The 72,089-nt window shown below is 37.3% G+C and overlaps 3 protein-coding genes and 1 pseudogene across 3 annotated transcripts; 3 read left to right on the top strand and 1 right to left on the bottom strand.

Annotated features, from left to right (window-relative positions):
• The first annotated feature begins 3,440 nt into the window (after positions 1-3,440).
• On the top strand, positions 3,441-5,191 carry LOC143629587 (endochitinase-like). The gene is made up of 3 exons (XM_077098828.1): positions 3,441-3,864; positions 4,490-4,634; positions 4,819-5,191. The coding sequence occupies exons 1-3, from the start codon at positions 3,441-3,443 to the stop codon at positions 5,189-5,191; spliced, it is 942 nt and encodes a 313-aa protein (XP_076954943.1).
• An 11,954-nt stretch (positions 5,192-17,145) lies between these two features.
• On the top strand, positions 17,146-18,911 carry LOC143629586 (endochitinase B-like; annotated as a pseudogene).
• A 4,510-nt stretch (positions 18,912-23,421) lies between these two features.
• LOC143629585 (endochitinase-like) lies at positions 23,422-25,506 on the top strand. The gene is made up of 3 exons (XM_077098826.1): positions 23,422-23,884; positions 24,427-24,571; positions 25,038-25,506. Exons 1-3 carry the CDS (start codon positions 23,458-23,460, stop codon positions 25,405-25,407), a joined length of 942 nt encoding a protein of 313 aa, XP_076954941.1. The 5' UTR covers positions 23,422-23,457; the 3' UTR covers positions 25,408-25,506.
• Positions 25,507-27,207: 1,701 nt separating this feature from the next.
• LOC143629581 (polyadenylate-binding protein-interacting protein 4-like) lies at positions 27,208-30,062 on the bottom strand. The gene is made up of 11 exons (XM_077098819.1): positions 29,861-30,062; positions 29,640-29,786; positions 29,418-29,554; positions 29,132-29,322; positions 28,791-28,968; positions 28,525-28,685; positions 28,359-28,395; positions 28,226-28,259; positions 27,776-28,002; positions 27,494-27,629; positions 27,208-27,309 (listed from the first exon to the last, which is right to left on the bottom strand). Exons 1-10 carry the CDS (start codon positions 29,973-29,975, stop codon positions 27,552-27,554), a joined length of 1,305 nt encoding a protein of 434 aa, XP_076954934.1. The 5' UTR covers positions 29,976-30,062; the 3' UTR covers positions 27,208-27,309; positions 27,494-27,551.
• Positions 30,063-72,089: the final 42,027 nt, after the last annotated feature.

Below are 72,089 nucleotides of genomic sequence, written 5' to 3'. Positions count from 1 at the left end.
TTACATTATTTACATACAAACATACTTATATCATGATTGCAAGTATTAACTTGTGAATGTTCATAACTGTTTTCCTGAAACTCGTGAAACTTACCAACTCTAGTAGTTAACCCGTTTTAAACTGCTTTTCAGGTGTACCTAAATCGGAATGATTTGGTGATCTGTTACTTGTCCAAGGTGTATGGTTGATGCTATGTGAATAAAAGCAAGGGAGTTAGTAGTAAGATCGTATAGTTTACGTACTAGTTTGGTTTGTATCACCTAGACTGTAAAACGATGACAAAACAAGGAAATATAATATATTGTAAATTAGTTTGTAATGTTTCTTTATAAACAATGTGTTGATACCAGAGGTGTCTGTTACATTCCCGTTTTACGCTTCCACATTGTGCTAGTCGGGGTGTGACATAACTAGAAATGTACGGTAACTAAAAAGATGCAGTAAAATACACATGGATACCAGAGGTGTCTGTTACCAGAGGTGTAATATATTGTAAATTAGTTTGTAATGTTTCTTTATAAACAATGTGTTGATACCAGAGGTGTCTGTTACATTCCCGTTTTACGCTTCCACATTGTGCTAGTCGGGGTGTGACATAACTAGAAATGTACGGTAACTAAAAAGATGCAGTAAAATACACATGGATACATTAACATTGTTAATTTCAAACACATTAAACATACGCAATACAGCTAAACATATGCAATTACATTAACGTTACTACTTTCAACGCTACATATACGCAACATAATCTAAATATGCAGTAAAATAAATACTTTATGTAATGTATTAATCTAATGCATCATTATTGCATATACATAACACATCAACACTGCATATACATGTACTACAGCATCACCACATATATGTAATGCATCAGAACTGCATAAACACATAGTCCATATGTAATACGCATATGTAATACTTGGAAAATAATGTAAAATACAAAAATTAATCAATTTGTGCATCGTTCATAGCTTTCATTTATAATCAATGTACAACTCAATGTTCGAGGACTCTATATTGTTACCCGATAGCCTCTGTTTGTGCTTTATACGCCTAATCAACATCCATAATATGTGAAATTAACAACTATAATCGTTTACCTGTTACTGTTCTTCGGATTCATGCTTGATTTTGCTGTCGATTTGTTCGATCTAGACGGCAGGCTGACATGAATTGAAACCCTAGATTTCTTCTGATGATGGATCCATGTGAGTGAGAGAGAGGAGGGGAAAAGAACGATTATGTTTTGGTCAATTCCAAAAATACCCTCCCTCATTAAAAAAACTTAACACTTTTATTTTTCCCATTCCTTTTTTTAGCCTATTATCTATTAAAATCAACTATATTAATAGGAGTTTTCTCTTGATCTCACCTCCTGTGTGTGTATATATATATATATATATATATATATATATATATATATATATATATATATATATATCACAAAGCTGATCTTTTTTGAACGACTAATTTTGATCACTCACGAACCACTGGAGTATCATCGTGCCACCAGTGGTACCATGCGATCATATCCACCACCAAGCCACCAATTCAGGAGGTAAACTTAATATTTGAGGAAAAAACCCCTCTTGTGATATTCGAACCCAGGACCTAATGGCCACTAAGTCTTATCTCACAACGCTGATCTATGTAAGTGTGGTTTAATAAACCAATAACCTTTAGCATAATTAGCATTTTAACCATTTTTTCATAAACAAAGTTAACATATTGAAATATGATTTAAATAAGCACGTGGAGTTTCATTACTTGTCGATCATTACTTTTTTTTATGATTAATATAAGCACACGGAGTTATCAGTCATAAACAAAGTTAATATACTGAAATATGATTAACAACCCAAAATCATTTCATACCCCTCTTCCTCTTTTATCGTGCTCGATTCGTTTTAAATGTGTACTCGCCATTGGGTTGTTGCTCACATAATCAACTCACCAAAACAAATGCCAGTCTCTTTATTTATCACCTTACTATCATAGTATACGAGTCGAATATGTATTGTACTTTCTTGGGCCAAACTAAGAAACGAAAAAAAAAGACAAATACGACTTTTAACCTGGCTGCTTCTATTGAAGTTAATTGTGACATATACCTGATAGGTTTTCTTCTCATGGGACCAAGATATAAATTTGCATGTTTGAAAGATACAACGTAAGTATGAAACAGTGTCGAAGAAGTAGTCAATTAATGAATACATTTTGGACATCATGTGATTCATTAACTAGTCAGCATTCAACATTCTTATCCTATTTGAACAAGTCAACTGACTAAAGGTACGTATATTCACTTTCAATCCATCCACATGACAAGATTTCATGATATTATTCAGTTCGTTAATATTAACATGGACGATTAGCTAGTTTCAAAGTATTTTCTACCTTCTAGAACACTTGAATGAAATCGTGTTTTTAATTATCATAATAATGATAAGTAATAATGATAATTATTAATATTATTATTATTTATCTACAAATTGAGTGAGAATATTATAAAATTATTATAAAATTATAAATATGCTGTATGCTTCTTTTGGTATATTTATAAGTTATGTTACAAAAAGATTTACATCATTAAACTTGAATAACTAGATATATTTATGATTTTCTCAAGGGAAACATATAAATACAGACTCGAGTTTATGTATATATGTTTGAATGAGATAGATATAAAACAGAGGTAGTTTCTCAAACGAATTTGATTAAATACTCAATAATAAAATAATTACATGAGAGGTCTTATTATAGGTTTTTTTTTTAGGGCTAGTATATATTGCTAAATATTGAAAATTACAAACTGGTAGTGTAACTCATCAGGAACTTTCTTTTCGATGCTTATGGCCTCAGTAATATGCTCTTTTAAGTTCGAGTGCTTTGTCATTATGCGTTTGTCTAGATGGTCTAGCAGTAAAGTGTCTGTTAATTTTTGGATTAGCTTTTCGTTAGCTAACGAGTCCATATTACTAGACATAAAAATTCATAACATTTGCTACGTTTTTAGTTACGGTGCTATACGTTTCCCCCAGCCGGTCCCAAGTTTTATCTCATAGATCCTAATTTCGAACACAAAGGTTTTTGGTTTTCCCTAGTTTTAGCAGTTTTTTGGTTCATTTTCGAAAGTCGATTTGAGTTTTCCTAAATTAACTCATTTTCTAAACTTACATTTAGTGATAATAATTTCGAAATTGAATATCATATCAACTTTTTCTAAAAAATTCTCTTTTATGTTGCTTGGTCTATGAAGAATATTACACGTACAATTCCTTTTTAATATTCTTCAGCATTAAGAAAATAAAAAATATTATTAGCTAAAGTCTTTCATGGACAAATACTCGGTCTAAATAAACAAAATGGAAACAGCATATATGTAACTATAAATACACAAGTTTCACAAATGAAACATCACATTTCACAAACCATGAATGCCTTTCTCCTCTTAACGTTCCTCTTCCTCTTATCATCATCTGCTTCGGCTCAAAATTGCGGCCAACAAGGCGGTAACGCACCATGTTCCAACGGTAACTGTTGTAGCCAGTGGGGTTTCTGTGGAAACACTCCGGATCACTGCTTGCCATCAAATAACTGCCAGTATCAGTGCACCGGTAGTACTACAAATCCGCCAACAAGTAGTGATACCGTTGGCTCGATTATTACTTCATCCGTGTTTGACGAAATGCTCAAGTACCGAAATGATCCAAGATGTCGTGGGAATGGATTTTACACTTACACTGCGTTCATTAACGCTGCGAGAACTTATAATGGTTTCGGCACTACAGGAAGTGCCGAAGACCAAAGAAGAGAGCTCGCGGCTTTCTTCGCTCAAACCTCCCATGAAACAACAGGTTTGCTTGATTCTTGTCTTTGTTTGGTTATTGTGTAAATTGCTATTGGAGGTACTATATCTATCATTGTTATTCATGATGTTTTATAAATTAACCTTTTCATTTTAACATTTATATGCAAAGATACCTAAAATATTATGAGAAAATGATTAAAATGTTCATTTGACCAATTAAAGTAAACAAAATGTCCATGTTACGCTTTTTCTCATATTGTTCATGTTCATCATCAATCTACTCGATCCATACACTTTTTAATCATTAGCTGATGAGATTTTCAACCAACAAGATTACGCTACGTATAAAAAAAATGTCAACCGATAGTTTTTTTTATTTAAATCAACGCCAAAAACCCCCCCACGTGATTTGGTCTTCCGATGTGATTTTTTTGGATTCCAAAAAGATTTTAAAAATCCCATCCCATCTAGTAACGATTAAAATCCGTTGATTAGACGAGATTTATGGGTGGACATTAGTTATAAGTCAAATGGACGTTTTCTTGACTTTAACCATTGAAATGGACATTTTGGTCATTTTGCCAAAACCGCTATTATATGATTCTATCAATACATGAGGAAGAAGAGTGTTGGTCATTGACTACTTCCTTCTTTTACCTAATGATGTGTAGGTGGATGGCCAAGTGCACCAGATGGTCCATACGCATGGGGATATTGCTTTGTTAGAGAAGAAAACCAATCAAATAGGTATTGTGACTCACCTAACTGGTCATGCCCCCAGAGCTACTTTGGTAGAGGGCCTATCCAACTCTCTCGGTAAGTATATACGTTTTAATAAATCAAGCATCGTATTGTATATTGATTGTGTCTAATAGGGTTACATGCGTATTCTTTACATGCTCTATATATACAGAGAGAATAATGTTATATCTATATATTTTCTAGATATCAAAATTATATAACTAATCTAATAGATTGACTCAACTACATATTTTGACAGCAATGACAACTATGGGCAGTTTGGAAATGCCATTGGAAGGGACTTGATCAACAACCCGGATCTTTTAGCCACCGACGCAACGTTATCTTTTCAATCAGCAATATGGTTCTGGATGACTCCACAGGGTAACAAACCATCAAGCCATGATGTTATTACTAGAAGGTGGACACCATCAGCTACTGACAATGCAGCCGGTCGTGTCCTGGGTTATGGGGTGATCACAAACATCATCAATGGTGGTTTGGAATGCGGTCAGGGTCGAATCGATCCAAGGGTGGAGAGTAGAATTGGGTTTTATAGAAGGTATTGTAGCATGTTAGGAGTTAGTCCTGGAGACAATCTTGATTGCTACAATCAAAGGCCTTTTGCTTAAAATAATTGATCTTAGTTAATAAATAAATATGTTTATGCAATAAATCCATTTCTGTAATGGTATTTTAAATGTTGCTTAATAATTGAGAAGAATGTTATGGTTCTTCATTTTAAAGTTCAGTCAATAAATAGAATGTCTTTTCTTAATACTTTAAACATTATAAATATAATATGTCATCAACTTATTGTTAGATTAACAACTTCTAGCTAGTCACTACTAGACAAATGACTTCAATGTCTATGTTTAATGATTAATAGTTGCTACCCATGATTCCACATTACCAGTTGATTACATAACAAGTAGTGAGTTTTTTAACCATGCGGTCCAGTTAATTTTAAGTCTTGTACTTCTACTTGAAACACATAAATCACCAGGCTGGAGGGTGGTGCCGGTTGGACCGTCGGTTGGGGCACGAAATTTTTAGGGGTCAAAATTTTTTTATCTATATTTTTTGTATATACATTTAAAAATATGAATGGCTCTTTATCATCTTATAATTATTGGGCTCGAAATTATTTTTTATCCACAATCCATTTAATTAAGTTTAAATTATTAGGCCCAAACTAAAATTAAAAACTAAAAAAAATTAAATAAAAACCCTATACAAAATAAAAGAAATAGCGATCGATGAAATTTCTCTTTGGTTCTTTCCTTCTTTGCGAATGCTGAACAACGACCAACCTAACCGACCACCACTGTTGGTTCGTTGTTAACCACCAGGCTCCTCCACGGTTGACCAAGCTAGCCACCAATGACCAAGCTATTTTTTTTCCAATTTTAGGACTTAAGAGAGTTTCATGAATCATTGGTTAATCGTTAATTATTACGGTATTTGATTTTAATAATATATTTTTCTATGTTTATTGTTATAACATTAAGCCTCGTTTAAAAAAAATTAGATTATATATTTCGTTACTCGTTAAGTCTATGGGCCTTTTTTTTTCGGCTCGGCTGAGGTATTTAAATCCTTGAAGACGGCCCAGTAAATCACCATTGCCAAAATAGAATCAACAAGTGGCTCCCTTTTGAGATCATTTTGTTGAACACAATAGCATTTTGATGCCTCCAAGTAATCCGCCACGACGAGAAGATAATAACTTTCAATAAATCATTTTCTGCTTATTAAAATAAGAAAAGGCCAACCAACAACACATATCCACTGGAACTTCGAAATCCTACCAAGACACCTCTAGCCACCTCCCAATCACTCTACAGATATAGGCTACCATCGCACAGCCACGAAGTGACTTATTTTAAATGTGTACTCGTCATTTAGTTTTTGCACGCAAAATCAACTTGCCAAAACATATGTGTACGAGTCTCTATCTATCATTCTATCCATTGACGGACATATCTAAGGGGCAGGGGTAGCCCTCAACTTCCATTCCGTAGTGCAAATTTTTTTAAAAAACGTTGTTTTATATATCGAGTTACCTCTAAACAAAAATTAGGTTACCCTTCAAATATTTGAAAAAGCCCAACACCTCATCTCGAAATTTCATTTACAAACCCAAATTTAAAGCCCACCAATTAGTTAAAAGCCACACAATTTAAAATAAAATAAAACTCCGAAAACATAAATTACAATTATATAAAATTAAAACACCGGCAATCCAGCATCAGTACATCTCGCTTCAGCCTCTCACAAAACATCTTAAAAAAAGTCAAGACTTATTAGAAGCGGTTAAGTTGACAAGCGAAACAAAACAATATTAAATGATTTAAGACAAAATGAGTTTGCTGCAATGTTTGAAAAAGTAACTTCTTTTTGTGTAAAAAACAATATTAAGACATTAGATATGAAGAAAACTTATGGTAGGCCTAGAAATCAAAAGAATGTTATCACTATTTTTTAGAACATCAACTTTCATAACAAATGAACTCAAGCCCCTTCTGTCGAGAAGCTAGCAAGGGCCGATATACAACCAAAACACAAGATTACAAAGTTAAACTATTCTAACTAGACCAATCTATTTCCAAACACTTCGCTCTATTTTTTATCCACAAAAACTTAACACCTTTATCTCGCCCGTGATGGTTTAGATCTTCATTGGCTCATTCTCGAATATAAGTTTTTTCCGAGCTCTCCAAATGCTCCATACCACTGCTATGATTATCAACTTCACCATTTGCCTCTTATGTTCATTACTACTAATTAACATCATTTTGAAGTTGAGATTTTTAATATGGTTTGGGATTCAAGAATTTGGAAATCGATTCAATAAGGTAACAACTACGTTGCTAGAAAATATATCGGGTTTAAATCCTTGTGACCGGTTTTCTAAGTTTTACATGTTTAAGATAGTGACATTTTCTTAGATGTATCTGAATGATTTTAGTACAAAATAAGGGGCGTCTTTTGGGTGATCTTAAGGACTTCTACCACTCTATAAAGAAGGATGAAATATTTGCAAAATTTGATGGAATATGTGACCTTGCTCATCAAATGGTGGAAACAGGAAAAAAAATCTTTCTTTTTCATTGGTTTATCGAATATTGAAGCTAGCGTTGATTTTACCGGTTGTAATCGCAACCGTTGAAAGATGTTTTTATTTTCTAAATTGAAGCTTATTAAGACGGATTTATGCGATATGATGAGTGAGATATTTGAGCAATGCTCTAGTTTGTACGATCGAAAGAGAAGCACTTGATAAAATAATGGAAGACGGCGTAATCTTTCGATTTCCAGCTTTCAAATGCTGAAGAGGATAAATCATCTATTAGGTAGTTGTTTAACTTTATTTGTTATCGTCATTTTTTTTTATTATTTATATGAATCTATGACACAATGGTTACCCCTGAAATTTTGATCTACATCCACCACTGATTCTATCGCCTCACTATCATAGTATATGAGTCGAATACTCATTGTACTTTTTTTTGTCTAACTAAGAAAAAGTTAACATAGTATATGAGTCGAATACTCATTGTACTTTTTTTCGTCTAACTAAGAAAAAGTTAACATAGTATATGAGTCGAATACTCATTGTACTTTTTTTTGTCTAACTAAGAAAAAGTTAATATAGTATATGAGTCGAATATTCATTGTACTTTTTTTTTATCTAACTAAGAAAAAGTTAATAATAATAATAGTGAATACGACTTTTAGCATGGCTGCTTTGAAATTGTACAATGTAAGTATAAAAGAAAACAGTGTCGAAGAAATAGTCAATGAATACATTTTGGACATCAGGTGATTAACCAGTCAACATTCAGCATTCTCTTCGTATTTGATCGAACAAAGTCAACCTACTAATTAGAGTTCGTTAGTATTCAATCCACATCATAAGTCTCATGTTATTATTCACTTTGTTAACATTAACATGCTTGGTCGATTAATTTCAAACAACTTTCTAGAAAAACTTGAATATAACAAATTTTTAGTAGCTTTTTTAGGGTAATAATTTGTTAATTATTTATATATATAAATTGAGTGAGAAACTATTAAATTATAAACATGTTGTATATTTTTTTTGGGTATATTTATAAGGTAAGTTCTATATTAAAAATACTTTATCGTTATACAAGAACAATCAGATCTGTCATGTTTAAGTGAGTTGATCTGACTCGATCATATGTTAATTAACCCGAGATATAGAAAGCAGCGTATAATGTCATAACCTATATTACGTTTTCGGTTACACAATTCATAAATGGTTTGTCTAACCTAAAAACACTTATATTTGATTTGAGTAATATATATGTCTAACCTAAAAACCCTATATGTCCGTCCTATTTGAAAAGAGAAATCCAAGAAGTATCTCCACGAGGCATAAAATTCGAGAACTGACCCTTCCAAATACGTCTTGACTACGTGTTTGAAAATGAAATCCATCTTAAAGGCGCGTTGAAAATTAAATCAAGCACGTCTCCAAGATGGATTACATAATCAAACATGTCTCGGAGACATGTTTAAAATATTTTCTATATTCTAACTATTATCTTGATCTGATTACTTTATACAGAATCCAAATAAGACAATTACACACATAATTCTTCAAACATTATCACATTCTTCATTATAAAAAAACATGTATACGTATAATTAATGACCCAGATCGAATTAAACACCGGAGAATATTTTGACAAAACTCATCAATTTTATTAATCAAGAAAATAACTCAAAACTTGATCAATTCTCCAATAACCCTTAAATGAATTCTTTGGGATTATATAGAAGCTCGATTACAATTAGAGTAAAATACAAACTCCTATTTATCTATTAAATAAAATTTCATCTCTATCTAAGAAATAAAATAGATAATTATCTCTAATTATAATAATTAATTAATTAATGGGATCGATCCATTAGCTCGAACCGGCCCCACCTCTCCGACCCATAACTCGGTTCAGGAATTAACTCCAACAATCACCCCCTTAATTTCCGAACTAGAATAAGCGGACCTTTAACTTCGAACACGTCTCTTTTGTTCCTTTTGATTTGACCCACGATCTGAACCTTCTCGGCTTTCACAACCATATTAGTCCTCATCATCTTGGTCTTCACCTCTAGAAACTCCTCTTGATCTTTCGGCTCTCCTGAACTCGACTAACTCTGTGACACTGTTCCCAATCATTCACTCGGTCGTATGAACTCGCATATCCACTCCTTTGGCTACGATTCCTGTCATCTAATCGAGCGAACAACAATTTTTCTTGATCTTTTTTAGTTCCCGAATCAAAACACGAGCGTATCTTTCAAATCCTTGGTCAAAACATAACTCGTTCAACTCGTATAAAAAGACAAACTTTGAATTGAACCTATCCGTTCAACCCTCTTACTCCACTCCGTTGGAACAAATATAAACCAGTCATCCCCAGACAACTTTTCAGAATCACACCCGTTTGTTCACAAAACCCGGTTACGAATATCTCTCGAACCCATTTTTATCTTCAAAACAAAAACCAAACCACCACTTTTGCCTTATTCAACCAAATAAAAGAACCTTTTCCTTTTCCTTTTCCTTTTCCTTGAATTCTCAACTAGTCACAATTGTCAAAGAACCAACAAGAAGGCTGCTTGTATTTATTCTGTCACAACACGACAAAATTTGTTGGTTCCCTGATCACAAGGAAACCAAAATAAACGACGCCGATGTTCTGGTATTCCACCACCTTTGGAACCAAACACAAGTCCAATCTTCAACCCGGAAGATTAATTAACAACCCAAACTTTGCTAAACGTCATGTTAAAACCGATTCTAGAAGAACCCTCTTGTTCTTCCGACCACTAGCACCGAACAGAAAAGAACAATTTTCCGGTCACCAAATCTCAACCCCGTCGCCTACCCTTGTCTCGATCGTTGCCGCCCCCAATTATACTGCCACAACCCGTTTGAACTTGGTTTTGATTCCGATCACGATTGACCGAACCCTTCGTACCGATCACGACTTTGATCGATGTCTTGAGTCTTCGATCACCTCCTTATTGGTCACAACTTTGATCGTTAAACTCGAAGAGCGCAACCGCTCTGATACCAATTAATGGCCCAGATCAAATTAAACACCGGAGAATATTTTGACACAACTTACCAATTTTATTAATTAAGAAAATAACTCAAAACTTGATCAATTCTTCAATGACCCTTACATAAATTCTTTGGGGTTATATAGAGGCTCGATTACAATTAGAGTAAAATACAAACTACTATTTATCTATTAAATAAAATTTTATCTCTATCTAATAAATAAAATAGATAATTAGCTTACTAATACAATGATTTTACTGACTTGAACCGTTGATATTTTCTTACATATAAAATTTTTTATAGGTATGTATTCTAAACCACTGATTCGTCTATGATTAGTAAAGGTTACTTGACTCCGATTGTTGATCATGGTTCATGTAGGCCTGAGTTTAACAAGCCAATAACCTTTAAGATAATAGTTACCATGTTAGCCTTTAAAACAAATACCGGTATGTATCTATCAGCTTAGACTTAACTTATTTAGGTCACATACCATAATGGTATTTCCCTTACATATTTTATTATTATTATTATTAGCTTTTATATTGCGGTTAAACTGTGACCTTTTTATTAATATTATTATAATTAGTAGTAGTTTTTTATATAACTGTTAAACTTTGATTTCCTTTTTTTGCTTCATACACATGTTCTTAGAGCCGAGGGTCTCTTTGGAAGCCACCTCTTTATTCCTTTGGATAGAGGTACGGTGTGCCTACATCCCACCCTCCCCAGACCCTACCTATAGCTCTGCTGTCGGTGGGATTTTACTGGGTATGATTGATTGATTGATTGATATCTATCAGCTTACTATCTTAGTATATGAGTCGAATACTCGAATATGTATTGCACGTTTGTGGGCCTAACTAAGAAATAAAAGAATATATATATATATATAGGATTAGCATCATGTGAGAACTTTTTGGGAATTGAGAACTATGAGAATCATTTTGGATCACAAAAAAACCCAAAAATAAAAAAAAATCATAAAACAAAAAAAACACAAAAATAAAAAAAGTAAAAAAACCAAAGTTCTTATTTATCATCCCGGTTTCTATAAAAAAACGTAAAAAAAATTCTCCGTTTAGCTAAATTATACATATATGTATAATATATACATATATGCACACAGATGTTTTTTTTCTTATACACATATGTATAATTTAATATAAATGATAATGTACATATGTGTACATTACGTAACTAGAGATTAAATGAAAGTATATATATGTGTATAGGTATAATACGCATTAAAAAGAAAAAAAATTGGTTTTTCTTATTATACATATATGTATAATATGTACACACATGTTTTTTCCTACACACATATGTATAATTTAAGATAAATGATAATTAGCATATGTGTACATTACGCAACTAGAGATTAAATGAAAGTATACATATGTGTATAGGTATAATACGAATTAAAAAGAAAAAAAATCGTTTTTTTTAATGAGACCGGAATGAAATATAAGAATTTTGGTTTTTTTACTTTTAAATTTTTTTTTTTGTTTTATAATTTTTTAAATATTTTTTTAGAGGTTTTTTAGTGGTCCAAAATGATTCTCAAAGTTCTTAATTTGCCAAAGGTTCTCTTAGGATCCTTACCCAGGGGAGATTTCAAATGAGAACCCCGTTGAGTTTTAAGAACTCGAAAGAACTCAGTGTAACGATTTTTTTTCAAAATTTTTTACACATGCGTAATATATGTAGGTTACATACACGTAAAAAAATACAAAATTTTTTACGCACCGAGTCGACTTTTTACACATGTATAACGGACGTAAAAGTTAATGTAACCACTTACATCTTTATTCTCTCTCTTACTTTGACTTTTTTGTCAGATTTAATATCAATTATATATTCCAATCCATTTAATTAAATGTATGGCCTAAAATAGAGTTCTTAAGTTCTTACAACTCAACATGGTTCTCAAAAGATTCCTCCCTTTTAGCCTGGCTGCTTCGTTCAAGTTAAATGTGACATATACCTAACTGCTTAATTCTCATGGGGATCAAGATATGAATATGCCCGCTTTAGAAGATACAACGTATATCAGTGTCTAAGTAGTAGTAATGTTCAGCGGGTCATGCATAGTAATGTTATGACTTTAAAATCAGCAAATATAGTTTTTAAAATATTGGGCTTTGCAATTCAAAAGGGATAGCGGAACAACTTTTTATCCGCTTGTCTATTGTCTTGATGTAAAAAAGAAATTTGAATATGAAAACCACTAAATGCAGAAGTAGTCAATGAATACATTTTGGGCATCATGTGATTAATCAAGGAAAATGGCGTCCAAAATGGTCGATTTGACTAGCCACGTTCCTTGACTAGCCATCAATTCTATATAATACCCAAAAGGGTCGTTCCAAAAACGATCGGACCGATCGTTTAAAATATGTCATCCGATGATTTTTAGAACCAACAAGATCTTGACACGTGCCCTCAAAACAATGAGTTCTTTTATCCAATTGATCTATTCAGTCAGCCGACCGTTCATAAATTATGACGTAATTCCTTTTTTTCGAACCAGATAATTATGACGTAATATTATTTATATTTTGGTTTTTGAAGTTACTTGGCTTTATCGCAGTGGGAGTTCACCAACCTCTTCATAAATTCGACCCAATTGATGGTGGGGTTGGTGTAGATAGAATAGTTGGAAAATATCGTCATCAGAAAAATCTTAGGTGCCATGATGAGCAGGTTCGTGTGGTTTGGAGATTTTTCATAAGATTTTCTTCTAAAGAGGTCTCGGGTTTAATTGTTACAACTACATGTATATCACTCACTTTAAAGGGCACCACTATAAGAGGATTCAAACTCTGGTTAGAAGCAACTGATATAGAAGTTTTCCTTTAAAGGCATGCCAGCCGCACTAACGTCATTAGAAAAAACTTAGGTTACACATAATATATAATGAATGAGATTAAGAGATATCTTCTCTTAAAAAGAGAACTACATAACTCTATATTACATATATGCATTACATATACTCCTACACACATACAATATGTATATACTACATATATGCAATATATACTACCACATTATGTATTGCATATATGCATTGCATATTTATATATTACATATGTGCAATAGATACTAATAAAAATATTAAAAATATGCATCATATACTACGGTCATGGTTCCTTTGTCATTCCATGGTCATGGGTTTACCTTATCACAATAGTGGTTCTATGTTTATGAGTTAAAAATAAGGAGTACATGTATGTAGCATATAGTTCCTTCCCTAATAAAGAGATACAATTATACTATATATTAAAAGAAAACCTCAAGTTACGGTGTTTTTGATGTAGGTTCAATTAGTGGTTGTCATGTGGCAGTCACTAAATGTCCTTTTTTTTTAATATTTCGGAATCTGTTTCACTATTTATTCGTTTGAAAGTAGTAAAAGTAACAAAAAAGTAAGCTGGTGTGGTGGTGTTGCTGGATGGTTGTGATATGCACGTCTCGCGTTTGAACCTTACCTAAGTCGGGTTTTTTTTATTTTAAATAGATTTCATACAAAATCAAGCAACGAAAAAGTAAGGTGGTGTGATGTTTTGTTTTTTTAATTTGTTTGAAATACGTTATTCTGAGGAACTATTTTTTGGGTTTAGTTTTGATACCGTAAAGAACGTAGCCGATACCAACCGAATTCGTGCCAACTTACGGAAACGATGCTCAACCAACAGAACAGCCCGACGCAACGCGTCAGGTAACAACCTAGTACTCTTAAAACATAATATAAGAAAGTACGACATATATTTAGAGTTGGATAAATAAAATATCTTTACTTTTAAAGACACCAATTTAATGTTGATTTTTATAATTTACTCTTAAATAAAAAAATACATATATTGATTTTAAATAATCCAACTATCACATTTTAGTCGTTGCCGGTTCCAACTAACGAAATAACTGGTGACATTCTCACCTTTTAACGTGTTTACCTCCAACTATCCACAACTCTATCAATGCTAGCTCATCAAAGAAATTGACAAACAGGCCATAACGTGGCACATTGATGACTCACTTTTTCAAAGAGTTTATCCAACTCATGTTTTAACTTTTAACCAACCAGTCATACAAAAATAAGCATAACCTATGAACATGATCTATAGACGGTTTGTCTCACCTGAAAACATGTTTTTTTTCTCGAAAAACCACTTTCATTAACATAGCAAACTAGCAAGACGTTAGACCAATAAAATAACATCAAACCGGCCAGTCCAACTTAAAGACTTAAATGGAGATATATTTTTTATCCAAAAAGGCCAAACTTCTAAAGTCTTCAGTCACCTTACCACCATACTCTCTTTACTTTGAAAAAGGAGCTCGTTCTCGTCTTCCAAACACACCACAGGTTGTTGCAATAATCCCTTGAAGAGCCTTCTTTATATTGTATAACAAGACCGTTTTATTAACAACGAGTACTTCTTGAACCGTAACATTGAAAATGGGGGCCGGGAATGATCCAAGGGATTCAAATTCATCTTTCCAAAATGTGGCTAATCTCTTTATTATAAGTTTATCCTTTAGAAAAGGATTAAATAATATCAAAATGTGGCTCCATCTCATTATTATAAGAACGCCCACAACGCTAAGGTTGTGGGTGCGGTTTGTGTGATGTGTCCGACGGACAGACCAAGAGAGGAAGGCGGCTAGCATTGTGGGTAAAAGTTTGTGGGTAAGGACTTGAACACGGACCACATGTGGTCAAAGAAGTGGGGTCACCATCTCTCTCTCTCACACATATATATGCATATTATACATTTAATTATAATAATTTTTTAATAAGGTTTGATGTGAAAGTAAGTGAAGGTTTTTAAAATAAATGATGTGACGTTCTATGTTGATTTTTAAAGGTCGAACGTTATGGATGCTATTAGTTTATCCTATGCAAAAGGACTAGATAATAATTGATTAATTCCTTTTAACATTCTCTCACAATATTCTGCATTATAAATATGTGTATATATATACAACATATATATGACTATTGAAGAAGCGTGTATCGACTTACTTGTAAACGATCAACGTTCCTCGGATACGAGTATGCTATATCACCGATGGTTTTCCGGTGTACGGGTTCTTCCACCTACAAAACGAACAGCACCGTGAGCTTACCCCTCAGAAAGGGACAGAGGGGTCCTCTTTGGGGTAACCCTCCGGTGTGAGAATCAGATATTGTAGGAGAGGATAATCAGGATGTGAAAATGAGTAAAGGATTTAGCATATATTTTCTTGCCTCTCACTGTTGAGGTGGTGTGGTATTTATAGTATTAGGGTTTCCAATGATTGGGCTCAGACCCAATTAGGGCCTTTTTGGCCTCCTCCTATTGCTTCGCGCCACGTGTACTTAGGACACCTGGTGCTTTTTCATTGATTATTCTCTGACCAAGGTATTTCACTTGACCCATGTGCCATCACGTGGTGGCACATGGGCTTTGCTGAGTTGTCCACCCTTCATTGGCAGCTGTCAACATCAGCACATTCTTTATTCCTTAAAAGATACATTCTGGAAGGTTGCCTGATGAGTACAATCATGGTTGTCCTTATCCTGATTTGGATTAGACTATTGTCTCATTTGTTGTGTGTCGCTTACGCGCGGCCTTTGTGCGCCTATCCCGGGGATGCGCAAGGTCTTCTCTTTATTCTCACACTAAATGTGTGTGTTGTGTGCATATGTGATATGCGCCACGCGCAGATGTTTCATGCGCTTGCGCATAGGTTTTGGCTTTGTGGGTTGACCCGCCTCGCTTGCGCTTGCGCATATGTGATATGCGCCACGCGCAGATGTTTCCTGATTTCAAGCCTCTTGTCTATATCTTGTGGGTTGACCCGCCCCGCTCGATTTTAAGGCGGGTGCATACCCCTTCAAGCCCCCCCTAGTCTAATGTGTGTCTTGTCTCGCGCGAGCGAGGGAAGATAGATATTAGACTTAATAGTTTGCTTTTTCAATAGGGCTTGTTTTTTCTTTTTCTTTTCTTGTACGCGCGTTGCGCGAAATTCCATCCCTTTGGTTAAAACGAATCGTCAATGCACGTGGTTGGTTGGTGTTGACATGCATCAGAGATGGAGACGTTATGTGTCAGACCTTTCGTGTGCTCGAGGTGCTACAGTGGCTTTTCACGTCTCCTCATACAGTGTCAGGAACACGTGTCGCGCTTATGTTGACCTACGCCTGCGAGTGGGGGCGCGTGAGCGTAGATCTGATTATTACTTGTTTCTCTCTCTCTCTCTCCTAGGCCTATAAAACCAAACCTTTTGAACGGTTTTTTCTTCATCTCCATTGTCATTTTCAGAGCTTTTGCCTATCATTTATATTCCGATTAAGAGCTTTCGTCTTTGTCCCTGAATTCCGTGCTTAAAGTAACCATATTGTTCGATTCGCAATTGTATGTCTGATAACCCAGACACCACAATTTCCCCTAGTAAAGGCCGTGTAAACATACACAAGTTTCACACACGAAACATCACATTTCACAAACCATGAATACATTTCTTCTCTTCACCATTCTCCTCCTCTTATCATCATCTGCTTCGGCTCAAAACTGCGGCCGGCAAGGCGGTAACACACCATGTTCCAACTGTAACTGTTGTAGCCAGTGGGGTTTCTGTGGAAACACTCCGGATCACTGCTTGCCATAAAATAACTGCCAGTATCAGTGCACTGGTAGTACCACAAATCCGCCAACAAGTAGTGACACCGTTGGCTCGGTTATTACTTCATCCGTGTTTGACGAAATGCTCAAGTACCGAAACGATCCAAGATGTCGTGGGAATGGATTTTACACTTACACTGCTTTTAGTAATGCTGCGAGAACGTATAATGGTTTTAGCACTACAGGAAGTGCCGAAGGCCGAAGAGGAGAGCTCGCGGCTTTCTTCGCTCAAACCCCATGAAACAACAGGTTTGTTTGATTAATGTCTTTATTTGGTTATCATGTAAATTGTTAATGGACTTATTATATCTATTATAGACTTATAGTAATTCATGATGTTTTATCAATTAACCTTTTCATTTTAACAATTATATGCAAAGATACCTAAAATACTATGGGAAAATGATTAAAATGTTCATTTGACCAGTCAAAGTAAACAAAACGTCCATGTGACGCTTTTTCTCATATTGTTCATGCTCACCATCAATCTAGTCAACCTGCACGCTTTTTAATCATTAGCCGATGAGATTTTCAAGCAACAAGATTTCGCTACGCATAAAAAAAACTGTCAGCCGATAGTTTTTTGTTTAAATCAGCGTCAAAAACCCCACGTGATTTCATCTTCCGATGTGAATTTTTTGTATTCCAAAAAGATTTTAAAAATCCCATCCCATCTAGTAACGATTAAAATCCGTTGATTAGACGAGATTTATGGGTGGATATTAGTTATAAGTCAAATGGACGTTTTCTTGACTTTTACCATTGAAATGGACATTTTGGTCATTTTGCCAAAACCGCTATTATATGATTCTATCAATACATGAGGAAGAAGAGTGTTGGTCATTGACTACTTCCTTCTTTTACCTAATGATGTGTAGGTGGATGGCCAAGTGCACCAGATGGTCCATACGCATGGGGATATTGCTTTGTTAGAGAAGAAAACCAATCAAATAGGTATTGTGACTCACCTAACTGGTCATGCCCCCAGAGCTACTTTGGTAGAGGGCCTATCCAACTCTCTCGGTAAGTATATACGTTTTAATAAATCAAGCATCGTATTGTATATTGATTGTGTCTAATAGGGTTACATGCGTATTCTTTACATGCTCTATATATACAGAGAGAATAATGTTATATCTATATATTTTCTAGATATCAAAATTATATAACTAATCTAATAGATTGACTCAACTACATATTTTGGCAGCAATGACAACTATGGGCAGTTTGGAAATGCCGTTGGAAGGGACTTGATCAACAACCCGAATCTTTTAGCCACTGACGCAACGTTATCTTTTCAATCTAGCAATATGGTTTTGGATGATTCCACAGGGTAACAAACCGTCAAGCCATGATGTTATTACTAGAAGATGGACCCCATCGGCTGCTGACAATGCAGCTGGTCGTGTCCCGGGTTATGGGGTCATCACAAACATCATCAACGGTGGTTTGGAATGCGGTCATGGTCGAAATGATCCAAGGGTAGAGAGTAGAATTGGGTTTTATAGAAGGTATTGTAGCATGTTGGGAGTTAGTCCCGGAGACAATCTTGATTGTTACAATCAAACGCCTTTTGGTTAAAATAATTTATCTTAGTTACTTAATAAATAAATATGTTTATGCAATAAATCCATTTCTGTAATGATATTTTAAATGTTATTTAATAAATCAGAAGAATGTTATAATTCTTTATTTACAAGTGCAGTTAATCTATTGAGTACTTTCAACATCTAACTACTATATTAAAGCAATATAGTTTCACATGTCATTTAATAAAGCTATTCACATAGAATTCTACCTCAACAATTTTCAAAATTATAATTTACACCTAATTAGCTATTTAATTTTCATACTATTATCATTTATATAATTACCAAGAAAGTTACAGATATAACTTTAAATTTTGTATTAAATGAGATTTTTATAAATTTATGAATTATAAAATTTTATTTATCATTATTTATATTTTATCAATCTATAAGGTATGCTATTATTAAATTTATCTTTTTTGTTGTATTTTTTTAATCACCCGTGAATTACATGGGCTATATCCTAGTTACATATATATATATATATGTGTGTGTCATGAAACTAGAGATTAACAACATTATCAAGGACATCAATGTAACGCTCATTAATTATCAATTGATTAGATAACTTGATTAGTAACATATTTATGACATCATATTATTTATTTACATTTTTAAAGGCATGACGTAATATTATTTATTTAGGGTTTTCAATTTTCAACCCTACGTGGCTTTATTGTCGTGGGACCTCACCCCACACCCCATTACCTCTACATAAATTCGTGCTAATTGATGGTGTAGATTGTAGAATAGCCGGAAAATATGGCCAATTATTAAAAAGAAAGAAAAACTAGGTTAAATAATAGGGTCAAGTTACTTTATATATAAAGGGTGACAAAAATGAGAAGGATTTATAGCCATACAAAAAAATTTCTTCAAAAAAATAAAAAATAAATAAATAAAAAGTCATAACTTAAAATTTAATAAAAAAACAAAAAAAGTAAAAAACACAAAAATGTTTCCACCGTCTTCCTCGTTCTTAAAAAAAAAACCCTCGAAAAAGACACAATGTTGAGTGAAAAGGACCATTGTGTCTTTTTGTTTATCATTATGTTTTGTGTTTATTTTCTTCATTGATTGTGTCTTTTTTCCTTGATATTGTGTCTTTTTTTGTTGATATTGTGTTATATTAGTCAACATTGTGTTATATTTTGTTCAGCATTGTGTTATATTTTGCGATTTATTGTGTCTTTTTTTTAGTTATAATTGTGTCTTTTGTTCATTTTCGTCATTGTGTCTTTTGTCTTTGCATTGTGTCTTTTCTGTTTTTTTTAGAAAGGGAATGATGAGGGAAACATTTTTGTTTTTTTATTTTTTATTTATATTTTGAGTTATGATTTTTTTAATTAATTTTTTAGAATTTTTTTGAGGGGTTTTTTGTGTGGCCGCAAATTCTTCTCGCCCTTCTCAATTTTGTCTCCCTTTATATTTTAACTTTTCCCTAAATAATATAGTCTGGTTAAAGTGAGACGTCGTAGGCTCTTCAAATTTGAAAAGTACGGTAACCTAAATACAATAAAGTTGTCTTTCTAAAATAAAAAAAAATATGTTATATCTGGAAATGAAGATAAGAACTACGCTTTCTTTGAGAGGTTACCAATTCGAATCCAATCCAAAATAAGGGTTTATCATGTCTGCGTTACACCAGAGAGTTTCGACTCTTTGTAGCGGCACAACTTGTGTCAAGTGGCATTAATGTAGAAGGTTCCTCCGAGAACATGGGGAGGACCGGGGAACCAGGGGTTATGCCATTTAGAGGAAACTCTCTAGGGGTTCCAAATGGGGTCAGCTGCAAGCCAAATTGCGACCACCCATTCATACCATAGACTATTGTCGTTCTAAAAAAAGTATCATCTCTGGCTAGCTCGGGTGATCAAGGGTTTTTTCATAAGGTTTCCTCATGGAAGGTATCGGGTTCGATTCTCATAACTGTGTGTCACTTGCTAGAGAGAATGCAACTTATGGGAGGTGAATTCGCTATCGATTAATTGAACACAAAAAACACACGGAGAATGTTAGGCATAACCTGACTAAATTTATTAATCAAGAAACACTCACAATCCCAATTCCCATAACCCTAATATGAATTATTTAAGGTTATACAGAGACTCGATTTCAATTAGAAACAAAAACAAGCTCCAATTTATCTATTAGATAAAAAATTCTCTATCTAGCAAATAATAGATAATTATCTCTAATTGTAATAATAATTAATGAGATCGAACCATTAGCTCGAACTAGGCCCACCCATCCCCGCTCATATGCCATAACTCATGTTCGGGAATTACCTTCGACAACCATTGTAAGAAGATTCGAACTTGGGGTAAGAAGTAGCTGATGTAGTAGCTTATATTCCCTTTAGGGATTTGTTTTTCTTAAGGTATATTGGTTTTATTAATCCCAACTATTTTCTTTTGGTTACTGTCGATTCCAACTAATGAATTGGCTATTGACAGTCCCAACTTTTAACTTATTTGTTCCTAATGGTTTGCGACTAACAGAATCTTAACGCCGTTAGTTTCATGTCGCCGGAAAAACATTTTTGGCTGGAAAAGTCAAACTTGTTGCCGGAAAACACCACCTGAACACCGCCACCACCACTACCAATTGACTCAGCGCCAACCAACTACCACCACTTGAGCACCATCAACCGATTCTGACGATGGTTCTAGGGTTTCCGGCGACCTCAATAATTGGGGCTTTTGCTAGAAAAAGGTTCCTAAAGGTTCGATACAAAGTTACCAAGATGTTCGGGACGAAAATGTTGAGTGTTTGGGAAAAATTTTGAGTTTCCGGGCCAAAAAGGTTTTTCCGATGACCAAAAACTAACGACGTTAGAATTCTGTTAATCGCGAACCATTAGGAACAAATACGTTAAAAATTGGGGCCGTCAGTAGCATATTTGTTAGTTGGGACCGGTAGTGACCAAAAGATGATAGTTGAGATTAATAAAAACCAATATACCTTTTCTTAAAAACAAACTTAAGTATAATATCATGTGGTGTGGATGTGATTTTAACATGTTAGAGCATTCACAGCAGGTCCTCTATATTATTGTTAGTGAATTCTCTATATTATATAGAGTAGTTGTGAGTGAAGAAGATAGAAAAACTTTTCTTGAATAAATTTAAAGAAACGTTGTTTACTCTCTATAATTTTTTAATATTTTTTTAGTAGTTGTTAGTGGATGAAAGATAAAATGTAATGATAAAAGTAAAAAGAAATTATTTAATTGAAATCAGAGAAAAAATTTATTATTTTTTAAGTGTAATTATTACTAATTATAGAGATGAATATAAAGATGTTGCTAGGAATACTCTTAAAACTATCTTTAAAAAATATCTGCGGCCCTTCCTCTTCCCCTCTTTTAACGACTTATCACTCGCTCATTATTCGTATATGATCTCGCTCATTATTCGTATAAAGTAGCGTAACGAAAAACACTAAAGTAGTTTGTATGTATCACATTAGTATCAAATTCAAACATGCCATATACTTTCTTGTGCGGTGCTTAACTTAGAAAAGAGAAGAAGATAAGAAAATAGTGACTTTTAATTAAAGAGGCTGCTTCACTTCGTTCATGTACATCAATTGTCAAATATGAGTAATCAAGCATATACGTTAGTGTGTGTAAGTTTTTCTTCTAATGGGACCAACCTAATATTAACTTCCATGCTTTGATTATTATAACTAAAGTTTCAAACAGTGTAACCATGAAGATATTTTGTACATGTGATTTTCCAGTCAATTAACATTTAACATGTATTCAATGAAGAAATAAATTGAGTTGCCTCAACTTTTTGAGTGAGGTAAAGATAAAACTGTATGTATATCTCGTCTTTCATCATTAAGCGCGTGATTATTTCGCGCATGTACATACATTATATTCATGTATCGACATGAAAGACCATTCGAAGCACAAAAGTCACCTTGACGTACATCAATATGGCCTATGACACTAGATCGATGCATCATACAAGGAATAACTTCGTGCAAATTTATCTCATTCTCTCAAAACGTTGATGAACAATATATACTATGATGATATATACACCTAATAGTTTCACGTGTACGACCACCTCACATCAACATTTCGATGTGGTGTTCATCTATAACAGAGCGAACGTTATATTTTGAAAACATCAGTTGGTTTTACTGTTTCACTATACATTTCGATGTCGTGTTCATCTATAACAGAGCGAACGTTATATTTTGAAAACATCAGTTGGTTTTACTGTTTCACTATACATAGAATATAGGAAAACTATTTCGCATATTTTACTATATTTCAAGTTCAAAATATGCGTTACTCTGATGCGTGAATATAAAGTAGATAACTCAAACAATAGCACGTATTCACAAAAATAAAATCTAGTCAAACTGACACGTTATCACAAAAACATATTTAAAATACTAGATATGTATCATTTTCTCCATGCACACGTGTAATATACAATCTACATATAGAAAAAATGAACCATCATCTTGCTATATATACACCAAGCTTCACACATCATTCATCACACAATCAACAAACCATGAACATCTTTCTCCTCTTCACCTTCCTCTTCCTCGTATCATCATCTGCTTCGGCTCAAAACTGCGGCCGACAAGGTGGTAACGCGCCATGTTCGAATGGTAACTGTTGTAGCCAGTACGGGTACTGTGGTAACACTCCGGCTCATTGCTTACCGTCTAATAACTGCCAGTATCAGTGCACTGGTGGTACTAATCCACCGTCAACTGGCGGTGGTAGTGATGTTGGTTCGATCATTACTTCGTCCGTGTTTGATCAAATGCTTAAGTACCGAAACGATCCCAGATGCAAAGCGAATGGATTTTATGCTTATAGTGCTTTCATTAATGCTGCAAAGAGGTATAGTGGATTCGGGACAACTGGAAGTAATGATGACAAGAAGAGAGACCTTGCGGCTTTCTTAGCTCAGACCTCCCATGAAACGACAGGTATATTTTTAGCAATCAGCTGTATACACATCGTCTAATTAATATCTAATAGTTTGACTATGGACTCCCTATGGTCAAGATGAACGACCATTTGAATATTGTTCAAATGGTCAAATCTGAGCGGTAGTTTTTGAAGTTTTTTTAGTCAAAATGGCTGTTTGAGTGCTTTGTGAACGGCCGATTGATGGTGTACAATTCAGATGGAGGTGGTGTTGCTATAGCATGCCTTAACTTATTATTATTTTTATTTATTTATTATTTTTTAAGTAGACAGCTATATATGCACCGTCTGACATCTACTGTGATATTTTCAAAGTTTGACTTCTTATTTTAGAATGGCCATTTGAATGTTGTTCAAACTACCGTTCTAATCAGTATTTTTCAAAGTTTGACTTTTTAGTCATGTCTGAGTGTTTTGTGGACGATTGTTTAATGGTGTGAATTCAGATGGGGTGTTATTATTATTATTATTTAGATAGATGTTGGTGGTTGGGTTGATGTTTTATATGAATGCAAGTGATGATATATATTGATATGTGTAGGTGGATGGGCAACTGCACCAGATGGACCATATGCATGGGGATATTGCTTTGTAAGAGAACAAAACCAGGCCAATAGGTATTGTGACTCACCTGACTGGCCATGTCCTCAAAGCTATTATGGTAGAGGACCTATCCAACTATCTCAGTAAGTTCCTCCTATATAATATTTTCTTCACAAGTATTTTGTTTGCATATAATATTTATTCGTGTAAAACATCAACTTAACTCCGACATACTCAAAATCATGTAACCGGAATATGATTCGTTTAACTAATTTACCTAATTCATTTCATGGTTGACGGGTAGTGATCAAATATGTTAAGCGGAAAAATGCGATAAACAGGTTAATGGTTCTACATGTTTGTCAAACCGGTTGGTGGTTCGTTTTGGTTAACTAAATGGGTCGCTCCGAACACGGCTTATTTTATTAATATATTGTATGATATTTAAGTCAAAGTTTACACGAAAAGTCAAATCAAATATTAAATAACTTTAAAAGGTCACAAAAGTACTAAGTTGATTAATTAGGCATTAAAATGTAACCTAAATTAACATAGTTTCATTTTCATATACTAATATAGCATCCTAAGCCCTAACATTAATTGTGACAGCAACTACAACTACGGGTTGTTTGGAAGATCGATCGGAAGGGACTTGATCAACAATCCTGATCTTTTAGCGACCGACGCAACCTTATCTTTTCAGTCAGCAATATGGTACTGGATGACTCCACAAGGAAACAAACCATCAAGCCATGATGTTATCACTGGCAGGTGGACACCTTCAGCTGGTGACAGGTCAGCCGGCCGCGTGTCAGGCTACGGTGTCATCACAAACATCATCAACGGTGGTTTAGAATGTGGTCAGGGTCGAAATGATAAGGTGGAGGATAGAATCGGGTTTTACAGAAGGTATTGTAGCATTTTGGGAGTTGATCCTGGAACCAATCTTGATTGCTACAATCAAAGGCCTTTTGGTTAAAATAATCGGTCTTCTTACATGTAATGTGTAAGTTACAATAAACATGTTTATGTAATAAACCCATTTTTGTAATGGGCGCTTTAATCGGTTATCTAATAAATAAGACTATAATTATGGTTCAACATTTCAAGTTCAGTCTATAGTATGTTTAGCTATAATGGTCATCTAAAGTGTATGAGAACCATGATAACAAACGAGTGTTACGTTCATAACGTTTAATAAGAACGAATATGGTTAGAAAAATTAATGCAGCAAAGACGTAAGTGGATTTGGCAACGACCGGAAGTAGTGACAATAGGAAGAGAGATCTTGTGGCTTTCTTAGCTCAAACCTTCCATGAAACAAGTATAATTTTGATTTTATTTTTTGAGATAAATGTTGATGGTTGAGAACTTCAGATGATGTTATATGAATGCATGTGATGATGCAAAGTGTAGGCGGATGGCCAGGTGCACCAGATGGTCCATCTGCATAACTCGAACACGACTTGTTTATTAAGTGTGTTCCTATTTAACCGATTTATCAAATGTTTTAAATGGGTCGATGAATAGTAATCAAGTTGTAAGCATGTTAATCGGGTTGGTTAATTTTAAGAAAATGAGTTAAGCAGGTAATAAGTGGGTCAAAATTTCCTGCTAATACAATATTCAACATTTTTGACAGCAACTACAAGTATGGATTGTTTGGTTAAACTAATTGGTCTTGTTCTGTAATAAGTTCATTTCTGTAATGGGTATTTTAATCGCTATAAAATTATAATTCAACATTGCAAGTTCAGTCAATAGGATGTTTAATATAACAAGCATGGTAAAGAAAATTAATAATTAAAAAAAAATCTAAAGCACTAGTAACTATGCTGCTAGCATCTTAATAAACATAAACCTGTTGCAGAGTCAAATCTCTCTAAAAACTTTAAATCCAACACCATCACGAGTTAAAGCGTTCCTACATAACTTTAACCCAATTCACAAACATTAAATAACACCATCTAAACGGAAGTAAAGTTGTTTGGTTGCAAATCATCTTTTCGAAAGCTGATGATCGGAATCCTCAGAAACCAAAAAAACCATTCCAAGCAGTCATAGTTCATCAGCAAAAGTAGTAGTAATAATATTTAACAAAGCTTGAGGTCTTGTTTAGAAGTCCCTTCCTTTGTATGGCATTTCCTGTCACCAGCAACATTGGATAAAATAAGCCACACTCGTTAACGGGTCAATTAGACTTGTACTGTATTTTACTAAATAAGGTCTAAAGCTATATTATTAATCGGGCAAAGATCACGTAATGTAACCTTGAAAAAGCACGCATGCCATTGGGCACTCTCTCTATCATGTGAAGTAAAAATTATCAAACGGTCCAAATAAATGGAAATTTTCATATAAGCAAAACTGGGCAAATGCTTGCATGAACAAAAAAGTGGACCCGTCAACCCAACCCATTTTGACTTGTTGAAACTATTACTACCCATTTTGATTAGTCACGCTGTCACGTAACCAATCAACCCACCCATTTTGGCACTCTTTTATCATTTCTCAGAAAATGCTAAAAAATAATATTTCTTTAAGATCATTTTTTTCTAGATTGCCGGTATGTTGACTCTTCTAGAACTTTCTTTAAATTCGAGAAATGATTGGCTTTCTTACCGGAGGATAATTGGGCATGTAAGCCATCTGGCGATGCTGACCAAGAAGCGTCTGCTGATCATACTAAATCAATCAAACATAGCCCCAAATTAAATTCCACAAAAGAAAACTCAAAGGGTATAAAAGGATTCCTTGAATAGTCGAACCACATTCGTACCTGTGGGGGCACATTTGGCTGAAAATATGGCGGCTGTGATTAATACGATGTCATCTGGGGACCGTATACAACAGGCTGGTGTGGGGCAAATGTGGTTCCCATCTGCAAAAACAAATATTTACATAAATATCAACAGACGAACCATCTAACTGAACAATTATTTTTTACATGAAAATAGGCCAATTTGGGTAATAGTTTACTGTTAACGAGTCAACTTCAGCCCACTTTGACCATGTCAAAGTAAAACAAAATAAATTTTCGGGTTCATGATTATGTAGCAACTTACTCCAATGCCAACAGACACGCCTTGCATATGAGAGACATTTGGATAGTAGAATGAAGCATCAGACACAGGAGATTGGGCCCTTAAAAGGACTCTGCAATGGAACAAAACTCTTGGCATTTGGGTTCAGCCTGAATTCCTGTGGGAATATAAAGAGATAAAAGAAGATCATGCAATAGAGGATATATAAAAAGCATAATCTTTTCATTCAAAAATAAAATTAGCAGTCAGAAACTTAAAACATTATTAGCGGCAATTGCTGATAATAGAATACTTAATTCTAACCTTTGCATTAGGGTTCAATGTTGATTTTTCTGAACTCAGAGAACCCATTGATGAGCTAGGGGATAATCCAGAACTGCTTGCAGGTTGTGTACTAGACTCATGTATCTTGACAGCTTTTTCACCCTTTGATACTTCACTACAACTCATGGTTTCTTGGCCGGAATTAGACGGTGCATATGCAGTTGCATCTGCTGATAGTCCCTTTTCAGAGCTTTCTTTTTTAACATCTGAACAAGATTGAATCAAGAGAATGGTTCAGACTTCAGAATTCAGATTAATAACAAAAAATAAAAAAATCAAATAGGTTATATAGAAGATACTTGAGAGACACTAGTAATATTTCATAAATTCAGTTATACACAAAGCAGAACGCAAACATGCAACTGAAAGTTCATGTCTATCGTTACTTTTGCTTTTATTTTTTTATAAAAAATGAATACGAACACTAACCCTCTGATTTTACTGCCTCGTTTTGCTCATACAACTGCATTTTCAAAAAAAAAAAAAAGTTTTAATAGTTAGATTCTATAACAATTATTAAAAAAAAAAAAAAAAGAGTCACAAGCAAAAAGGATTAAACTACCATGTGCTTCCCAGCACCATCATTGGTGTCTTGAATCCTGAGGTAATTAATGAAAAGCACAGCAAATTATAAGCATAAAAAGAAAACAGTTGTATTCGGTTAACTGAACAAAACAGATTAAAAATGACGTAAAAAAAATTGCACGGCTCAACATATTAACAAGAACCTGTTCTCACTATCAGAAACATTTCCAAATGTTTCAATATTTTCTGAATCCCAAATGTCCTCATTTTCATCATAACCACTATCATCAGCACCACGAAAAACAGATGAATATTTAGTTTCCTCGTCAAGATCAAAGCCACTATGGAAGTGAATGCCTCTTTCCTGATATAGAAAAAGTACGCATGTAAGAATTTAGGGTAATAACTCATACATGAATAGACACGCATATACATGAGTGGATGAAAATCAGAAAGCAAAACCTTTTACCTCAGCTAAATGAAGATCTTGGGTATCCTCACCCTCAATTTCTCTAGCCAATCTTAGTGCCTCTTTTTCTCTCTCTTTCATCATGGGACCTCTATCAAGTTTTGTTGTATAAAGTTCCTCATCAAAGGTACTTGTTACTCCAAATAGTGCTGCATTTGTTTCAAATTGATCCCAGCCCCTATAAAAGTAAAAATGATTAAACACTTAAGAAAGGCTAGCACAACAATTTCTACCATAATCGATTAAGGACTACAGTTTACCATATGAATTTGTAAAATCAGATAAAAAGCATTAAGGGTGACAAAATAAACGGTATGAATATGAGGTAAAGAACTTAAAACCTATTCCAAGGACGGTCAAATGTATTGTCAAGCTCAGGACATTCTATGTTTTCATCATCCGGGACCCATGGTTCCAACTCTCTTTCCAGCTCAACATGTCGAGAACGAGATATTGAGGAATCTGTCATAATGTCTTGCTGTTTTTCATGCTGGAAGTCATTGGTCAACCCGTCCCTTGTAACCGGTAAACTCTGCTCTTGTGAATCACAAAATGGAAAATATCAGTTCATATAAGCAAAATGACAAAGGTATGAATATGAAGTTTAAAAACCAGAAACAAACAAACCTTTGCTACAATTTGCACAAGGTCTTTAGATGGTATGATTAAAGTTTTTGAAGGGGTTTTGTTAACAGAATTTGATATGTTTTTCTGTTCTTGGGAAGAACCAGCATTTATCATGCAGGCCATCTTCAAGATTATTCCTGAAAAAAGATAACCAAGCAGATCAGATACAGTAACGGATCTAATTCCATTCGTATTAACTAACAAAACGTTTCAAAAAATTACCAAAATCATTTTCTGCATTTGTGGCGTGAAATACTCCTGAGTACACTGATCCATCATTGACCTGCACTTCCACCTGATGTCCGATTAGACACGTTGTTAAATAAACAAGTCGTTCTTGTGACGAGCTATCAACTTCCCCTTTGTCTCCTGTTGGTAAACCAAAAAAAAAAGTTAGAACAGTGAGTATGAAAGTCATTAGCGACTGAACCAGAAAATTCAACCTGAAGTGAACCATTGGTTGAAGTTTAACTGTCCCGACTGTGATGTACCATCCACTCTCTGCCAATTGAATCCATTTGCGGAGGGCCTCGGTGGTCCAACTTGTTGCAGATTCATTCTTAACCCAAACTTATTAAAGAACTAGATACTGTAAAAGTATATCAATTTAGTAAGTGGCAAAATAGAAAACACTAAGTTTATGTTTGGTTAGACCATACACGTTAACATTGTGCACCACGTAACAAGAAAAGGTTAAGAGCATATGTGATTCCATCAAAATGGTATTTTTAATGATTAATATGAGATGAGAGGGTTAGGCGGGATTGAAAGAGTTGCCTCTCTGAGGTCATGACCCATGATAGAAGTTTGTGGAGACGCAGGATTAGGGAGCTGTTAGCGAGTCGACCCAAGTCGAACCGATGGGTTCGAGCTCGAAATTAAACGAGGCAGCTCAGCTAGGCTCGAGCCGAGCTGAGCTTGGGACGAGTTTGGCTTGGTTACAAAAACGAAACAACTCGGCTCAGGTTGTTTCAAATCAAGTATTTTTAGCTAGTTTTATTCGATGCACGATATATTTCGGGATTATGCTTTGTATGCAGCAGGTGTTATCTAGAGCCGAAAGTCTCACTCGAAGCAACCGATGTATTGGCAACACTTAATGCATACTATAAAACCCTAATTACCACAAATTAACACACATTATGGCATCTAAACCCTTGGAATCAAGTTGCATGTAAACGTTAAACATCAATTCACAGAGCTAATAGGCAAACACAATCGATATCAAAACCCTAAAGCTTAATATATATACATGCATACATACCGATTTTGTATCTAATTGCAGGGCGGAAAATAGAGCGAAGCTTACCGGCGATTAAACGGAAGAAGAAGAACAAATAAACAAAAGAATCGAATGAATTTGAGAACACCGAATTATTATTATTATTATTTATATATAAATATAACTAAATATTGTTTTGATTTTGGGTTTTGTGTGATTTGGGGCTAAGTTAGGGTTTGATAACTAACGGTTGTATCCGAATTATGTTAAACGGGGTAAAAGACCCGGCCCGATTTCTAATCAGATCCATGTGTTATGAATGCAAAACATCCTATATAACTCGGGGTTATGTTTGTGGGTTTTATGAATTATCGATTTCAAACCGGTTTCTACATAATTAGTTTCAAACCGGTTCAGTTTTCGAGTCAGTTCGGTTAACCGGTTTATTTACCCACCTCTATATGAATGTATATACGCACAGAAAAATAGTTTCAGGGGTCAAATACATTTTTTTCTTAACATGAAAACAATAAGAACAAATTTGTTATTATTAAGTTTGTTTTTATTTATTTATAATTGTTGCTGTTATTTTTTGTTCATGTTTGTTGATTTCCGATTATGAGACGAGATAAGTATTTGTTGATTTACATTTTGTTATTACTAGGTTTTTTTTTCTTATGTTATTATAATTATTTGTTGTTATTGTTTTGTTGCTGATTTTGATTATTTTGTTGTTATTATTAGGTTTATTTGTTATTATAAACCATTGCTTATGTAAATTGGTATTGTAGCTGGTATTGTTTCCTGCGTTCTCATTTTTTTGTAAATCAATATTGTTTTATAAGTTATCATGTTAAGATTGTTTTGCACATAAACATTCCCCTAGAAAAATAATTGTAAACCAGTTGAAAGTTATATCAAGTATATCTTCTGATTTATAATAATATGGTATTTGATTTCTAGCTATATATAAACATACTTGCTTGATTTTTAAGAGTCTTGTCTAATTTTCTTTATTATTTCATAAACGAGTTTTCATAGCGGGGTTTGTGACATAAAAAATACAAACCACCTGTAAATGTCTTAAAATATTAACCCTACTCAAATCATAAATGAAAAAAAATGATCGTTTTACGACGGGACCATTAATCGAACAAAAAGTAAATGTAAAAGCTTGTGAATTAAGCTTTGTGAGGATGAATCATCCACAGTATCTAAAGAAATGCATGGTACAACTATATTATGCACAAAAGTAAAGAAATAGTAACCATGTGAGGAGAACCATATTTGATAAATAATAGATGATAGATCTATTTTGATGTGTTTATAATATATTTGTCATATGTTTTAAGCAATATGTGATGAATTTTAAGGAAATTAAATTACACAAGGTAACTCACTTCATAGTTGGCATTTTTGTTCTACTTTTACTCCGTATATACAAGTGTGCAATATGTGATGAATTTTAAGGAAATTAAATTACACAAGTTAACTCACTTCATTGTTGGCATTTTTGTTCTACTTTTACTCCGTATATACAAGTGTGTCTCTTGATATATTCTATAATGTTTGTGCTCGAATAAAGTTTATTGCTGAATTTTTAACATTTCGTGTTTTTCAAATACCCCATCCAATTGTTAAAAATACCGTCTAACTTTTTGTATGATTTAGATTTTTGAACTTGATTTGTAACATCTGGTCATTTTAAAAAAAAATTGTAGGAGATGATCGTCACTACACACTAGCAGTTAATAAAAGTCAAATATGTTATGTCAAACTAAAAAAACCAGTATAATGATAGTATAATGGTGTTGAGTTTGGTTCTTTCTCGCAATTTGGACATATAATTGACATGGCGTGGACCATGCTCTGATGCTCATATCAAGCTCACTTTGAAGTATTATCCATATTTGCTTGAAAGTGTAATATAAAGTATTCAATTTTGTTTTATATAGAAAAGCATTATAAACATTAAGAGAACCAAACATTACGTGAATTTTGATGCTAACAAGTTAAAAGTCACATACATTCAGTAACTTCATTTTTTTACCCTTTTGTCACTGAATTAATTCATACGCAATGTAAATGAATGTTAAATCAAGAAACGCAAGTGTGTGTCGGACCCTTGAGGAGGGGATTCTTAGTTTTTATTTATATAAAAAATTAGCTTTAGAGCCCATGTAACACACGAGATAATCCAAATAATAAAATTATAAATAAAGCAAATAAGTGCATACTGTATATTGATAAATGATTACATCTATACTTATATCTATACCTTGTGTACATAAATTGATTTTATTTATATCAGAAAATGATTTTTTTTTCAAAAAAAATAAACTTAATAAAACATAATAATAATAATAATAATAATAATAATAATAATAATAATGCAAGTACAAAAACATACCTGAGAACGGTTCATCTATTAGAAATTTGATTCTCAATATCATATACATATAATTGAAAGAATTTTGGTTATAAACCAATTTCAAAAAAAAAATTCATACAATAATAGTTCAGAGCTACACCATGAAAATGATTTTTATAATTTTGAGTGGGCTTCTCGACTTTGCCATAATAACAACACATAAAAATAACACGCTAACTTGTTCAATTTTGTTAATGTTTTGATTCACTTAAGCATAATTTTGTATGACATGTTTCACACATTTTAATCACCATTAAAAGAAAAGTCAATGCTGACACAAATGTTTCAAATTTGATAAAAGTTAGAAGCATTGATAGGCCTGGAGGTAGCATGTCGAAAGTGTTCGCCGTTTTTTTTTTAAATTTTAATAGTTGTTAGAAAAATAGTCAGTTAGCCAAATCCCGAATCTTTTCATTATTTCCAAAAGGGGCATTTACATATATCCCCTTATTAAGTACCCTTATTACATATTCACCCAAATCTTAAAAATCAATTACATATTTCCCCTTCCTAAATCACCATTATTACATATTTATCCATTTTATTAAAAATTAAATATTAAATGGCTATTTTACCCTTAATAAACTTATTAAGGAAATGTTTATACATATCCCCTTCCTAGAACATAAGAGCATTCTCATCCAACCCTTATATTATGTGAGGAGTGTTTTTATAATTTAGAGAGTGATTCAGGGTGTTGTGAGTGAAAAGTTTTATATTTTAGAAAAAGTAGTGATTTTTTTGTATATTTGAAAAGTTACTGTTCATCCCATATAATTTTTTAATGTATTTTGAAAGTGGTTGTGAGTGAATGAAAGAGAAAAGGTAATGATAAAAGATATAAAAAGTATTATTTAATTGAAATTGAGAGAGAAAGTATAGTGAGTTTTAGTTTAATTTTTAGTTTAGAGATAGGGGGTGGGATGAGAATGCTCTAAGTCGGCGTTAAGACGCTTCAATTTTATAGTGTCGAACATAAAAAGATATTCGGGTATGTCGATGGTGCGAGTCGAGTAAGTAAACTTTCACTAAACACATAAACTTGTTCACGTTGTGACCCAAAACAGCATAGATGTAGACCGTAATTATTAAAAACTTGCAAGTAGCAAATCAACATTAATTAGAACAACTGACAGAAATATGCTTGCTTAAACATAAATTCTGAATTAAGTGCGGCAGCAACGGATTCGGTGGTGAATGCGATTAAAGAGAGTTCGAGGTGGTGTTGGAGGAAATGTGTGATGTGAAGAAGGGTATTGTTAAAGGAATTTGGGGAATTGTAAATCAAAAAGGATAAAAGGAGTAAATTCTTAATTAAATATAAAATGGGGATATATGTAATTGATTTTGATAAAAGGATAAAAAGAATAAAATGTAATTAACTTGTACCACACAATTTATTTACCAACTTTTGATCTATAACAATCAAATTTAAGTCCCACAAAAAATCTGAAACAATCATTGATAAAAAAAATCGAGAAACTAACTATGATAAACTGTATTATATATGAAAGTGAATGGTATATATTATTTACATTTTAACATATACATAGTTTAGTAAATTAACTAGAAAAAAATGGATAGATTTAAAGCATATATTTATAATTTATAAGAATATTAATTTTATAAAAGATATAGTATATATAATAAAATAGAATTTAAAGAAAAGTGAATAATTTAATCATGTTATATATATAAAATAAATTGAGTGTAAAAAGATAGTGAATAATTATTGATCTATGACATAATTGTTAGTTTGGAGGGGAAAAAGTTATAAGTTTTAACTACAAACTAACACGTGTCCACATTTATTTTACTTTATTAAAATATAGGTAGATAAAAATATTTCAATAGCACCTCTAAAATGTAATCTAATTTTCATTTACTCTTTAAACGTTTAAAAGTTGCTATAGAGTCGATAAACGTTAAGTAACTTACTATAATGGTTGTTTCATATGGATTTTATATTTTCTATTACCTTGTTGCCTTCGTAAAATGTACCATCGTGATTGTTGGGACCAGGATTCTTGATCCTTAAAGATCCACTATCTTTGGCATTCGCTGATAACTGTTACCTGGACTAAGGATCCTGCTTGGATCAAGGATCCTCAACAGTTGACTTCAAATGTGTTTTAATCTGTTCTTTGCCGGTATGGAAATACGTTCACCGGAAAGCCTATTTTTGCAGGGGATATATTTTAGCAAGTCCTTCCAGCTCGTCCACGCTCGTGAACGGTCATGAAGAAATGGTAAACAAACGTGGCTGAGTTTATAGCGAAAGTGTGTTAATATCCGTTGTAAACATTTTGTATTTATATACATTGAATTATGGCTGATCACACACAACACTTTAGCATATTTAGAATCCTCAGCAATAACACTTTGTACTCACGATTAGCTTTAGTTCCAACCATTGTAATCTTTTTGAGCTTAATATAATCGGTAGTGATAGTTTTTACTACCCGAGGTTTTTATGCCGTCGGGGTACTAGTTACCAAGGGCTTTTCCTCGTATAAATCTCGTTGTTCATCTCTTAGAATTATCATTTTGTTCATATTATTCATACAAGCATCGTTCCTCACAAACTAATTTGGTTACTTGATCCTTAAGCCGATTTTTGACCAAAACAATTTGGCGCCCATCGTGGGGCCATTGGTGCTTTAATCCCGAAAGTTTCTACCTTTATACAATTCCTAAACTCAAAGTTATCACCTAATGGACTCTCAAGGAAAAGCTGTTTCTACAACGCTGCATCAATTGTTTCGGCTCAAGTGTCTTTGCCACCACTACCTTCCTCTACGAAGCCACAAAAGCCCATAACTGTTGCTCAGAAGAAGGAGACTGCCGTTTTTTCCGGATCAAAATCCACTACTACCTCCCAAACGGTAACTACTAACAATGATGTTTCTGTTCTATGTGCGCAGATGAAAAGCTATATGGAGCAAGAGAACAAGACCAACCAGAGGATCCTCCATGAGATTAAGGAAATCAAGAGAACTAGGAAGACTGCTGAAGAGGCAAGTCCTATCATCCCGAGAATACTTGACTTCAGCACTCTAGATTTCCCAGGTCAAAGGTGCCCAGCATCCTCTTATCCTCAACAGGGATCCTCGGATCTCTTCCAGAAAGGATACTCTACCCAGTATTCGCAAGGATCATCTATCCTTCAATAGGGATCCTCAAGTCAACACTTAAGATCCTCCAGCCACCATTCACAAGGATCCTTCACCTTCTAGTCTGGACCCACAGGTTTCCGTCAAGGATCCTCTACCCATTAGCTTCAAGGATCCTCTGTCTTTCAACCAGGATCCTTGGGCTTCCAGACAGAATCCATCGTTCATCAGCATCTAGGATCCTACTATCCTTATGGGAAAGAACCTTTGAATGAGCCACGATCAAGGCCAATTGAGGTCCACGAATGGGACTTCATACCCATGCAGACCAATGCTCCTGCTGGACCAACTCTCGACACTGAGACAATATATCCCGGACACAGCTATGGAGTGGGATCTTTTGATCACACAAGAGGTAACATTTACAGTAACTTATCTTTTGGCACTAATCATGGTGGTATGCAGGATACAGGGATCAATCAAACTATAGCCCGTAAGCTACATAAGCTCAAGGATATGATATCCAGTGTACCAGGAGTCGTCAAACCCATCCCGGAGTTACCAGCAGGAAGTCATAACATATCCATATTTGCTTCTCCAATTTGTGATGCTGAAAAACCAAAGCGCTTCACTGCCCCTAGCATGAAGCTGTATGATGGGTCCACTGATCCAGAGGAACACGTAGCCTTATACCGAGAAAGGATGGAGATTAATCCTATTCCAGAAAAACTGAAGGAAGCTTGCTTGTGCAAAGGCTTTGAATCAACACTAACAGGATCTGCCCTCAAATGGCTACTAAGTCTTCCTCCTTATTCAATTACTTCCTTTTCTCATTTGATCAATCTGTTTAATAGTCAATTTTCATGCAGTAGATCCTTTGAAAAGTTAACTAGCGATTTATATAGGATTGTCCAACCTCGTGGGGAACCTCTTAGGCAGTTCCTTACTAGGTTTGGAAGAGAGGCCTTGGAGATTCCAAACCTGGATGTCCCAACAGCTATTGAGGCATTCAAAATGGGGTTACAAAAGGACTATCCATTTTATCAAGATCTTGTTATGACCCCCTGCAGGAACTTAGATGAACTCTGAAATAGAGCTTTAAGATTCATCAGGTTGGAGGAGGATCAGAGGATACAAGATCAACTGAACACTTCGACAAAAAATGAATCTCAAGACAAGAGACAAGGATCCTACTTCAGGAATAACAACTCCAAACCAAATGGCCAAAAGATCAATGCTGTTAAGCAAGAAGAGGACGATGAAGATTGCCCAAGGATATCCGATTACTGCTTTTCTGTAGATATGGGAGGAGTAATGCTTGCTATTAGGAACTTGGGTGACAAAGCAAGATGACCAAGGAAAAATGAGAAGGCACCCCCAAGATAAATCAAAATGGTGTGCTTTTCACGAAGACTTCGGTCACGTGACGGAAGACTATATAGCCTTGAGAAAGGAGATAAGCTATCTCCTCAGCAAAGGCTACCTCAAGGAACTGTTTGGAAGAAAGAAGTCCAGGACCCAGGATCCTGAACCGGTCCCAGAAAAGGCTGATCCACCTCCCCCAGATGCTCAAGTTATCAATATGATCTTTGGAGGATCTGGAATATGCGGAACTTCTTATTCTGCTGCAAAGAAGCACGCCAAAAGAGTGTAAATCGAAGAATGGTGAAAGGCCCATCAGAACTTCTACAACAGTTGAGCAAAAAGTCATCTCTTTCAATGAGGATGATCGAATCAACGTCCAGGATTCTCATCACGACGGTTTGGTCGTTACTTTGTTTATTTCTAACCATTATGTTCGTAGGATCCTCATCGATGGCGGGAGTTCGATAAACATCATTCAGCTAGAAGTGCTCAGAAAGATGAATATTCTAGAATCTGAAATTGCCCCAAGATCCTCGGTCCTCATGGGATTCAGTGGAGAGAAAAAGAACACACTGGGAGACATTAAACTTCCCTTATATATAGAGGGAGTAAATTCTGTTAAAAAATTTTGTGTTATCGATACTTTGTCTTGTTTCAATGTTATTCTTGGCAGGACTTGGATACACGAAATGAAGGCAGTTCCCTCTACTTACCATCAATGTGTGAAATTGCCTACCCCATGGGGAATAGTGAAGATCGAAAGCGACCAACAAGACGCCAATGATTTCTATACTTCTTTAATGAAGCCTACAAAGAAGCTAAGGGAAGCATAGCAATTACAGAAAGCAAGAAGGAACGTCATGGAGACTAGGGAACAATATTCTAAGGAAGTAGTCTTGCACCCAAAGGATCCTGACGACAAAGTCCTAGTAGAAATTCAAGAATCCATCGAGAAGGATCTAGTATCCTTCCTACAACGGAGAAAATCAACTTTGCATGGAAACATGAAGATATGACAGGTATTTCTAAGGACGTTATAACTCATAAACTTGGAATTGTTCCATCTTTCAGGCCTGTTCACCAAAAAAGAAGGAAGTTTGCCCTGGAAAGAAATGCAATCATCCAGGAAGAGGTACAGAAGTTATTAAAGGCAGGTATGATTAGGGAGATAAAGTATCCAAAATGGTTAGCCAATGTGGTTGTTGTTCAAAAGAAAAATGGAAAGTGGAGGATATGTGTCGACTTTACTGATTTGAATAAGGCATGTCACAAGGATCCTTTCCCTCTCCCCCACATTGACACCATGGTGGATGCTACCGCAGGGCATGAAATGCTGACTTTTATGGATGCTTCATCCGGATTTCAGCAAATCCAGATGGAACCATCTGATCAAGAGGATAAAACATTTATAACCCCTACGGGCATATATTGTTATATTTCTATGTCGTTTGGTCTTAGAAATGCAGCTACCATATATCAAAGGCTGCTTAATATGATGTTTAAGGATCAGTTAGGAGACACCATGGAAGTCTATATTGATGACATGGTAGTGAAATCGAAGAAGACTGAAGACCATCTTAAGGATTTTGTCACACCCTCAAAATCCACTAACGGAGTTTTACCGTCAGAGGGTGTGAACTAACAGGATCGGAATCATTAGTTATAATCAAACCATAAAAACGTTTAAATGAAAATAAGTGCGGAAGCGTAAAACCATAGAAACAATGTTACGTCACGCAGGACGATTTAAAACCAATGATAACAGTTAAAAGTAAGTTTGCATAGTTAAAAGTTTATCAAGCAATGCATGTTCCTAAACCGCGCGCCCGCCTCGGCTACCTAAGAATAACATACTAAAAGTGTCAACACAAGGTTGGTGAGTTCACAAGTTTAAATAAAAATAAAGCGTTCAGCGTTTGCGTTCAGCGTTGTGCGTTACAGCGTTTTGCGTTACAGCGTTTTGCATTACAGATAGTGTTATGTCAATTATATATCGATAGGTGGCTAGTCTATACAACAAGTATTACTAAGTGTTCGACACCGAAGCTGACTCGTTTATTAAGTGCCTTGTCACCAGGTCATCCAGACCATGGTACGTGTTAGCCAAAATTACACCCGCTCGACCTCCAATCGAGTTTAGCGTTGGGTGGGGTTTGTCAAACCCAGTAGTACTACTCAACAGTGACTCGCTATTCAAAATATTAACCGGTTCGATGTGTAGGACTTCAAATGTTTCGTTTGCCACTTAGCCTTTACAAGTGATATATAATTTATAACAAAATCTTAAATGCGTTGTGGAGTATGTTATCTCCCCCAAGTGAAAAGCGTTTGAAAACAGTTTAAAGAGGGGAAAGTGAAACTCACTGTTTGCGAAGAAATTCCCAAATTAAATCACCAAGATGCGCGTCACAGAAAAACTCTCTCTAGCGTTCTAAAACAACAAAGAGATTTTTCTAAGTGTCGGAATATTATCGAGTCTCTAGACCCGGCACATAATACCTATGCACATAACATGTTTCGTGTTTCGTTTGTGAATCGTGTGTGACTTTAACAAGTATTTTTGTGACACATTACATGTGTAAGCAATCATATACGTGTCATGTATTCATAAAGTACATCACTATCAATTATTCCCCGTAAGGGCATTTTGGTCAACAAATAACAATTAACTAGCCATTATTCCCCATGAGGGCAATTTGGTCAAATCATGGCAATCAATTAGCAATTATTCCCCGCAAGGGTATTTTGGTCAAAACAAAACAATTATATAGCAAGTATCATGTTTCATGCATTTTTACACACTCAGCAGCTAGTTTTACCGAGACAGAAATTCTACTTGAAAGATTGTACTATTCCACTGATCATAGCATCTCAATTAATTTACCAAAAATCATCACAGAAGCATATATGTCTCAGGTTTCCAGAACATATTTTATTATATTTTTATTCCACATAGTTTTCTCACAATCATCAAATCATTACAGCAAACTCATAACAGTCAAATTCATGCGCAACGGAATTTTATTTGCAATTCCCGTTAAACGAAAAATCCAATAAATGCAAGACCACTTGGGTTAGGTTCCTAACTCAATAAGTCAACTTCCAGAAGTGGAACCAACCCAATTGGTCTCGTAGTTCATGAGATATAACATTTACAACACAACCTAACAGCAGATCTAACAGCTCAGCTTTGCACAATGTTTTTGTAAAATCATAAAAGTTAACTTCTACTTGTTCAAAAATTACAAGTTTATATTATTTAGAAACTAGACTCAACCTAGTTTACTGTAGTACCAATAATCTCAACCAATTTTCACCTTTACACTTCGTTACAGTCACTTAAACATCAATAATACATTCTGTCCAGAAACTGTTTGCATCCAAACTCAACATAATAACAATCTATGAACTATCATGCATTCATATAACCCTCTAGACTCCATAAACACCATCCATGCACATCAATTACATATTACATACATGATTAGGGTTTTCGTTTGAACTCAAATCAAAGACACAACAATTAACATGTAACAACATCCAATCTAGTTATCAAATCATCAATTAATCAACAACAATCATATTAACTACATACACTCATAAAATCGGCAGCTAGGGTTTGTGATTAACCCAACAAACATCAAAATCAAGTATAAAGGATGCATAGGATAATCAATTATACCTTCCTAGCACCTTAATCTTCGATCAAAACTTGAAATTGGTGGTTGTATGTGTGTGTATTGGTGACGGCAGCCAAGGAGAGACCAAGGGAGGGGGCTGATCGGTTTTGAGTGGGGAGGAAAAATAAGTTAGGGTTAATTGTTAATGATGTATTTATAATAATCTATGTTACACTTTGGCCCCTCCACTTCTAAGTATTACTTTTCCTAGCTTAAACTAACTTGTTTACATCTTGAGTTAACGTTTATAACCATGTTATCACATAACACATAAGTCTAACACATAATTATCACATAATTACTGTTTTGACGTTTTTCGTTTATTCATCAATCGTTTGCGTCAACTCGTTTGCGTTTCGGTGCAATTCCCGAAAGACTACACATGTAGTAAGTGTTAAGCGTCATTTAAACCCTAGTTTAAATGTAATGAAGTGTGCGTTATAGATTTAGTGATCTTAAGTTTGAATTGACGGAGTTGAGTTAACGGAGTTAACCTGATATTAACGATTGTCACATCATTCCCATGTTAAAGAATTTTCGTCCCGAAAATTTGAGTCAAGTCGTGATGAGTGTCTGAAAAAGTAAGAAAAATTTTCAGTTTGTCATATCATCCCCTAGTAGAAAGAAATTTCGTCCCGAAATTTAATTCATACCTCCGGTGATGTCTGACGGTTTGCCGGGTTTCGCGGTTTTCTGTGTTTGGTTAGCCCTTCAAAAAGGTGAGGATACTTTTTCATCATTTGATCCTCGCGTTCCCACGTGAACTCCGGTCCACGTCTCGAGTTCCATCGAACCCTAACAATTGGAATCTTGCTGTGCTTGAGTGTTTTGGTTTCCCAATCCAAAACTTCGACTGCTTCTTCAATGAAGCGTAGCTGTTCATCAACTTGCAGTTCCTCCAAAGGGACTACTTGGGTTTCATCAGACAGGCATTTCTTAAAATTGGACACGTGGAATACATTGTGTACGCCACTGAGTTCCGTTGGCAGGTCCAGTCGGTACGCCACTGGACCAACGCGCTCAGTTATCCGGTAAGGACCAACATATCGTGGGTTGAGTTTGTTTCGCTTCCCAAAGCGAACCACACCTTTCCAAGGTGAGACTTTGAGTAACACTCGATCGTTCACTTGAAATTCGAGGGGTTTTCGGCGCTTGTCGGCGTAAATCTTTTGGCGATCTCGTGCTGTTGCCATGCGATTTCGGATTTGAACAATCTTTTCCGAAGTTTCGAGTACCAGTTCTGGACCAGTGATTTGGCTGTCACCCACCTCCGCCCAACAGAGTGGTGATCGACACTTCCGTCCGTACAGCGCTTCAAACGGCGCTGCTTTAATACTTGCGTGGTAGCTGTTATTATACGAAAACTCTACCAAGGGTAAGTGGTTCCCAACTTTTTCCGAAATCCAATACGCAGGCATGCAACATATCCTCCAGGGTCTGAATAGTTAGTTCACTTTGCCCATCCGTCTGAGGATGGTATGATGTGCTCATATCAAGACGGGTGCCTAGTGCGCTTTGCAGCGACTTCCAAAAGTGCGAAGTGAAACGTGAATCTCGATCAGAAATGATTGAGATAGGCACTCCGTGTCTAGACACTACTTCCTTCATGTAGACGCGAGTCAGTTTTTCCATTTTGTCCGATTCCTTAATCGCTAGGAAGTGTGCAGACTTAGTCAACCGGTCAACGATCACCCAGATGGTATCGCATCCCGTCGGTGTCTTAGGTAAACCCGTAATAAAATCCATTGAGATGTGTTCCCATTTCCACATTGGGAGTTCCGGTTGTTGCAGTAGGCCAGATGGTTTCTGGTATTCTATCTTGACTCTGGCACAAGTCAAGCATCTGCTCACGTAGGTGGCAATGTCGGCTTTCATGTTCGGCCACCAGTAAAGTGCCTTTAAATTATGATACATTTTATCTGAGCCAGGGTGGATAGAATATCGGGACTTGTGAGCTTCGTCCATCACTAGAGTCCTCAACTCTCCGTATCGTGGAACCCAAATCCGGTTCTCAAAATATCTAACCTCGTCCGATCTGGTTTCAAGTTGCTTGTTCATGCCCCGCATGAGTTCCGATGGAAGATTGTCATCTTTCAAAGCTTCAAGTTGCGCATCGCGAATCTGATCGGGCAAGTTGGCATGAATCGTGAGTTGCAATGCTCGCACTCGTCTGGGTTTATCTGTTTATTTTCTGCTGAGGGCGTTGGCCACTACATTGGCCTTGCCAGGGTGGTACTTGATGACACAATCGTAATCTTTGAGCAGCTCGACCCAACGACGTTGTCGCATGTTCAGCTCTTTCTGATCGTAGATATGTTGGAGACTCTTGTGGTCGGTGTAAATGGTAAACTTGGTACCGTACAAGTAATGCCTCCATATCTTAAGAGCAAACACCACAGCTCCGAGTTCCAAATCATGGGTCGTGTAGTTCTTCTCGTGAACCCGTAGTTGTCGAGAGGCATAAGCTATAACCTTCTCGAGTTGCATCAGCACACAACCGAAACCTTGTATAGATGCGTCACAGTGTACCTCAAAATTTTCCGTTCCCTCGGGGAGGGCTAGAATAGGGGCGCTACAAAGCTTGGTTTTCAACAGTTGAAAAGCGGATTCTTGCGCGTCACCCCAATTGTACTTAGTGCCTTTGTGAGTCAAAGCGGTGAGGGGTTGAGCAATCTTTGAAAATCCCTCGATGAAACGCCGGTAGTAGCCGGCCAGTCCTAGGAATTGCCGCACCTCAGTCGGAGTCTTAGGTGCTTCCCAGTTTTTGATGGCCCCTACCTTACCGGGATCAACATGGATACCATTCTCGTTGATCACATGTCCTAAAAAGTGAACTTCGCGAAGCCAAATTTCACATTTCGAGAGTTTAGCATACAGTTGTTCCTTATTCAATAACTCCAGAATTACCCTTAAGTGTTCTTCATGGTCAGCTTCGTTCTTGGAGTAGACGAGAATATCGTCAATGAACACAATCACAAACTTGTCGAGGTACGCCTTGCATACTCGATTCATGAGATCCATAAATACGGCTGGTGCGTTGGTTAGGCCAAAAGGCATAACCGAAAACTCGTAGTGACCATACCGTGTTCTGAAAGCCGTCTTTGAGATATCTTCTTCGCGCACTCTCAGTTGGTGGTAACCGGATCGCAGATCGATCTTCGAGTAGTAACTCGATCCTTGAAGCTGGTCAAACAAATCATCGATTCGGGGTAAAGGATAACGGTTCTTGACCGTCACCTTGTTCAACTCCCGGTAGTCGATGCACATTCGGAAAGTCCCGTCTTTCTTTCGGACAAACAAGACAGGGGCTCCCCACGGCGATGAGCTAGGTCGGATAAAACCCTTATCCAACAAATTTTGCAGCTGAGTGGACAACTCCTGAAGTTCCGCCGGTGCGAGCCGATACGGGGCTCATGCTATGGGTGCTGCACCGGGTGTCAACTCGATTTGGAACTCGACTTGTCGTACAGGAGGGAGTCCGGGCAAATCCTCTGGGAAAACTTCCGGGAAGTCTCGCACAACAGGTATATCTCCAATTCGTTTCTCCTCCGCGGGTTTCTCAATGATCTGCGCCAAAACTGCCGGATGACCCTTTCGTAGGTACTTCTGCGCCTTCATAAGGGAAATGACGCTGGTGGTCATGCCGCTTCTCTCACCTCGGACCAAAATGATCCCGCCGGAAGGGGTAGAAATGTGAACTATCTTGTCGTGACATAAAATCTCCGCTCGATTCTCGGATAACCAGTCCATGCCGACAACGACATCGAAACTACTAAGCGTAAAAGAAATAAGGTCGATGTCAAAGACATGACCTGACAGTTTTAACTTGCATCCCGCAAGTACATGAGTCGTTACTATAGTCTTACCGTCAGCTAATTCAACAGGAAACTTAGCATCTAACGGAATTGGAGTTAAGTCTAAGAGTTGACTAAAGGCTTTCAACACAAAACTCCTATCAGCTCCAGTGTCAAACAATACAGAAGCAAAACAATCGTTTACAGGGAACTTACTAGTCACCACGTGCGGATCATTGCGGGCTTGACCCGAACTAATTACAAACGCTCTTCCCTTGCCATTGCTTCCACCATTACTGCCACTTCCATTACCCCCATTGTTGTCGTTCTGTTTCAGCTTGGGACAATCCTTCCTGAAGTGACCTTCCTGCCCACATTCGTAACATCCCTTCGTCGTCATAGGTGGTTTAGGAGCACCCTTTGCCGCAAGGTCTCCTCTACATTCTTTCGCTTGGTGACCCATCTTTCAGCATCTTTGACACTTGACGCGGTCACACTGGCCAACATGATGATAGTTGCACCTATTGCACTTTGGATATCTCCCAGCATATCCGCTCGAAACCTGCCCGCTACCGTTGTTGTTGTTGTTGTTGTGACTCTGAGTGTTAAAGCTCCGAGCGAATTCGGGCTTACGGTAGTGCTGTTGCGGTGGGAGGTTCGAGGATGAAGATCTGGTGTTGTCAAACTTCCTCTTTCCGCTGCTCGGGTTGCTGTTGTTGTTGTTGTCGTTACTCGGGTTGTCACGGGCCTTAGTGGTCGAACCCCTAGGTGGTAACGCACCTTGGGTCACAGCCTGATCCGTCAGTTTGTGAGCTAAACGGATCGCTTGTTGAATCGTGGCTGGTCTGGAAGACGTCACCATGCCCTGAATTTGCGGTGCTAACCCATCAATGTACATTTCGATCCTCTTGCTCTGCGGATCCACCATCCGCGGACACATCACAGCCAACTCGTGAGAACGAGTAGTGTAGGCTTCAATTTCTGAGCCCACCATCTTCAGTGACCAAAATTCTGACTCTAACTTCGAAATCTCTTCTCTCGGACAGTACTCCTCTCGCATCATGTTCTTGAACTCCTCCCAGTTCATCGCGTTAGCCAGTTCCAATCCAAGAATTTGCACATCTGCACATCGTCTGGGGACACCTCTGAGTGTGCCTCTGGCTCAGCCGGTTCTTCCTCCGGTTCTCCTTCGGGTTCCTCCTCGGGATCCTCCTCAGGCTCCTCTTCGGGATCTTCTTCAGGTTCCTCTTCAGGCTCTGCCTCAGGTTCGGCTGCGTTCTGAGCAAGTTGCATTTGTAAGACATCGCAACGCTCTCGAGCTATCTCGGTTCGGGTCCTTGCTACCTGGAGTTGCTCTTGCAAGTCTATCATCTCGGCTTGCATCCTCATCATAATCTTCATCTGTTGATCACTAGTCTCTTGCATTTCCTTCATGGCCGCTGCCATGCGGGCAATCTCCTCCTTAGTCTCGGTTCCGTCTTTTAACAGTCCGGAAACGTTCGCTCTCGTATATAGCATGTAACCCACGTCACGCTCCAAGCATGAAACAACAGCTGCGAGAACTCGCTCTACAGGTTCGGTTATGGGTGGTAGGGTGTTGGGATAAGCAGGGTGGTTCGGGTGAGGTAACGGGGGAACTTGTTCGCGATAGACCATACGTCTGATCATGTTAGGGTACCAATCCCAGCTAACGTCGTTTTCGTATATGCCTCCGGATAGGCGGTACCTCTTCGGTGCGGGAGCTTCGAGTTCCGGGACTACACGGGGTGGCGATGCGGTAGGTAACTGCGGTTCCTTCCCGTGAGCATGCGTCATCGAATCGGATGATGATGAGAGTGGCGTCGACATTCCTACAGGTAAGCCGTGTATGCGCGCGCGTATGAGTGAAAGAGGTAAAGAGATAAGATTACAAGACTACAGAAACCTATGCAGTGCGGTTCATTATAACTAATGGGTCGTCGCGGTTATAGTCTAGTATGCATGCAGCTTCTAGTTCGCTATAACCAATGGCTCTGATACCAATCTGTCACACCCTCAAAATCCACTAACGGAGTTTTACCGTCAGAGGGTGTGAACTAACAGGATCGAAATCATTAGTTATAATCAAACCATAAAAACGTTTAAATGAAAATAAGTGCGGAAGCGTAAAACCATAGAAACAATGTTACGTCACGCAGGACGATTTAAAACCAATGATAACAGTTAAAAGTAAGTTTGCATAGTTAAAAGTTTATCAAGCAATGCATGTTCCTAAACCGCGCGCCCGCCTCGGCTACCTGAGAATAACATACTAAAAGTGTCAACACAAGGTTGGTGAGTTCACAAGTTTAAATAAAAATAAAGCGTTCAGCGTTTGCGTTCAGCGTTGTGCGTTACAGCGTTTTGCATTACAGCGTTTTGCGTTATAGATAGTGTTATGTCAATTATATATCGATAGGTGGCTAGTCTATACAACAAGTATTACTAAGTGTTCGACACCGAAGCTGACTCGTTTATTAAGTGCCTTGTCACCAGGTCATCCAGACCATGGTACGTGTTAGCCAAAATTACACCCGCTCAACCTCCAGTCGAGTTTAGCGTTGGGTGGGGTTTGTCAAACCCAGTAGTACTACTCAACAGTGACTCGCTATTCAAAATATTAACCGGTTCGATGTGTAGGACTTCAAATGTTTCGTTTGCCACTTAGCCTTTACAAGTGATATATAATTTATAACAAAATCTTAAATGCGTTGTGGAGTATGTTATCTCCCCCAAGTGAAAAGCGTTTGAAAACAGTTTAAAGAGGGGAAAGTGAAACTCACTGTTTGCGAAGAAATTCCCAAATTAAATCACCAAGATGCGCGTCACAGAAAAACTCTCTCTAGCGTTCTAAAACAACAAAGAGATTTTTCTAAGTGTCGGAATATTATCGAGTCTCTAGACCCGGCACATAATACCTATGCACATAACATGTTTCGTGTTTCGTTTGTGAATCGTGTGTGACTTTAACAAGTGTTTTTGTGACACATTACATGTGTAAGCAATCATATACGTGTCATGTATTCATAAAGTACATCACTATCAATTATTCCCCGTAAGGGCATTTTGGTCAACAAATAACAATTAACTAGCCATTATTCCCCATGAGGGCAATTTGGTCAAATCATGGCAATCAATTAGCAATTATTCCCCGCAAGGGTATTTTGGTCAAAACAAAACAATTATATAGCAAGTATCATGTTTCATGCATTTTTACACAACTCAGCAGCTAGTTTTACCGAGACAGAAATTCTACTTGAAAGATTGTACTATTCCACCGATCATAGCATCTCAATTAATTTACCAAAAATCATCACAGAAGCATATATGTCTCAGGTTTCCAGAACATATTTTATTATATTTTTATTCCACATAGTTTTCTCACAATCATCAAATCATTACAGCAAACTCATAACAGTCAAATTCATGCGCAACGGAATGTTATTTGCAATTCCCGTTAAACGAAAAATCCAATAAATACAAGACCACTTGGGTTAGGTTCCTAACTCAATAAGTCAACTTCCAGAAATGGAACCAACCCAATTGGTCTCGTAGTTCATGAGATATAACATTTACAACACAACCTAACAGCAGGTCTAACAGCTCAGCTTTGCACAACGTTTTTGTAATATCATAAAAGTTAACTTCTACTTGTCCAAAAATTACAAGTTTCTATTCTTTAGAAACTAGACTCAACCTAGTTTACTGTAGTACCAATAATCTCAACCAATTTTCACCTTTACACTTCGTTACAGTCACTTAAACATTAATAATACATTATGTCCAGAAACTGTTTGCATCCAAACTCAACATAATAACAATCTATGAACTATCATGCATTCATATAACCCTCTAGACTCCATAAACACCATCCATGCACATCAATTATACATTACATACATGATTAGGGTTTTCGTTTGAACTCAAATCAAAGACACAACAATTAACATGTAACAACATCCAATCTAGTTATCAAATCATCAATTAATCAACAACAATCATATTAACTACATACACTCATAAAATCGGCAGCTAGGGTTTGTGATTAACCCAACAAACATCAAAATCAAGTATAAAGGATGCATAGGATAATCAATTATACCTTCCTAGCACCTTAATCTTCGATTAAAACTTGAAATTGGTGGTTGTATGTGTGTGTATTGGTGACGGCAGCCAAGGAGAGACCAAGGGAGGGGGCTGATCGGTTTTGAGTGGGGAGGAAAAATAAGTTAGGGTTAATTGTTAATGATGTATTTATAATAATCTATGTTACACTTTGGCCCCTCCACTTCTAAGTATTACTTTTCCTAGCTTAAACTAACTTGTTTACATCTTGAGTTAACGTTTATAACCATGTTATCACATAACACATAAGTCTAACACATAATTATCACATAATTACTGTTTTGACGTTTTTCGTTTATTCATCAATCGTTTGCGTCAACTCGTTTGCGTTTCGGTGCAATTCCCGAAAGACTACACATGTAGTAAGTGTTAAGCGTCATTTAAACCCTAGTTTAAATGTAATGAAGTGTGCGTTATAGATTTAGTGATCTTAAGTTTGAATTGACGGAGTTGAGTTAACGCAGTTAACCTGAAATTGACGATTGTCACCGATTTAGAAGTAGCACTCGACATCCTTGACAAATACAACATGAAGCTAAATCCTGCTAAGTGTGTATTTGGCGTCAAGGCTGGAAAATTCCTTGGATATTTGGTGACCAAAAGGGGGATATAAGCGAGTCCGGAGCAGATTCAAGCTATCATAAACCTCAAGTCCCCAATGAACGTCAAAGAAGTTCAAAGATTAACATGGAGGGTAGCAACATTGAAAAGATTCATATCGAAGTCCTCAGAGAAATGTAAAGATTTTTATGACATCTTGAGGAAAAACAAGAAATTTGAGTGGACGGAGAAACATGAAGCTGCCCTCACCGCTCTGAAGGACTATTTATCCTAAGCCCCCGCTCTGATGAAACCTGTGGATGGAGAACCTTTGATCCTTTATATGGTTGTTTCTCTAACGGCTTTAACTGCAGTCTTAGTGAAGGATCATGGAGGTAACCAACACCCTATCTACTATGTAAGTAAAAGTCTTATTAACACAGAATCCAGGTATTCTCATCTAGAAAAACTTATTCTTGCTCTAATCATGGCTTCCACTAAGTTAAGGCATTACTTTGAGACTCATACTATTATTGTAAAACTAATTATCCTATTTGATGTTGGAGATTTAGTTCTGCGAAAATCTTTCCAAAATACGACCAATCCTGCCGATGGAAAGTTGGCACCTAAGTGGGAAGGTCCCTACTTGATTGAATCCAAGGCTGGAAAGGAGGCATATCGTTTGATAAATATGGAAGGTGACATGCTCCCAAGGGCTTGGAATGCAATTCATTTAAAAAAAATATTTTTGTTGATAAGGATCCTGGATCCTAGTCAGTTACCTCAATCCATTACTCGCCTGGAGTGCACGATTATCTGAGTATGATTGGAGGCCGTGGGACCAGTACACTAAACATGGCTGACAATTTCATGTCAAAAATCATATCTTGGATCCTACAAATTAAATGATAGACGTACCATATACACAAGGTAAGGTCAACGCCGGGTTAGGCTCGTCACCGCATTTAATTAGGCCAACGCCAAGGATCGGCTCGTCGCTCGTAATTATTGGGCTTGTCCCCACGTTTTATTAGGCTTGTCCTCACGTTTTATTGGGCTTGTCCCCAAGATAGTTGGATTTAATTCCAACTTTTCTAACTATTATGTTTTCTTTTGGTAATTTATTCTAACAGGAAAATAACTCAAGGAGAAAGTTCTAAGGATAAAGAATCCTCTATTCTAGAAACACAGATGATAAGACAGAAACCGGAAGAGTTACATTATTACTAGCAAAGCAAAACTTGATACGGGCTTCACCAGCAAAACGTGGACCATCCACCCAGATCAAGTTACGTCAAGGTTACCACATGTTCATACAGAAAGTAAAGAGAGAAAGAAGGTTAAGGTTTCATCCCCAAAACAAAGGATCCCTCCACCCTAACCACCTTTCATAATTGTTTTAAGGATCATCAATCCTGAGAATTACATCTACTATTGTCAAATAAACCACCATCAACAAAAACCATTCAAAACATCATAAAAAATGGGCTCCGGCCTTGTCTATAATATCCTTCATCACCCGTTACCATCACCTACTCCTTCGCCACACCTCCGTCACCGTCGCCAGCATCCTTGACCTCCAGAACATCATCCTTGGCCCCTTTTGTCCCAGCATCCTCATTCCCTTTTTCGGCTCCAGCATCCTCGCCCTCTTCACCAAAACCGGCAAGTGTTTTGTTCCACATGGCCACATTCCAGGCAGACCTGTCAAAGCCAGCATCCTCGGCTTTTTTAGCGATCTTGATCGTGGCTGTAAGCACTGCCTTACTAGCCCACACCTAAGCCTGTTCCGCAACCTCCGCCACATACTCCTAGGCTCGGATATCCACAAGGGCCAATCGATCTTCTAGGGCATCCTTCTCCGCCTGAAACTCCGCGATCAGCTTGTCCTTTAAGGATATCCTAGCATGGAACTTAGCCATCTCCTTCTCTACGTTGCCCACATTTTCTTCATACAGGGCTTTGAAACTGGCTACAGCCTGCAAAAAGATTACCAGTTAACAATATGACCATACCATCTGTGCCTATGGATAAGGGATCCTTACCTTTGAAAGATGGTCAAACACATGCTGGGCACTATGGACTTCCACATCGGGATCTCTCTTCCTCTTCACGCTGGCCTTGGAGCGTGTCATCATGGTCTTTGGCGGTGCGAGGTTGGAGCTCTTCATGGGCTTCTTATCAGAGGAGTGAGAGGAGATGAGGTTGTCAATATCCTCTAACTGGAATTGACCCAACAGATTCTTGGAAGGCTTGGTTGCTAATTTATGGGCACTTGCACAAAAATATCAGAAAAAGATAAGTTTTTCTTGGCCTATTACCTTTCTATTTGTACAATATTTATGATTAAGTACAAAAATCTAACTTACTTGACATGGTTTTCAAGGAACTTGCGGTTTTCTCACTCGATTCGCCTGATGGCTCTTAACCAACGATTTTGAAGGTTCTGTCGAAGGGATCCAAAGACAATAACACCTTTGTTCTCTTGATCCCGTATAAGTCAGCAGCAAGACCTGAGAAGTTGGATACTGCATAAAAAACAACAAGTTTATAATCAGTTAATCAGTAAGCAAAGGATCACATATCCTCTGGATCCGCTATCCTACCATTGAAGACCCAGCGAGTTGGTAGCAAATTCTCCTTTGGGATAGAGTCTCTCAGAACGAAGAAGAACCGATTCTTCCAACTCTGGTCGTTATGGGTGGTTTTATTGATTGGAAGAGGCTGGAAAGGTTTACTCTTGAAAACAAATTTGCTGGAGCCATGGGTTACAAGGCTATACAAATAAGATAGAGCAGAAAGCGTGAAAATCGGGTTTCTGTTCTTCGATTAATCTCTCAATGGTGCGTAGGGTTCTCCACATCATTGGCATAGCTTGGATATAGCTCATGCCAGTGAATGAGAAAAAGGTTTTTGTTAGGTCGGGGAACGGGTATGAAAAGCCAAGAAGAAAGGGGAGTGCCGGAAAACAAACCCAAACGCTGGAGATGTAGTCGCTTTTGATCTGAGGGTCATATGGTCTGAATACGGTACCGTCAGGAAAGCAGTCGGAAATATTATGGATTTCTTCATTAGTGAACTTACAAATCTCAGAAGCTAGATCTTTGAGAAGGTTTTGGCTTTGGGGTTTAGGAATAATCTCCCTAGGACTCGAGCCGAAGGAAGCTTTTGGGTTTCTTTTAGGCATTGCAAGAAAAGGATTGAGAAGACGGAAGAAATAATCAAAGAGAGAGAAAAGGATAACTGATTATGATGGCCGGAATAAAGCTTTTAATCCGATGAAAGGGGAGTTATAAGGGCGACAAACCTATTAAATAGGGATAATGATGTAGTGGCAGGTGACGGTCACGTCGTATTATCGCCAACGGTTCAAAATTTCTCGGGATAAACATGACATTTGTTTCCCATTCACACCTATCATGTTGCGGGCAATTGTTGGGACCAGGATTCTTGATCCTTAAAGATCCACTATCTTTGGCATTCGCTGATAACTGCTACCTGGACTAAGGATCCTGCTTGGTTCAAGGATCCTCAACAGTTGATTTCAAATGTGTTTTAATCTGTTCTTTGCAGGTATGGAAATACATTCACTGGAAAGCCTATTTTTGCAGAGGATATATTTTTCCAAGTCCTTCCAGCTCATCCACGCTCGTGAACGATCATGAAGAAATGGTAAACAAACGTGGCCGCATTTATAGCGAAAGCAGTTAATATCCATTGTAAACATTTTGTATTTATATACACTGAATTGTGGCTGATTACACACATCACTTTAACATATTTAGAATCCTCAGCAAGAACACTTTGTACTCACGATCAGCTTTAATTCCAACAATTGTAATCTTTTTGAGATTAATATAATCGGTAGTGATAGTTTTCACTACCCGAGGTTTTTACGCCGGGGGGATACTGGTTACCAAGGGTTTTTCCTCATATAAATCTCGTTGTTCATCTCTTAGAATTTTCATTTTTGTTCATATTATTCATACATGCATCGATCCTCGCAAACTAATTTGGTTACTTAATCCTTAAGCCGATTTTTGACCAAAACAGTGATGTACTTTTTTTAATCTACATTTCAAACCCACGATAATGTGCTAACATCTCACTATGAACACGTGTCGCTATGGCGAATGTAACAAAATCGAAAGAGTTCCTAATAGCTGCAACACACGGGGTTGATTTCTCTATTTGATAAGAATTAAGTATTAATAAAAATAAATGCATTACATATTTTAAACTAAACTGATGAAACTCATAAAACACTAAAATGGAATAACTACATGAATTCAATATACTCATAAGCATCTACGAGGATAGTGAAACACAACATGCGACAAGGTGAATTGCAACAGCCAACAGCTTACACATAGAGTGAAACATTTGACTAGTGTCCACAATAACATATGAATATTACGTATCATTCGATACAATAGAAACACCTAAAAAAACTTGTACAGTTATTATATAAACCATGTATTAGGAGCGTGTAGAAAACTGAATTAACCGATACATTACCGAATTAAGCGATAATACCGAACAAATATAGCCAAACCGTATAAAAAACCAATGTGCCAGCCTAACTATTTTCTGAAAACCAGCAATAATGGGTCAGTTATGGTTAACAAGATTTCCATGCACGCCACAACTGAACTTAACCAATTGTATGCATTTTTTTACTATTAGAGATTATATGTATTTTGTAATGCCATGCAATATACTAATACATAGAGGTGCACAAATCGGGTATTAAAACAACCCCGGGGTCAGGTATGGAATCGGGTATTGGAAAATCGGGTATTAATAATACCTGGGCCGGGTGTAACATTTGTTACTTTTCAAACCAGAAAAACCCGACCCATTTTAAATTTTCGGTTTTGTTTATTAATATATATCACAAGTTTCATTACATGTATTCGTCATTTTTATTTGTAATTGGATTGTATTCGCACTCGTTAAATCGACCCATTCATTATTTCATTATAGTCGTTTTTAACGTTCATCGTTACTTTAACATTCACGGTGATTTATGTTTATCGACCGTTCGTTTTCCATTCTTATGTTCAGTTAACGAGACTTCGGGATTTAAAGCGTTTATTAAACTTAAACAATTTACAAAAACGAGTATGATATAAATTATCTAAGTATTTAAACATTTATTCCATTTTTTATCACATTTCAAAGCTCGGGATCAAATTCGTAAATTTCACTTAATTCTCTAGTCTTAAAACATTTCAAAGTATATGGCTTATAATGTAAATATGATTTAAATTATGTTTTTAATATAACTTGAAAGTGCAAGAGCCATAAGTGTATGTATTTAAATTATATTATTATTATATTAATATTATAGCCCAACCATCTGTTTTGGTCAAAAATCGATTTAAGGATCAAGTAACCAAATTCGTATGTGAGGATTGGTGCTTGTATGAACAAATATGAACAAAAATGACAATTCTAGAAAATGAACAACGAGATTTATACGAGAAAAAGCCCTTGGTAACTAGTATCCCGCCGGCATAAAAACATCGGGTAGTGAAAACTATCACTACCGGTTATATTGAACTCGAAAAGATTACAAAAGGTGGAATTATAGCTAATCGTGAATACAATGTGTTTGCTAAGAATGCTCAGTACTAGAGTGTTGTGTGTTGTGATCAGCTACAACTCAATATATAAAAAAGACTACAAGAGATACTAACTACCCATGCTATAATCTCGGCCACGTTCGCTTTACTCTTTCAACTCGCCCGCTTAGGAGCGTGGACGAGAAGGGAAGACCAGGTAAAATATCTCATCCATAATAATAGGAATTCCAGTAAGCACGTGTTATACCTGCAAAAAATAAATCGTAATATGTTCAAAATCAATTGTCGATGATCCTTAAACCACTGAGGATCCTTAGTTCTGGAAACAACTACCACAGATAACTGTTTATAAGGATCAAGAATCCTGGTCCCAACAATTATCTCCAAACATGATAGGTGTGAATGGATAACAGCTGTCCTGTTTATCCCGAGAAAGTCGCATCGCAACCGTTGATTAGAATTATATGTGACCGTCGCCTGTCATCATATAATTACGCCTACTTAATAGAGTCGAAGCCCTTATATCTCCCTCCTTCATCGGATTATAAGTTTGATTCCGGCACTATAATCAGGTATCCTTCTTTCTCTCTCTATTGTTTCCTTCACTTTTCTCATTTTTCTGCCACAATGTCTAAGAGAAACCAAAGAGCCTCCTTTAGCTCAAGCCCCAGGGACATCATCCCTGAACCTCAGATCCAAAACCTTCTCAAAGATTCGGCTTCAGAGATCTGCAAGTTTACCGATGAAGAAATACGTAGTATCTTTGACTGTTTTCATGTGGGTACAGTGTTTACACCCTATGGCCCCCAAGTAAAGAGTGACTATATCTCAACCGATTGGGTTTGCTTTCCGGCACTCCCATTCTTTCTGGGCTTTTCATATCCGTTCCCTGATCTCACGACTACCTTCTTCTCCTTCATCGGTATTAGCTATATTCAAGCTATGCCGATGATGTGGAGGACCTTACACACCATTGAAAGGCTGATTGCAGAACAAGTTCTTAATTTCACTCTTCCGTCCCTTTCTTACTTGTACAACCTCGTAACCTATGGTTCTAGCAGATTCCTCTTCAAGAGCAAGCCTTTTCAACCTCTTCCGATCAATAAGACGACCCACAACGATCAAAGTTGGAAGAATCAATTCTTCTTCGTCTTAAGAGATAGTATTCCAAACGGGAATTCATTACCAACTCGCTGGATCCTGAGGGGTAGGATAGTGGATCCAGAGGATAGGTGATCCTTAATTTGTTGATTGTCTGACTATAGGTTTGTTGTTCTTTATACAGTGTCCAACTTCTCAGATCTTGCTGCTGACTCAGACGGCGTTGAGAAGGCAAAGGCGTTTCTGTCTCTGGATCCTTTTGATAGGACCTTCAAGATTGTTGGTGAAGAGTTAGGTGACTCAAACGAGAAGACTGCAAGTTCTTTAGAAACCATGTCCAGTAAGTTAGAGTTCGTTCTTTAATCATAAATTTAGTAAAAATAAATAAAAACAAAATATTATGAGGAACTTATCTTTTTTCAGGCAGGTTCACAGAAGTCATCATCCAAGCCTTCCAAGAATCTGCTAGGTCAATTCCAATTGGAGCTAGTTGACAGCCTCATTTCATCTCGTTCCTCTGAGAAGAAGTCCATGAAAAGTTCCAGCCTCGCACCGCCAAAGACTATGATGACTCGTTCCAAGGCCATCGTGAAGAGCAAAAGGGATCCTGATGTGGAAGTCAACAGTGCCCAACACGTTTTCGACTAGCTTTCGGAGGAAAGGATCCTTTGTCCATAAGCACAAATGGTTTGATTACTTTATTAACTCGTTGTCTTTTTGTAGGCCATGGCCAGCTTTAAAGCCTTGTATTATGAGAATGTGGCCAATAAGGATAAGGAATTGGCCAAATATCGTGCTGGCATAACTCTAAAAGACAAAACTCAATACAGCACTTCAAGCGGAGAAGGAAGGTTTGGAGGACAAGTTGGCCCTAATGGACATCCGAGCTCAGGAGCAAGTGGTGGAGGTCACGAAGTAGGCCAAGGTGTGGGCTAGTAATGCGGTGCTCACAGCCAGGATCAAGATGGCTGCAGAAGCTGAGGACCCCAGCTTCGATAGGTCCTCTTGGAATGTGGCTATGTGGGAGAAGGCATTAGCTGGCTTTGGCGAAGAGAGCAAGGATTCTGGGGCCGAGAAGGGGATCGAGGATGCTGGGACGAGCGGGGCCAAGGATGATGTGTTGGAGGTCAAGGAGGCTGGTGAAGGTAATGGAGGCCTGGCTAAGTAGGCGGGGAAATGGGTGATGATGGGTATTAAAGACAAGGCCGGAACCCATTTTTTATTAAGTTTTAATGGTTTTTTGTTGGTGGTTTTATGTGGACAATAGTATGTAATCCTCAGGATCGATGATACTTAAGACAATCATGAAAGGTGGTTAGGGTGGAGGGATCCTCTGTTTTGGGGATGAAACCTTAATCGCCTTTCTTTTCTTTGGTTTCTGTATGGACATGTGATAACTTTGACGTAGCTTGATCCCGGTGGATGGTCCACGTTTTGCTTGTGAAGCCCAGATCAACTCTTTCTTATAATAATATAACTCTTTTGATTTATGCCTTATTATTTGTGTCACTATGATAGAGGATCCTTTACTCTTGGAATTTTCTTCTTGAATTATTTTCCTGTTAAAACATATAATCAAAAGAAAATGTAATAGTTAGAAAAGTTGGATTCAAATCCAACTATCTTGGGGACCAACCCAATAAAACGTGGGGACAAGCCCAATGAAACATGGGGACAAGCCCAATAAATACGTGGGGACAAGCCCAATAAAACATGGGGACAAGCCCAATAAATACGTGGGGACAAGCCCAATAAATACGAGCGACGAGCCGATCCTTGGCATTGGCCCAATTGTACGCGGTGACGAGCCTAACCCGGCGTTGACCTTAACTTGTGTATATGGTACGCCTACCATTTAATTCGTAGGATCCAAGATATGATTTTTGCCATGAAATTGTCAGCCACGTATAGTGTACTGGTCCCATGGCCTCCAATCATACCCGGATAATCGTGCACTGCAGGTGAGGGTGTCAAAACCCTAAATTCACGCGATAAGGTGAAAACCTTATAAATCTGGGAACAAGCCCAATTAAGCTTAGGAGAGAGTTGGTTAACCCGTTTTTTCCACTTGAGTGCCCTATTGCTCGGCATTTCTGCAACTTGATAAAACAAAAATCTAACATAATTTATATAGACATAAAGTACAATTTTACCAAGTAATGGACTGAAGAAGATTATTAGGATCCAAGATCCTGATCAATAGAAATTTTTTCAGATGGATTGCATTCCAAGCCCTTGGGAGCATGTCAATTCCATATTCATCAAACGATATGCCCCTTTTCAGCTTCGGCGCTAACTTCACGTCGGCAGGATTAGTTGTATTTTGGAACGCCTTTAGAAGAACTAAATCCCCAACTTCAAATCTTCTGATTCTGATATTTTTGTTGTATGCACCGGCCATCCTCTGTTGGTAGGCGGACATCTTGAACCTTACTTAATCTCTGAGTTCTTCCACAGTATCCAAATCTTGAGTAAGACTTTCTTCATTTATTTGAGGATCACGGATGCTTATCCTGGCTGTTGGATACACCATTTCGGTGGGGATCACTGCCTCAGCTCCAAAAACTAATGAGAATGGCGTCTGTCCTATGGCGTTCTTTGGGGTCGTCCTATCTGTCCAAAGCACATAGGGTAGTTCTTCAACCCATTTGCCCTTTTTTGCTCCGAGTTTCTACTTCAAATTGTTGATAATGACCTTGTTGCTTGATTCTGCTTGGCCATTTGCTTGCGGGTGTACCGGTGTTGACGTAATCATCTTGATTCCCCAACTGTTACAAAAGTTAGTAGTTCTTTTTCTGATAAATTGGGAACCATTATCACAAATAATTTCAGAAGAGATTCCAAATCTAGTAATAATGTTACGTTTAATAAAGGATATAACTTCCTTCTCTCTGAATTGAGGAAAAGCCTCAGCTTCGATCCATTTATAGAAATAATCTGTCATTACTAACATGAAGACTTTTCCCTCTGGATCCGTAGGGAGCTTGCCCACTATATCCATACCCCATTTCATGAACGGCCACAAGGAGACGATGTGATTTAAGGGTTCCGCCTGTTAATGCAGAATGTTGCCATGCCTTTGACAAGCATCGCACTTCCTGGAGTATTCCATAACATCCTTCTTCATAGTGGGCCAGAAGTATCCAGTCCCTAGGATCCTGGAGAATAATGCTCTGCCCCCTGTATGGTAGCCACAATCTCCTTCATGGAAATCTTTTAGCACTTCCTGGATCTTGGTTCCTTCGATGCATCTTAAATATGGACCTACAAAGGATTTCTTATACAACATATTATGTACAATAGTATATTTCAATACCTTGGCTTTAAAAGCTTTTGGATTCTCTTCTTTCGGGATTTCTCCATGTTGGATATACTTTATTATCGGAAGAATCTAGGATGAATGATCGAGAGGATGATCCTTATGGTCTGTGTGTAGATTCCCATCTACTTCCATTGCCTGGAATTCCTCAATTGCAGGGTATAGAACATGGATGATAGGAAATTTTACGTTCTCTAGGAGCTTCACGGCTGATGCTAGGTTTGCTAAGGCATCGGCCTCAGCATTTTCTTCTCTTGGTACCTGCGCAATGTTAAAATAATCGAAGGATCCTACAAGATCCTTTATTATATATAAATATTTAATTAATTTCTCACCTTTACTGCATACGAGCCATTAAAATGATTAGCAATTAATAATGAATCTACAAAAATTTGAAGATACCTAATCCTCATACCTTTGGCTAGTTGTATACCTGCAATAAGTGCCTCATATTCTGCTTCATTGTTAGTGGCCTAGAATTCACAAGTTATCGAATGGGGTAGTATGTCCCCCTGTGGCGATTTTAGTAGTATTCTCAATCTTGTTCCTTTGACATTTGAGGCTCCATCAGTGAAGAGTGTCCAAGGATCCTTGGTCTCTTCAAGATTGGCTTGTTCTTCTATGTCACTACTGAAATCAGCCACAAATCTTCTAGTACCTGTGACTTAATCGTATTTCTAGGATCATATTGAATATCATACGCACTTAGTTTCACAGCCCACTTGGCCATTCTACCCGACATCTCCGGTTTTCTAAGGGCATTCTTTATGGGGTAATTAGTTTTTACAATAATAGTACGAGTTTCAAAATAATGTCTTAACTTAGTTGAAGCCATAATTAGAGCAAGAATAAGTTTTTCTAGGTGAGAGTACCTGGATTCGGCATCAAGGAGACTTTTACTTACATAGTAAATAGGATGTTGGTTACCTTCGTGATCCTTTACCAAGACTGTACTTAAAGTAGAGAGGGAAACGGCTAGACAAAGGATCAATGGTTCTCCATCTACAGTTTTTATCAAAGCGGGGGCCGAGGATAAGTAGTCCTTTAGAGTGGTGAGAGCAGCCTCATGTTTCTCCGTCCATTCGAATTTCTTGTTTTTCCTCAGGATGTTATAGAAATCTTTACATTTTTCTGAGGATTTCGATATGAACCTGTTAAGTGCTGCCCTTTTAATCTTTATACCTCTTTGACGTTTGTTGAGGACTTGAGATTTAAGATAGCCAGAATCTGCTCTGGACTTACTTCTATCCCCCTTTTGGTTACCAAATACCCAAGGAATTTTCCGGCCTTGACACCAAATACACATTTAGCAGGCTTCAGCTTCATGTTGTATTTGTCAAGGATGTCAAACGCTACTTCCAAATCCTTGAGGTGATCTTCCGCCTTCTTTGATTTTACCACCATGTCATCGATGTAGACTTCCATGGTATCTCCTAATTGTTCTTTGAACATTATATTGACTAGTTGTTGATATGTAGCACATGCATTTCTAAGACTAAACGTCATAGCAACTAACAATATATTTCTATGTCCCCTACGGGCATTATAAATGCTATGTCCCCTATGGGCATTATAAATGATGTGTCCTCTTGATTAGATAGTTCCATCTGGATTTGTTGAAATCCTGATGAAGCATCCATAAAGGTCAACATTTCATGCCCTACGGTAGCATCCACCATGGAGTCAATGTGGGGAAGAGGGAAAGGATCCTTGGGATATACCTTATTTAAATCAGTAAAATCGACATATACCCTCCACTTTTCGTTTTTCTTTTGAAGTACAACCATATTGGCTAACCATTTTGGATATTTTACTTCTCTAATCATACCTGCCTCTAGTAGTTTCTATACCTCTTCTTGGATGATCGCGTTTCTTTCCGGGGCAAATTTCCATCTTTTTTTAATGAATAGGCCTAAAAGAAGGATCAATTCCAAGTATATGGGTTATAACATCTTTAGAAATAGCTGTCATATCTTCGTGCTTCCACGCAAAGGTTGACTTTCTTCGTTGTAAGAAGGATACTAGATCCCTCTCAATGGATTCTTGTATTTCAACTCCTATTAGGACTTTGCCGTCAGGATCCCCTGGGTACAAGACCATTTCCTTAGAGTCTTTTTCCCTAGTCTCCATGACATTTCTTCTCGCTTTCTGTAACTGCTATGCTTCCCTTAGCTTTTTCGTAGGCTTCATTGAAGAAGTATAACAATCCTTAGCGTCTTGCTGGTCACTTTAGATCTTTGCTATTCCCCATGGGGTAGGCAGCTTTACACATTGGTGGTAAGTAGAGGGAGCTGCCTTCATTTCGTGTATCCAAGGCCAGCCAAGAAGAACATTGCAACAAGACAAGGAATCGATAACACAAAATTTTTGAATAGATTTTACTCCCTCTATATATTGGGTAGTTTGATGTCCCCCAATGTATTCTTCGTTTCCCCACTGAACCCTACAAGAACTGAGGATCGTGGGATAATTTCCGACTCTGGGATATTCATCCTTCAGAGTACTTCTAATTGGATGATGTTAACTGAACTTCCTCCATCAATGAGCATCCTGCGAACATAATGATTAGAAAGAGATAATGTAATGACTAAACCGTCGTGGTGAGGTACCTGGACATTGACTCTATCAACCTCATCGAAGGAGATAACTCTTTGCTCGGCTGTTGTAGAGGTCCTGATCGGCCTTTAACCATTCTCCAATTTACACTCTTTGGCGTACTTCTTTGCAGCTGAATATGAAGTTTCGCATATATCAGAGCCTCCAAATATCATGTTGATAACTTGAGCGTCTGGGGGAGGTGGAGCATCCCTTTCCGGGACAGGTTCAGGATACTGGGTCCTAGACTTTTTTCTTCCGAACAATTCCTTAAGGTAACCCTTGCTAAGGAGGTAGCTTATCTCCTTTCTCAAGGCTATGCAGTATTCTGTCATGTGACCAAAATTTTCGTGAAAGGCACACCATTTCGATTTGTCTTTAGGGGGTGGTGCTTTCTCATTCTTCCTTGGCCACCTCGCTTTGTCACCCAAGTTCCTAACAACAAGCATTACTCCTCCCATATCTATAGAGAAGCAATAATCAGATATCCTTGGGCAATCTTCATCTTCTTCTTCCTCTTCCACAACATTGATCTTTTGACCATTCGGTTTAATGTATGGTTTGGAGTTGTTGTTTCTAAAGCAGGGTCCCTGCTTTTTGTCTTGAGACTCGTTTTTTGTCAGAGTATTCAGCTAATCTTGTATTCTTTGATCCTCCTCCAACCTGATGAATCTTAAAGCTCTGTTTCAGACATCATCTAAATTCCTGCAAGGAGTCTGTTAGGGCTCGGATTTTCAGTATCCACAGCAATCGATATATTCAGGATAACTCAAGGATACAGTATCCTCTGAAGAAACAAGTATCCTTAATATATTATATAGCTAACGATTCAATGGCTGTTATTTGTTGTTTACCAGGTCTTATAGCGGCTCCGCGAACTCTTGAAGAATCGGGCTGCTCGCCAACAACTTCAAAAACATGCTTAATGGGGAGTAAATGGCTAATGTTTGATTTGGTCTTCTATTTCCTGATTTTTAGGAATTATTGTTGGCTGAATTTGTGTATAAATAGAGCTCACTTGGATCATTTAACACACACATTATCACTCGATACTTAGTAGTACTCGCACTCTGTAATCACGGTCCAGTTTTCACCACCCGGTGTTTTCTTGTTATCCTCAGGATAACGGGTTTTATCCTCACAAAAAACCTTGTGTTCTAGCATTTTTTGCATTCATTTCAACTAAGCACCACATCTGACTCACTAATTTGGTTACGAAATCACCTTTGTTAAATTTTGACCAAACAATTTGGCGTCCACTGTGGGGCTATCGGTGCTTCAATCCATCAAAATCGTTTGTTTCATTCTCAACTACTTTCATCCCTTCATCATGGCCTCACAACCAAATACCAACTCCATTTTTGCTGCGGTGGTCACCACTGCTTCAAGTGTCAACCCTGGTCCTCCATCGGCCCCGAAGAAAAACACTCAGCCCGGAGGTCAAAACTCACATGGAGCAGCAAGAGAAGACCAACTCAAGGTTGTTTAAGGAGATTAAAGGGATCAAGAAAAAACCAGGGCAGGAGGCCACTCCAATCATGCCCAGGGTCCTTGGTTATGATTCTCCAGGATCATTTATCCTTCAGAATCCCGAATCCTTGGGGGCACAACCAACAAGGACTCCATCTCAACAGTAGTCAGGATACTGGGGAATTTACCCTCCAGTATCCTCAGAGTTACCTAAACCAACGAGGCCAAACTCCATCAACATGCAGCCTCGCTCAACCATGCCAGCCAGCATATTCTCGTCAGGATCTCCCATGGTGTCTGTCCTCTGAAGTGCATGTCGGGGATGATATCCCTATGCAGACGTCACCTTCTTGAAGATACCCTCAATGGAGAAACTAGTCGTTAAGGCTCAGGATACCAAAGGCCTAACCGCGATCTCGGTAACAATTTGTTTAATGCAAATTTATAAACTAACCGTAGATCTGTGCAGGATAAGGGGATGTCCCCCGAGATAGCCAGGGAATTGCAGAAATTGAAGGATATGATTTCCAATATCCCCGGATAATACGTCCCATAGCGGAAGTTCCCGCAGGCAGCCATATCCAGGTTCACCTGGCCTATATGCGACATGGAGATCCCCAAGAAGTTCCAAACACCCAGCATGAAGCTGTACGATGGCACTACGGATCCTGAGGAACACGTAGCTCAGTATAGAGAAAGGATGAAGATCAACCCCATCCCCATTAACATCAAAGAAGCCTGTCTATGTAAGGGATTCAGTTCAACACTAATGGGACCGGCCCTCAAATGGTTATTAAGTATTCCACCCAATATTATTACTTCATTTGCTCATTTGATTAACTTATTCAATAATCAATTTTCTTGTAGTAGATCTATTGAGAAAATGATAGGTGATTTATATAGAATTGTTCAGCATAATAATGAATCCCTAAGGGATTACGTAACTAGATTTAGCAGGGAAGCTTTGGATATCCCCAACCTTGATATGGCGGCTGCTGTTGAAGCTCTTAAGATGGGATTGAAGAAGGATTCTCCTTTCTATGATGACATTGTCATGAATCTATGCAGGAATCTTGATGAAGTCAAAAACAGGGCACTAAGATACACACGGCTAGAGGATGACAAGAAGGCTTATGGAAACCTAGTTATCCCAAAGTATGAGTCTACCAATAGGAAGTCATACTCTCCATATAAATTCTCTAGGCCAAAGCCTTATTCCAAACAGGATAACTCCAGGATAAATGTTATGGAATAAGACGAAGATGATGAGGAGTATCCTAAAATCTCTGAATATTGGTTTAATATTGATATTGGTGGTGTAATATGTGCCATGCAGGATTTAGGTGACAAGGCTAGATGGCCCAAGAAAAATGAAAAGTCCGGATCCAGCAAAGACAAGTCCAAATGGTGTGCATTCCATGAATACTTTGGCCATAGCACTGACGATTGTATAGCACTGCGGAAGGAAATAGGATACCTCCTCAGCAAAGGATACCTGAAGGAACTGTTTGGAAGAAACAAGAACAAGAGTTAGGATCCTGTGAAGATACCTGAAAGGGCACCTTCTCCACCACCTGGAGCTAAGGTTGTATCCTTTATCTCGGGAGGATCGGACATTTGTGGAACCTCATACTCAGCGGCCAAGAAGCGTTCCAAGGAAACAAAGATGGACAACGGAGAAAGACCTCTACGTACCTCCACATTGGCGTCCCAAAGAATCATATCCTTTAATGAGAAGGATCAATGTTATCTTGTGGATCCCAACCATTACGGTTTGGTAATTACTTTATGTATAGCTAACTGTTTTGTGCGCATGATACTTGTTGATGGAGGCAGCTCTGTGAACATCATCCAACTGGATGCTTTGAAGAAAATGGATATCCCTGAAACTGAGATTATCCCGAAATTCTCAGTCCTCGTAGGGTTCAGTGGCAAGACCAAGGATACATTGGGAGAAATCAAACTTTCAGTATACATAGAGGGAGTAAATTCCCTACAAAAATTTTGTGTTATTGACTCATTATCTTGTTGTAATGTGATCTTAGGCAGGCCATGGATCCATGAAATGAAGGTAGTACCTTCAACTTATCATCAACGTGTGAAACTCCCAAGTCCTTGGGGGGTTATCAAGATTGAAAGCGATCAGTAGGATGCCAAGGAATGTTATGCATCATCAATGAAGTGGACTACAAAGCCTACTCAAGCATAGCAATTACAAAAGCAACCAGGGGAGGTCCTGCAAGCTAGAGAGCAGGATATGAAGGAAGTATCTTTGGATCCTCAGGATATTGAGATCAAAGTATTGATAGGATCAAGTATTCCTAAAGATATTGAGATGGAATTGATATCCTTCCTAAAGAAAAGAGCTTCTAACTTCGCCTGAAAACATGAGGATATGACAGGCATCTCTAAATCTATAATTACTCATAAACTTGGTATAGATAAATCTTTCAGGCCTGTACATCAAAAGCGAAGGAAGTTTGCTCCTGAGAGAAACATTATCATACAAGAAGAAGTGCAGAAGCTATTCAAGACCAAAATGATAAGAGAGGTTCACTATCCTAGATGGTTGGCCAATCTAGTTGTAGTCTAGAAGAAGAATGGAAAGTGGAGAGTGTGTGTGGACTTCACAGACCTGAATAAGGCCTGTCCAAAAGACCCATTTCCACTCCCACACATTGATTCAATGGTGGATGCAACTGCTGGCCACGAACTACTAACCTTCATAGATGCATCCTTAGGATTTCAACAAATTCAAATGGAGCCTTCAGATCAAGAAGACACAACTTTCATGACTCCCACAGGTATATACTGTTATATTGCAATGCCTTTTGGACAAAAAATGCAGGTGCAACATACCAGAGGCTAGTTAACATGATGTTCAAAGACCAACTAGGGGACACAATGTAAGTCTACATAGACGATATGGTGGTAAAGTCAAAAAGAGCTGAGGATCATCTCAAAGACTTGGCAGTAGCATTTGATATCCTGGATGAGTCCAACATGAAGTTGAATCCTGCCAATTGTCACTTTGGAGTCAAAGCAGGAAAATTCCTAGGGTACATGGTCACTAAAAGAGGAATAGAAGCAAGCCCTAAGCAGATCAAATCTATTTTAGATATCAAATCGCCAAGAAATGTCAAAGATGTCCAAAGATTAACCGGAAGAATTGCAGCTCTCAACAGGTTCATCTCAAGATCTTCAGAGAAGTGTAAAGACTTCTATGATATCCTGAGGAAGAACCAAAAATTTGAATAGGGAGAGAAGCAAGAAAGGGCTTTGGTATCCTTGAAGGAATACTTATCCTCAGCACCACTCCTGATGAAGTCAGTTGATGGTAAACCACTATCTTTGTACTTAGTCGTTTCGAGGAGTGCAATAAGTGTTGTCCTAGTCAAAGATCACGAAGATCAACATCTAATATATTATGTAAGTAAAAGCCTACTAGATGTTGAATCCAGGTATTCTTATCTTGAAAAATTAATTTTAGCACTTATAATGGCTTCTACTAAATTAAGACATTACTTTGAAACTCGTGCTATTCATGTAAAAACTAACTATCCTATTAAAGCTGTTTTAAAACCAGAAATGTCAGGTAGGATGGCGAAGTGGGCTGTGAAACTTAGTGCATACGATATTTTGTATAAGAACAACCATCAAATCTCAAGCACTTGCCGACTTTGTGGCTGATTTTAGCTAAAATATACTTGAAGAAGTAGAAAAGGAAGTTCAACAATTGGACATCAAGGAAAGTTGGACCTTGCATACTGATGGTGCCTCCAACATAAGAGGAACAGGTCTAGGTATCCTGCTAAAATCGCCACGAGGGGACATTATACCTCTATCTATATCTTGTGAATTTCATACTACTAATAATGAGGCTAAATATGAAGCCTTGATAGCTGGTTTACAATTAGCTAAGGATATGAAGGTCTGGTATCTTCAAGTTTATGCTGATTCATTATTATTAGCTAATCATTTTAATGGCTCTTATGTAGTGAATGCAGAAAACTTAGCAAAATATTTAGAAATAGTAAAGCAATTAGCTATGTGTTTCAAAACATTTGATATAGTACATGTACCAAGAGAAGAGAACGCTGAAGCAGATGCCTTAGCAAATTTAGCATCGGCTCTCAAGATACCGGACGACATCAAGATACCCATCATGCATATCTTGACTCCAGCAACAAAGGAAAACCACGAAGTCATGGAGACTTCAAAACCTGAAGACGATCCAGTATCCTGGACCCGTCCCATAATATGGTATCTTCAGGATAACGAGATCCTAGAAGGGAAAATCCCAAAGCCTTTCGAATGAAGGTAACCTAGTATATTATCCTTGAGGTGCTTGGAACATCATGAAGCAAAAGAAGTCCTCAAGGACATACATGAAGGTGATTGTGGAAACCACACTGGGGACAGAGCCTTTGTATCCAAGATAATGAGGACATGTTACTTCTGGCTGATAATGAAGAAGGATGCAATGAACTTCTCCAGGAAATGTGATGCTTGTCAAAGACACAGCAACATATTGCATCAACCAGCTGAACCACTACATCCTATCATATCTCCATGGCCATTTATGAAATGGGAAATGGATATTGTGGGAAAGCTGCCCAAGGCTCCCGGTGGAAAGTCTTTATGCTGGCCATGACAGATTACTTCTCCAAGTGGATCGAAGCTGAGGTTTTTGTCCAAGTTAAAGAGAAGGATGTGATCTCATTTATCAAGTGCAATATCCTGACAAGATTCGGTATCCCGGCAGAGATTATTTGTGACAACGGTTCACAGTTCATTGGTAGCAGAACTACCAACTTTTGTGAAAGTTGGGGAATCAAGATGGTGACTTCAACTCCAGTACACCCTCAAGCCAATGGTCAAGCAGATTCAAGTAATAAGATCATCGTCAACAATTTGAAGAAAAAGTTGGGGTCCAAGAAGGGAAAATGGGCTGAAGACTTGCCATTCATTCTTTGGGCTGATAGGACCACTTCAAAAAATGCAACGGCTCAAACACCTTTCTCTTTGGTGTTTGGGGCCGAAGCTGTTATCCCTACAGAGATGGTGATCCCCACAGCAAGAACCAGCATCCAAGATACTGAGTCCAACAACCAAAGACTTACTGAAGACCTAGACACCATTTATGAACTCAGAGACCTTGCCAAAATCAGAATGGCAGCTTATCAACAAAGAATAGCCAAGTCCTATAACAATAACATCCAAATTCGAAGATTCCAAATAGGAGATATGGTGTTAAGAAAGGCGTTCTAGAATACCACTAACCCAGCAGATGGAAAGCTAGCTCTAAAGTGGGAAGGTCCTTACTTGATCGATTCAGAAGCAGGCAAAGGGGCCTACAGATTGATCACTATGGAAGGTGTTCCTATACCAAGAGCTTGGAATGCTATCCGTCTTAAGGCATATTTTTGTTAGTATCCTTAACTGGTATGTTTATATCCTCAAAATCTTAGGATAAAGGTATGTTCCCTGATCTACTTTTACATTATTTCATATTGAAACTTTATTATCTCTTTATCCAGTTTACAGACTTAAGCATCGGAGGGGTGTTAGCCAAGCTAACACCCACCCCTCATTAATAGTTTAGTTTTTTGCAGTTAACCTAACGATACGTTATCTTGACAACAGTTAGAGGTTGATCACCCCCCACACGAATAAGATATCCTTGATATCTTCTAAGGTTTAAAGGTCTTCACCTTTCTAACGAATTAGGTAACACCCCGCCTGGAGCGCACGATGTTCGACTATAGTTCGAGGCAGCCGGACCAGACCAGCTAATAATCCGGTTGTTGTTGGCTATAGATCGGATCCTCAAGATAAGTGGCAGACGTGTCACACATACGTTACTAAGGTTTATAACATTTTCATATTATCTAAGGTTTCGGCATTTTCATGTCGCTTACGTTTGGGACTTTCCCCAGTTTGATATAAGGTTTAGGCATTTTCATGTCTCTCAAGTAAAGGCTTTATAGCAAGTGAAAAGGCTCTATCGCCAGTAACCGGGCTTAATCAACAGAATTATATAACTTGGTTTTAACAGATCGAAAGTTGGCTGAGTCATTAAACTGCAAAAAATACCTAGTTAATCTAAGCTCGGATAGTTCAAATTTCGAAAGAATGATGTATGAAGATTCAACAGTTGGAGACATCATATGTAAGCTAGTGGACTTATTGTCTACTACAGAGGTGCACATTTACATTTAATTTTGCCTTAAATTTTATTTTCTTTGAAGTATGATCCTTCGGCTTAATTGTGTTAACTCTCATTTGTAGAAATTTGAAACGCATATCCTCGAGATATGTTTTCCTTAAGATATTTTTCTAAGTATATTAAGGACATGTTTTCTACATATACAAACCTAAGATATTGGACTTTTAAATATGATAAGTTTGGGAGATATATTCCCCGGATATATTAATCTTCACACATCTTACTTTAAAAATAGAAAAGTTTAAGACCATTTTGAATGTGTTATGTTAAAAACATATCAAGTTGATTTCTCTTAAAAATATATATCAACACTCAAGACTTAAGGATATATTTTCTTAAGATAGTTTATCTCAATACATACTAGGACTTAAAAACATATTTTCTAGGGATATAATCCTTAAGATATTTTGTTCTGAACTATGATGAGCTTAAGGAATATGTTTAGGATACGATATCCTCAAGATATTCTATTTCAAAAAGTTAGAAATATTTCGCAGACATGTTCTAATTAAACATATTCAAATGAGTTATCTGAAATGACATATAAATAAAAAGTTAAAAACACATTGCGATTCAAAAAGGGGTAGCGGCGCAGCTTGTTGCCCGCTTGCCTTCTGTTTCGATGTAATCCAATAAATCCATATGCAACCAAGCGATTACTAACATTAAGTGCAGGAAAATAAAAGGCAATGTCCGGGCTTCGTTCTTAACAAACAGAAGACCCTTCCACACAGGCACTACCAGATGTCCAAAAGCCAGGATAACACGGGCTTCGTCTTGAAAACCAAGATCCCTTCACCTGTGTATCCTATTATCCTAAGCATAAACTGTTTAAAGACAGGAAATTGAAATTGTTCACAAACCAACACAAACCATCATTAACCATAAACAAACATCCTTAAAAATTAGGCTCAGGCCTTGTCTTTATTACCTTCATCGCCCAATTGGTCACCCGCCTCCTTCACCGCATCACCGATCGCCACCTCCACAGCTTTCTCAGCCACCTTCTCCACTTCACTCGGCTCCGGTTCCTCCGTACTTTCTCCATTCAGTTCCACCAGAACCTTCGTCCACGCAACTACATCCCAGAAAAGGGTGTCAATGCCAGCCTCCTTCGCCTCCTTTGCCATACGAAGACGAGATTGGAAGATGGAGATTGCTACTGCTTTCTTGGCTCCCTCAGTAACTTCCTGGATCTTCATCAGAGCATTCGCTTCTTGATGGATCAACTCTTTTCTGGCCAGCACAAGCTCCTGCTTCAAGTCTTCGTTCTCCTCGGTCTTCTTCTCAAGGAGATTGGTCTTAGCGGTCCCAATCTTAAGCAATTCGCATTGCGAGTAGTGGAGTCCAAGAGCTCTTGGCTCAGGGTATTGAACCTGGAAGATAATAGCTCAAGACCCTGCCAGGATAATTTATTCTCAGCATACGTTATCTTCAAGATTTGAGGGTATGATAAAGAAATTTATACCTGATTGAACTCAAGGTCGCAAACGGAGAGAAGTCGGAGATATCTTGGGTCTTTCTCTTTTTAGAACCCTTGGCTCGGCTACTTTCAACCTTTGGCAGGATACTGGGAGTGACTTCCTTCTTTTTGGAACTTCGAGTGGACACCATACTATCAATATCGTCAAGAACGAAAACTGCAGCAAATTTGCCTACAAAAAACACAGGTTAGTGTCTCTAATTCTTAACCATTATTACTAACATACTGTTACTTCTTACCAAACATATCAAATTCCTTTGAAGGGAGAGGCTCTTGAAAGTTTGATTGAAGGTGAAAGGTTCTCTCTTCCTCGTCTATGAGATAGAACGAGTTCAGTCTGCTCTCGGTTTCTCTGCTTGGGGGAGCAATTTCAAAGAACTTCAAAGCTACAAGAAAACAAGACAAGATATATTAGTTCAACACATATCAGCATACTACCTCAGGATAACATATCCTACATTTGGTAACCCAAAGATACTTCAGAATCAGGAAGAGAGTCCCTTATGACGAAAAAGAATTGTTTCTTCCCTTGATCGTTGTTTTGAGTGTTTCTCAAAACAAGCAGGGTTCGGTCAGACTTGGTCTTAAGGAAGTATCAT

The sequence above is a fragment of the Bidens hawaiensis genome, unplaced genomic scaffold (genome assembly GCF_021521415.1).
Source record: "Bidens hawaiensis isolate Kalapana, Puna unplaced genomic scaffold, B.hawaiensis_p1.1 tig00005307_1, whole genome shotgun sequence".
In the NCBI taxonomy this organism is placed as follows: domain Eukaryota; kingdom Viridiplantae; phylum Streptophyta; class Magnoliopsida; order Asterales; family Asteraceae; genus Bidens; species Bidens hawaiensis.
This window is presented reverse-complemented; position numbering and strand designations above follow the sequence as displayed.

What these genes read in the sequence shown, in the direction of transcription:
- LOC143629581 (XM_077098819.1), bottom strand. Translation starts at nt 29,975, where the DNA reads ATGAATCTGCAACAAGTTGGACCACCGAGGCCCTCCGCAAATGGATTC. An exon ending in CAACCAATGGTTCACTTCAG is followed by an intron (nt 29,787 to 29,860) that starts GTTGAATTTTCT and finishes GTTTACCAACAG; the next exon opens with GAGACAAAGGGGAAGTTGAT. An exon ending in TTTGACCGTCCTTGGAATAG is followed by an intron (nt 28,969 to 29,131) that starts GTTTTAAGTTCT and finishes TTACTTTTATAG; the next exon opens with GGGCTGGGATCAATTTGAAA.
- LOC143629587 (XM_077098828.1), top strand. Translation starts at nt 3,441, where the DNA reads ATGAATGCCTTTCTCCTCTTAACGTTCCTCTTCCTCTTATCATCATCT. An exon ending in AACCTCCCATGAAACAACAG is followed by an intron (nt 3,865 to 4,489) that starts GTTTGCTTGATT and finishes AATGATGTGTAG; the next exon opens with GTGGATGGCCAAGTGCACCA. An exon ending in GGGCCTATCCAACTCTCTCG is followed by an intron (nt 4,635 to 4,818) that starts GTAAGTATATAC and finishes ATATTTTGACAG; the next exon opens with CAATGACAACTATGGGCAGT.
- LOC143629585 (XM_077098826.1), top strand. Translation starts at nt 23,458, where the DNA reads ATGAACATCTTTCTCCTCTTCACCTTCCTCTTCCTCGTATCATCATCT. An exon ending in GACCTCCCATGAAACGACAG is followed by an intron (nt 23,885 to 24,426) that starts GTATATTTTTAG and finishes TGATATGTGTAG; the next exon opens with GTGGATGGGCAACTGCACCA. An exon ending in GGACCTATCCAACTATCTCA is followed by an intron (nt 24,572 to 25,037) that starts GTAAGTTCCTCC and finishes TAATTGTGACAG; the next exon opens with CAACTACAACTACGGGTTGT.